At 33.5% G+C, this 72089-nt stretch overlaps 3 protein-coding genes and 1 long non-coding RNA gene across 6 annotated transcripts; 1 reads left to right on the top strand and 3 right to left on the bottom strand.

The window, feature by feature from the left end:
* Window positions 1–8343: 8343 nt before the first annotated feature.
* Window positions 8344–12881, bottom strand: LOC117916324 (zinc finger CCCH domain-containing protein 17). Its single transcript, XM_034832281.1, has 3 exons — window positions 12644–12881; window positions 10951–11061; window positions 8344–10762 (listed from the first exon to the last, which is right to left on the bottom strand). The coding sequence occupies exons 1-3, from the start codon at window positions 12767–12769 to the stop codon at window positions 8672–8674; spliced, it is 2328 nt and encodes a 775-aa protein (XP_034688172.1). The 5' UTR covers window positions 12770–12881; the 3' UTR covers window positions 8344–8671.
* A 6290-nt stretch (window positions 12882–19171) lies between these two features.
* On the bottom strand, window positions 19172–29098 carry LOC117918988. Of its 2 annotated transcripts, none has more exons than XM_034835995.1 (6): window positions 28722–29098; window positions 28352–28481; window positions 27324–27914; window positions 26241–26736; window positions 22661–22742; window positions 19172–19612 (listed from the first exon to the last, which is right to left on the bottom strand). In XM_034835995.1, the coding sequence occupies exons 1-6, from the start codon at window positions 28749–28751 to the stop codon at window positions 19409–19411; spliced, it is 1533 nt and encodes a 510-aa protein (XP_034691886.1). In that variant the 5' UTR covers window positions 28752–29098; the 3' UTR covers window positions 19172–19408. The 2 variants fall into 2 exon arrangements, with proteins under 2 accessions (XP_034691886.1, XP_034691893.1); XM_034836002.1 differs by lacking the exon at window positions 28722–29098 and adding an exon at window positions 28605–28714.
* Window positions 29099–47848: 18750 nt separating this feature from the next.
* LOC117913551 (tobamovirus multiplication protein 3) lies at window positions 47849–66985 on the top strand. The gene is made up of 11 exons (XM_034828553.1): window positions 47849–48278; window positions 48653–48743; window positions 48834–48886; window positions 49035–49127; window positions 49208–49279; window positions 61096–61168; window positions 61265–61310; window positions 65029–65092; window positions 65173–65226; window positions 65564–65641; window positions 66547–66985. Exons 1-11 carry the CDS (start codon window positions 48123–48125, stop codon window positions 66637–66639), a joined length of 873 nt encoding a protein of 290 aa, XP_034684444.1. The 5' UTR covers window positions 47849–48122; the 3' UTR covers window positions 66640–66985.
* LOC117913562 lies at window positions 63708–67445 on the bottom strand. 2 transcript variants are annotated; one of them, XR_004651112.1, is made up of 3 exons: window positions 67306–67445; window positions 64960–65054; window positions 63708–64322 (listed from the first exon to the last, which is right to left on the bottom strand). It is a non-coding gene; the product is annotated as an uncharacterized LOC117913562 (long non-coding RNA). The 2 variants fall into 2 exon arrangements; XR_004651111.1 differs by having other exon boundaries at window positions 63844–65054.
* Window positions 67446–72089: the final 4644 nt, after the last annotated feature.

Here is a 72089-nt window from a genome sequence, read left to right as displayed (position 1 = left end):
AAACATAACCTTTAAAACCTAAAAGATGGATGACCTAGACGTAGGTGATACAACCAAATGGTATCTTTATTTGAGGAACTAAGAAAAGACAACGACAAATTATTACTAGTTTTCTAAGATGATTCAAGGTGGTAAAGGCCGCTCATTTCCTTAGCAAGTCCAATCCTCTCCCCCGAGCCTTATTCTTGAAAAACACAATAAGAAAAGAAAAAAATAGCATAACATTTAAGATCATGGGTAAGTTTTTGAATGGAAACAAGGTTGGCCAATATTTTTTGGTACATGGAGGAAATTTTTAAGAATAAGGGTAGATGTGATGTATATGTCTCTGAAACCTGCAACAGTAGCTAAAGAGTCATTGGCCACTGCAATTTTCTTGTTCCTTGGGCTAGGGATATAGGTATGGAAAAGTTGAGATTTGGAGGTCATATGGTCTGTGGCACCAAAGTCTATTATCCAAGAGTCATCATAAACCTGGTGTGAGGCATTTATGCAAAAAGAGAGTGAAGGTGTACCTAAAAGAGCCAAAGAACAAGTTCCAATAGGTTTGTTAAGGGATCCCAACAAGCTTCTCAGCTTCTCCATTTCTTCACTATTGAACAAGTTCCAATAGGTTTGTAAAGAACACATGAATCAAAAACAAATCCAGCTATGAAGGCTAGAAAAATGGCGATGAATGCCAAAATGATGCCCAGGTCCTAAAAACCTACAGCTCTGATACCATGACAAGAAATATGGGATGAAAAATAAAAAGTTATGTCTATTAGATTGACTATACACAATTTATATAGGAGATTACAAGAGAAGAAATAGGAAACAAGAGACATAATAGGAAACTAACTTATTCCTAAATCATAAAACTATCTATTTACAGAAATAGGAAACTAACATAATAAGAAAATAATTCTCCCATTCTATTTACAACTCAACAGTATCATTAAAAATCTTGCTAGAAAAACTTAACAGGACAAATCTTGAAAAAAAAAAAAAAGGTGCAGCATGTCAACATCTTTAACACATCTCCTTATAAGTATACTTTCTCTCAAATTGATATAAGTATGCTACAAAAGTTTAATAAGAAAAATCATTGAATCAATGTATTTCAATATTATACATTAATTTCCTAAATATTGAGCTTAGCAAAGCCTTTGCGAATTAATTTGTTAGGTTATAATCACTTGAATATATTTGTTGAACATCAATTTCATCATTCTTCTCAAGGTTGAGAGACAATATAGTATAACAACTTGGTGAGGTCATGACCATTCGATAACCTTATGTCATGACTCACCATAAGTTTTGTCCAATGTATAACTATACACATTAGTGCACCGACATAAGAAGCTTGTCCCAATTGTCAAGACTAGTCATCCTTCTAATTAGGAGGTGGTGCACTACAACCTCAAATGGATTGCTTAAGTCCACAAATTGACTGTGAAAAATCCATCTACTTGTAAGAAAGAGATACTAGGCCAGAATGCTCAGAGTATAAAACATGGAATAAAATAGATAAAAGTGAATCTGAAATATCATTAAATGAATAATGAATTCTGAATTTTCTACATCATGTCATGATTTTAAGGGGTCCATCCTAACAAGGAACACTAGCTAGCATCAAGGAAAAAGATAATTCTATCATTCTCTCATGCCTAGCATCCATGAAGGGAGAGATTGGGTAGAAGATCATTGAGTAGACAAGTTCTATAATGACCACGACATCTTCGTTGGATGGAATTCGATATGGGAACATCAAGATTATAGGTTTGAGCTTTAGATATAGTATTTTTTTTGGTTTATAAAGTCATAGCTTTTCACTACTTTAGATCTAGAGACGCTTAGGATAGAATGCATGCACCCTACGAGATCTAAGGCCAAGGAATTAAGGAATCTAGAATTCCCAGCAATGCTTTGACCATGTAAAAGCATTTTAGAATTTTCTCAATGTATGTTGATTTATGGACTAAAATTTCATTTGAAAAATGTTTGATCTATAATTTGAAACAATTTTGTTTTTCCAAGATTTTTCATCTCAAAATCATTTTTCAAATAAATTGTTGTTCTTGTGAGCTCTTTAGGAGTCCCAAGATTTAAGTCATCAATATATATTATAATAATTTTAAATTTGATTTCTTATTTCTTTATAAAAATGCATGGATATATATAGCATACCCTTCGTTTAATAAGTATTCATTAAGGAATTACACCACATGTGTTTGGATTACTTCGATCTATACAAGTATGGTTGTAGCAAGATTAAGTACATGTTATGAGGTTTTGCATTATTTGTTTCAAACAATTTAAATTCTTCTAAAATTTTCATGTATATGTCATTATATATAAATCCACATAAATATGTCTTAACAACATCCATGAAACGCATGTCTAGTTTTTTTGAGATTATTAATGTAGGAATACCTAGATATCTCCATTTTCCTCTTTAGTTAAAGTATATGCAAATTGTTTTTAGAACTCTTTAAATCTAACGAGCGGAAGCATAGTATACATTAAAACTTATATCTAGAGAAAATAGTGTTATACATGTGATTTGCATGCTCAGAGATCAAATCTTATTAATGAAAATGTTGGGATAGAGCCTTGAAAAGTATGATATGATGTAACACATGTTAGATTCATTAATAAATTTATTTGTCTATGGTTTTTATTTTCTTTATCATCTCTTATGCATTAATTAGTTATATAAGTATTCATGTCTATATCACTTGTATTGTACATGACTTTGGTGCATTAGGAGTTATACAAAAGATTCAAGTCATGATTTCCTTACAAAATGATAAGTAGTTCACAATCAGTTCATAGATTTTGGCAATTCATTAGAGACTATAGTACACTACCTCCTAATTGGATGGATGGCTTGTCTTGGCTGTTAAGATGAGATTTTTGTGGTGAGTGCACTAGTTTATATGGTTACACGTTAGATAGGACCTACAGTAAGTCATGATGTGGTTGTTATGATTCACCAAGCTACTATACTACATAGACTCTCAACCGTGAGAGGATATCGAGTTTGTGTTGAAGTCAATAGGAAGTTTTGACTTATAGGTGAGACCCTAAGGTGGTAATATATTCTTATAGATTTGATTACTATTGATAGAGGTTGGTAGCAATAGGTATTTGTAATGAATCCTAGATCTCTCCATTCTCTATACCTAGATCAAGTTAGGCATATGCAAATCTTCTCGGGCTTTCTCTAAATCCTAAGCATAGAGGAAATATGCATATAAAAACAAAAATAGGATTTAAATATTGAGATTAGCATGCTCACCTTTGATTTGGATGTTCCCAAATCAATTCCATTTAAGAAGAGTCTACTCATAGAGCCACAATCTTTCGTCATGATGACTCAACCTTGCACTTGGCACTCAATCGATGGTAAAGTTAGGGAAAGTGGAGGCTAGGTCTCTCTCTTCTTTCTAGGTGGTGAAAGATAACTAATCTTGAAACCTTAACCCCTAAGGAGATATTTATAGGGTTCTCTAACTAGGTTTAAGTAACTTGAGTCCACCAAGGGCTTGGGTTACTTAATCTAGCCTGAAATGGGTCCTAATTGATTAATTAACCCTATAAGGCCTTCTAATTAATCAATTAGTTCAATCTAAAGAATTTTTTCACTAACCCTTATATAATCTTACATAATTATTAAAATTCCCTTATGTGTAAAAGTGAACCAAGAGTCAATCCAACCCTCATAAACCGTGCTAACAAGGTATATGAGTTCGAACAAGGACCACTAGGACCCATAAAACAATACTAGCTTCCTCACAATCCAATTTTGAAGTTAATTTAACATCCTATGATAAAGAATTAACTGCACTCTAGTACCATATGTAAATAACAACTAGACACCAAGTGCTCAAATCAGTGACTTAATATCCATTGCGTTCAGTCTTTCCATGAACTGGTGTTCGTAGTCTAACAAAGTAAAGGTTATCAGCCTCTCAAGACTACATTTACTATCCTTAAGTTACAAATCATTCTATTGTGTGTTCAATTGACATATCTTAACTCTCCAAGAGGTTATGTCAATATCCACTTAAGGATCTATAATGGTCATAGTTTACATGAATGCACTTTCTTAGGATCACTCAAGAGGATACTTTGTCTCAATCCTATAAGATATCATAGTACCTCTATTGAAAATACCTATTGCTACTAGCTTCCATCAAGATTGACCTAATCAATAAGGAATATATGATCAACTTACGATCTCACTTGTAGGTCAAAGTCACCGCTAACTTTAGCACAAGTTCGGTATTCTCTCAAGGTTGAGAGACAACACAATGAAGCGACTTAGTGAAGTCATAACAACTTGATAGACTTATGTCACGACTCATTGTAGGTCATATCCAATATGTAACCATACATATTAGTGTATTCACCATGGGAAACTCATCCTAATGACCAAGACCAGTTATCCCTCCAATTAGGAAGTAGTGTACTACAACCTCTAATGGGTTGTCCAGGCTCATGAACTAGTGGTGAACAAGTCATCCACTTTCAAGGAATTCGTGACTTGGATCTTCTATGCGACTCCTAATACACCCAAATCACATACAATACAAGAGGTGTAAGCTAGAAGGCTTACAAGTATAATGCATGGAAATAGCATATATAAAAATGAACTTGAAATTTATTAATAAATAATAAAATTCAAAAGTTTATTACATCATGTCATATTTTTAAAGGCTCTATGTTAACAGTATTCTCAATAGAGGCATCATGATATCTTATGGGATTGAAAGAGTGTGTCCAAGGACATGTAATTAGGAGGATGATTAGTGCCCAGTCGGGTGTTTTAATCAAAAATATTTATAAATCCTATGACCTCATACTAGCGTAGCAAAGCTACTATAATATAGCAGCTCTAGGGTCGAACTCTGGGATGGGTTTTCATTCTACTAGTGATATACTCAAGATTAGAAATTGAGTCTGATGATTTCCTTTGTCAAAAAGTTAAAGTTTAAAAGAAAAGAAAATTTGTTTTGAAAGTGGTGTTTAAAACTAAACTAATATAGAACTAGGTAAAAATGGAAGAAAGAAAGTCTCCCGGAGCTAAGGGTTGCTAGGATCAAGTTCAGAATGCAAAGTGGAAATTCCGGATTCTTCTTCTCGTATTGGGGACAACAACATAAAGGATGGTTGTTTCCCGAACCGGTATAGGTTTAACAATGAAGATTTAATCCATAAAAAGTCAATAGAAATGGTAGTCAGGTTCCATTAATGGCTTTAGACACTATGGGTCTTCACCTTGAGCCATATTCCAATGGCTCGTACATGATAACTAATGGTCTGATATGGATCTAGCAATAAGTATCCACAGAGACCTAAAGCTTAACATATATTGGCCATTCAAAGTGATTCTAAGGGATTTAAAGCAAAACTTTAGATTTAAAAGCCATTTATGAACTCCAACTACCTGTATTTAATGCACGAGAGTTTTCCACTTTAGCATCTGGACTTTTCACCTAGCTTCCTTCACTCCAAGAAACCAAAAGTTTAGCCTCTCATCCTCTGGGAAAACATCCTCAGAGGTTGTTTGGCTTCCAAGAAAAAGAAAATAGTAGAGAGAAAAGGAAAGCAAAGAGAGCCTTGTATTTCACTAAGTGTAAAACATAACATATCATTCGAGAGATGATTTCCACCCCTCTTATAGTCTTTACAAAGCAAAGCCTGTGATTGGCTAATTACAGGGATAAGAAAGGAATTTACATCAAAAATACATAAGAAAAGATCTCATGTGGAGTCGGCAGAATAGAGGAGATTTCGCACCAAAGACGCATGGGCTGTTGCGAATTTTGCACTTGCATGGGCTGGTGGTGCGAAATTCGCACATGCATGGCTGGTGGTGCGAAATTCGCACATGCTTGGTGCAGTTGTCTTCCAAAGGCCATATCTTCCTCATTTCAGCTCCAAATCGTACACGGTTTGAAGCGTTGGATTCTTGACTTCCTGAGCTTTGAAATGGTATATAGCATGTAGAAAATGGGCTTCGGGAAGTGCTCTAAAAGTGTGAAGGAAGACTGCAGCTGTTGTCCTCTGTTTTCTTCACTCTGTTTTCCTCTGTTTTTCCTCTTTGCTTCTCTCCTTTACTTGGCTTGTCTTAATGATCCAAAAAGCTGTCAAAACACTAAAACTAGCCACAAATATGATTAGAAGTCATTGCTAGGTCCTTAACATGCCAATTGGAATAAGAATGGAGAACTACTACACAAAAGTGCTTAAAACATAATGAATTAAATACACAAAATAGCACTTTTTGGGTAGTAATCAGAGGATTATGGCCATAACAACTTGTAGGACCTCAGGCGCTACCGACTCTCTTAAAAGCAATTGCTATCCGGAAAGGCACATGCCCTAACCTTATAGTGCATTCACCCAAGCGCTTATAACATTCAAACACAAGGGGAGCTGATGGACGTGACCAACGTTCCAATCTACCAACACAATTTCTTTAGTGAAATTTGACATATGCTACTTGGAAGTAGAATATGTAAATTGATTACATAATAAGAGGATTTGGAACCCAATGATTGGAAAGGTAATCTTTATAGGTTGATGACACTACCTTGTTAGATTACAAACACTAGTTTTTTTGAAGGTTTGCAAACATTACCTTGTAGTGGATAGTAGGTTACAGGCCTAACATTTGCCTTATTGTAATTGCATAAGATACTAGAGTGCAACTAACTCTCTTTAGTGGAGTACTATTAAGTCAATTTCGGAATTGAATTCTAAGGAAGCCAATATTTTCCTATAGGTTTCAATGGTTTCCACTTGAGCTCCTACTTTATGATGACACATTTTATTTGAGGATTTGGGTTTCTAGTTCATATGTGTGCATAAAAGCATTTTGGTAAAAACACAAGTTTGTACTATATTTGTAGCAAAGATATGTGACTTTTTTTTTTTAATTAGCGAATACATGTGATAATTGGTTTGCAAAATTTTGTAAATGAATGATAGAGAAACGACAATTTTCAAAGCATGCCCTAAAAACTTCACTTGTTAAGGTTTCAAGATACTTTATGACAGATAAAAAATCAAGTTCCACATAAATCTCAAGTCTTATTCAAAAATTGTTTTACTGCTTTGTATGGGTGCAATTGGTACATAAAATGTACAACTAAAAATTCATAAGTGGAAAATATTTTATTGTTTACCAAGTACAAGTTGTTAAGTGCAGTATTCATCATAAAGAATAGTTCAAATGTAAATTAAAACCGCAACATACATAATAGCATGTTCATAAACAGAAGTAAGTAATGTATATTCATTTGTAAGGTTTGAATAATTAATTTGAAGTGTTTGATAAGGGATTCTACCAAGTCATTCTAGGTGTGAGTGTGAGCTACAAGATGTTCCATATCTTATCTTTACTAACATACAATAGTTAATGATTGTTTGGGAAGTACATTCAACAACATTATCAAGATGTATTAGTCTATAAATTATACTTGTGATTGGATTATTTGTGAAAGGAGCATTTGAGAGTCATCAAAACTATTAATTGAATAAATTTAATTAATCTAAAATTATGATTTAAGAAATTGGGTTTAGCATTAATAAACTAGATAAAAATTATGGACTACTTTCATTTATTTATTTATTTTCTTTAAATATGAATCCTCAATCTTATATTTTAAATAATTGTGCTTGAAATTTCCTTTTTAGCTTGATTGATGGTTCAAGGAGTATTTATTGTGCATGGTAAACCTCTTATGTGTTTGGATGGCACCCCAATTTTTGGTAGACATTTTTATTACTACTATTATTATTATTTGAGTTTAACTTAACTCACCTTTCCTAAGGTTTTGGTTAAATCCATAATCATCATTAGTTTAAAATTTTATTTATTATTTTTACTCACCTTCCTTTTCTTTGAAATAAGGGAGGTATTTAATGAAATTTTAAACCTAATGACAACTAAATGTATTTAGCTTAAATCTTAGTGAATGTGAGTAAAATTAACCGTTATAATTTGTATATAAAGAAAATTTGTACATAAAGAAACACTTCAATATGTTAGGAGTAGGATAAATATATGAATGATTCCCTTCCCTGTAATAGTAGAATCTTGGCTTGTACAAGAGGAAGGAACGCATATGGAACTTAACCAAGATGATGGGTGGGCATTGAGGTATGTTTTAGTTTGTTCACACTAGCTACTGTCTTCTCCAAAATCTTACAAGAGGAGAGATGCTCATAGACCCCCCCATTAACAATTAACAAAGAGATAAATAAATCTCCAATACAAATAGGAAGAATTTGGAGAATTTGGCAAATCTGGTAGAAAGTTGAAGCAAAGAAACTGTTAAGAGCAACAACTGAAGAAGAGAATTTCAAACTTTCTTATTAACTTTCTAACTGTTACAGTCATGGGCCTTGCAACCAAATTTCAACTGGAGCGGGACATGGCAAAATGCCTGAGGCATAAAGAAAATTTTACCATTCAATCAGTTTAGATACATGGAAAAAGGGCTTCAATTAATACAAAGGAAAAAGCTTAACATCCCTACTTCTACCAAGAAAATGTAGCAGCCACAATGCCAATTCAGAATCAACCAACCTAAATAAAAGCTTAGGAGTTCCTCCACACAAGGCAGGATCATAGCAAGGAGAGCAGTCACTCCTGTATTTGCTTCTCTCTCTCAATTTACGAGAACATGACCCCAATCTTCTTAGCAAAGTCATCCCCATCTTCATCATCCATGTATTCCTCTTCAGGGTCCACATTTTCACCCTCTTCTAAATTATACTCTGCCTCGTCACCCTGCTCATATTCATACTCTCCGTCTCCGTCTCCATCTCCATCCCTTTGATCAAAGCCTTCAAGCTCATGATCTTGATCTTCTGTTACTCCATCACCAATCACCCCATCTTCAGTTTCAAGCTCATTCATGCTGGGCACTTGAGAAGACTCATTATCAGCTGCTTGATCTTTTTCTGTTAGGATCAAACCATCTTCTACACTTCCAACTACATCAACTTCTGTAGTCTTGGGGCTGCTCATGAAACCATCCTTGCCTTCTGGATCATTTTCTTCTTTATTTCCATGCACCATTCCACTCCCAGAAACTGCTGTTTCAGCTCCCCTTTTTCTCTTCAGAATCACACTAAGAGGCTTCGGCCCTTCAAACGATAGGTCATCTTCAGATTGTTGCTGACCCTCTATCTTTAAGTTTCTCTGCCTTCCAAGGGACAATGATTGTTGAACCTTCATTCGCTGCTCCTTGCTCTCCGTATTCTTCACAACTTTCAGCTCTGCAAGGCTCTTTGGACCAGCAAAATCAGCAACGCCATCATCCACTATATCCCTTCTGATGCGCTGGTTCCAAGAATTTCTTGCATCAGTAATGGAATCCTCTTGAACCCTTCCTCTTATTCTGTCTCGAAGCCTTCCCTGCTGGGAGGAAATTTGTTGCCTTCCAGGTGACAATCTGCCCCAGTTCCTTCCCCTGTCCATATCCTTTTCAACACGCAAGTCACTACCATTGACAGGAGAAGATCTCCTGGGAAGCTTTATTCTGCCCCGAAGGCGACTGCTAAGGGAGCTCTCATGTGTAGGTACATGGTGTGAATCCCTTCGAGACGGACCACGATGACTCCTCTCTTCAGCATGATTGTCTAGGTCATAGTCATGACTAACAACTGATCTTAAACCATTAACTCTCCTGTGCTTTGATAAGCGATGTCGCAAATCTGATTCATTGATTTGATCAGGGCTCTCAGATTTACGGTAACCCCTCCTTTCCAGAGGAGCTGCCCCCACTAGCATCCTCTCTGATGAAGACCTGCGATGATCCCAAGGATACTGCCCATGCATGTGCTCATAGGAGTCATAGCCATGTGGATCACGGAACATTTCTCGGTCCATATCAGCCATTGAATTGTAATCAGAAGATCGGCCAATGTCAAATTCATTCATAGAATTCAAATTCCTTCCATCACCTCCAAACTGATCTTCATCATGATAGTAATCAGAATCTCTGAGATCATCATCAACAAGGACATCAAAACCAGGAGAGGACTCTCTATAAAACTCATCAACATCCTTACCACCATTCTGAAAACTGTGATCATCTGATACATCAGACTGATGCATCCGATTGGACCTATTCGCACTGTTTCCATTGCTGGCAGGAGGCACATCAGTTGCTTTGTACCTAGGTAGCTCATCACGCAAGCCTGCAGGTGGCACTGCAGTTTTGTCAGTGCTAACTGCGTGTTTTGGTGGAGCAGTTTCAGTTTTTGTAGCTGGTTTTGCTGGACGAGGCACTTCAAACAACTTTGAGAAGTTTGGCTGCAGAACCCTCTGCTCTTGAGTACACTTTTCAAGGCCACCAAACACCTTCTTAAGAGACGGAGGCTCAGTGCCAGGAGTAGCTGCTGGCGCTTGTGGGATTTTGTTACCAGTAGGATTTGGTCCGTGCAAAAAGGCACATCTGTCACCTTTTAAGCACAGTCCCTTCTGGAAGAAAATGCAGGGGACTGATTGTTTACCCGAAGAGCTATAAGGAACATGAGGTGCAGGAACATGAGATGCAGGAACATGAGGTACAGGAACATGAGGTGCAGGAACATGAGGTGCAGGAACATGAGGTGCAGGAACATGAGGTGCAGGAACATGAGATGCAGGAACATGAGGTGCAGGAACATGAGGTGCAGGTGGTGCCACGGACTGAGATGTAGGAATAGAAGATCCTGAAGGAGTTGTAGCTTGGGTTCCCAACAAGCCATCAAGAGGCTGAAAAGAGAAGAGAGGCATTTAATAATAAAAAATTCTAACACAACAAATTAGAACAATATGAAAATATAAATTAAGACATGCTATTTTCAATTTCCATCATCTTTGCTTCATATTTAGAGAATTTCACAGCAGATCTAATATAAAAACAGACATTCATAGTTCCAGCAAGACGAGAGGATGCTTACCGGATGCCGGAACGAACACTTTGGATTCAAGCAATTACCATTCAACCAGAACCAGCAATCCCTAGGGTTCATCCGGGCATGTTCACTATGGCGATACTCACATTCACTTCCCTGATAACAAGGGGAAAATCAAGAAGCATTAGATAAATCACCAATGATATATATAAGCAACAAACAAATTTATTCAAGTTTTTAAAATTTTAAAGAAACTTGTTTTCATCTTCATTAAATATGATTTGGTAAAAGTTATTGAAACATAACTAAAAATGCTTGCAAGAATATATACAATCATTTAGACATGTTTTATACCAAATGCACTGAAAGAACACCATCAGCAAAATCAAACACTTAAGTGTCTGTTTGGATACACTTCTTGTTTTCTACTTTTAAAATAAGAAAATAGTAATAACTTTTATATAAGATACAAGAACTATTAGAGGCTTACATTGAAAAAGCAATAGTTCTAAAAACTGTTTAAAAAAATTGAGGCATTGAAAAAATTTTATCACCTCAAATTTTAAAACTTCTAAAGTAATTTTAAATACTTAAAGTAAATCCATATTTTTAGAAAATAATTTTAAATACATAAAGTAAATCGATATTTTTTGTACAAAACTTTCTCCTTTTATAAAGAAGTTTTTTATTTTAAAAACAAAGAACGGTAAGTATATCCAAAGGGGAACTAAATTAACAATTCTAACTCGTAGTCCAATTCATCCATTGACTTTGGAGGTCACATATCTAATAAACTTTCTTCTAAAATTGATAACTCCAGATCAAAAACTAGTCACAAATTCAATAGCAACCAAAAGTCACGAAAAGACACTGCCCCCCAAAAGCATCCAGTTGCTGTATCCAAGCCAAATTTAGATGATTGGTTACAAAAAGCATTGCCCGCCAAAACCATTCAGTTGTATGGGAAGGGAAGCAATCTTGCGTGATCGATTACCAACGGCATTGCCCAAAAGAGCAAACTATTTTTTTTATAGGTAAACTTTTGTCCCCATGGGACTTGAACCAGGAACCTCCCACAAACCCTCCCCATCCATTTACCCTTTGAGCCAGGCCTAAAGGGGAAACATAACATTGCCCAAAAGAGCAAAGTTAGGTGAAAGATCACAAAGAGCATTGCCCCCAAAACCATTCTGTTGTGGTCTACCAAGCAGCATTTTGTTATCCATCGTCAGGGCCGCAAGGCCAACCCAATTTGAAATAGATTCCCAATCTATCTTATAAGGGAAAAAGAACCTACTATCTCCGACACCCATTCGGAGCCAGATTTATGAAATATTTCAAAAATCCATTACCGCCAACAGTACCGCCATAACCCATCCCTCGAAAATCCGTCCTTTCCAATAAAAGATGGACTGATTTTCATGGTGACATTAGCTTCTGAAATTTCCTAATCAGATCAATCAACCAAACCCGACCCGCATTAACTCCTCAGACGCATCAAAACAGCAGTCGATTTACGTACACAGATCAACCAAATCCACCCTAATAAACCCCGCAACAGCACTCAACACATCCAAAACCCCCACAAAACGCACAATCCCTAACGCTCACTCAAAACCCTAACGAGATCCAAACCCTAATTGCGAGATCCCCAATTCCAAACACCTCGATGAAAACCCTAAAACCCTGAAAACCAAAAAAGGGAAAGAAGGAAAAAAAAGGCAAAGAGAAAGCAAACCTTCTTGCAGGTGAGAGGCGACGCCAAGAAATAAACGCAATCGGTATTCCTCTTTAACGCGTCCTCCTCTGGAGGCGCTGCCGAGGGCTGAGACGGAGCTGTCGAGTCCTTGGTGGCCGCGACCATGGCGGTTGAACTCTGCTTATCTCTCTCTGTGAATTTGCAGAGACGCAGAGAGAGATGACAATTGGGGATTTGTAGAGAGAGGGAAGGAGAGGAGGAGAGAGCCGCCAGAGAGAGAGAGAGAGAGAGAGAGAGTAATGTGAGACCTTAGAAGGGAGCTAAGCCTAGTTTCTAATTTTAAGGTCGTGTTTGTGTCTGAGCCTACGCGCTTCCGTTTGCCACGTGGCTATTTTTGAAAGGTGTACAGTGTTGGGTACCCTCCCTGGGTGATTCTAATTCGCCCCCATACTCCCCTTCGAGTTTGGGCCCGACCGTACCCCAGCTATTTTGGGAACCCTTGGCCCAGCTCAAAATTATACTCAATTAATTAAATTAAATTAAATTTTGGAAATTCTTCCATTTACTTCCCATACAAAAATGTTTTCATCAAATGCCACCTCAATAAATTCAACAAAAATGCAATACCTCACGGTATTAATCGACTATTTTCTAAATTAATTGATTAAAAAAATAAAATATCCAAAATTTATAAATATAATCTCCCCCACTTTCAAACCTAAAAAGTAAAATATTGTCTATTTTTTAGGTCAAAAAAATAGAAAGTTATATTTGAAAATTGGAAATCATTTCATCCTTTTTAATTAAATAATGTCTTTTTATCATAAAATTCAAATTTTTATTTTTAAAAATAAATTGTAAAATATTTTATATAAAAATTAATACTTTCTCTTAGTTTTTTGAGCAAAAATAATGTATTTGAAAAAAAAAATCACATATTAAACCTCATACCAAAATAATGCATCTGCCACCCAAAAGTACACATGGACTTAGAATTTTTTTTTTTTTTCATCATAAAACATTAGTAACTACGGTTGTTTTAGGCTTAAATTTAAAACCTTACCTAAAAGTTTGGGAATTATTTTGAAAAAAAAATTACTTTGTGGAATTTTTGGTTTAAACAAATCATTTTTGCCCAAAACTCAATTTCTCTTGTATCCTTAAAAAGCATGTTTGGAAATTTCAAATTTTAATGTAATAAAATATTTTTAATGCCTCATTTTAAAAAAAAAATTAATTTTAAAAATCATTATTTTTTTTATGTAAGTTTATAGGGGGTGTTTGGTTACATAGGAATAAGGGATCGAAATGAATATTTTGTTTCTATTCTTTTTTTTTTTTTGTGAATAAAAATAAATTTGGTGATTTCATTTCTAATGTTTGGATAAACCTAGGAATTTAGTATTAGAATGATTATTTGTTTTCATTCTAATGATTGGTAATAATAGGAATGAAAATGAAAAAGAAATAAATTGACAATAATACCCTTACATAGTTTAAAATATATTTTTTATTTTTATTTAAATAAAATAAAATTTGAGAGTTTTTTTGTTACTAAATAATAAGACTAAAAAAATAGTATTATTATGGGATGAAGAGGAATCTGGGTTTGATGTATAAAATACAAGGGTAAAATAGTAATTTTAAATTATTTTATATTTTCTTATGTGATGAATTGATCAGAATATCACCTATATAAAATGAATTGAAATTTCACTTACAAGTGAGATTTGATTTTTTTTTAAATATTTTTATTTCATTCTTACTTTCATAAAATTTACCTAAACATGAGAATGAGGACAAAAAGAAATAAAATGTATATTCTCACTCTTCATTCCCACTTATCAAACACATCGTAAGGCTTATCATATTTTATACTAAGATACTATGATTTTATATTTTTTTATAAAAAAAAAAAAAGAAATAAATAAATTTAAATACATACTTAATAATACAATTAACTTTATTTATAAATTTAGTATTCAAAATTTGTTTTTTCAAGCAAAAAATAAAAAAGGATTTACATTATATTTGTGGGTGACTTAATATGAATAGTTAATATCATCATGGGGTTAAATTTATATTTGAAAACTGTATATTTAAATTTTTTTAATTAATAACATGGATAAATCATATTAGGAATGTAAGAAATTTGTTTGATAATCCTGTTTAAATTTTTTAAAAGTGATTTTCATTTATAAAAAAATTTCAAAAATAAGGATTTAGATTGATTTAAAAAAATTTATGCCCACTGGAAGTGGGTATTTAATAAACTAACTTAATAACTTAAAGTGACTTAATAACTTAATTTAAGTTATTAAGTAAATGAAGAACATTTGGTAAAATAGCTTGATGGTATGACTTAAAGTCAATAACAACTTTAAGTAATAAGTAAAAATAATTAACTTATTCTTAAGTTTATATCTTCATTTTACCTTATTATTCTTATTTATCCTAGTAACCTTTACAATCTTTTTTGTTACTCTACGTCCTCTACTGTTACTCAACTTCTTTTGCCTTAATTATAATTTATGAAGATAAATATGTTAATTTTATAATTTAAAATATGTTTTAAGTTGATTTTATCAAATAACCTCAATGCTTAACATAAAAATTAAACAATAAGTTTTAAATTAACGACTTAAATATAACTTAACTTAAAATTAAGTCATTAAGTGATAAATATTAAGTTTTATCAAACACTCATATACAAATAAAATGACAGTTTTTCTCAACATTTTATTTTGATTTTTGAGTTAGGTTATTTATGTTACATGTAACTTTCAAATATCAACATTACTGTGGCATGTGGCTTTTGAATTAATACTAAATATAACAAAATTGCAAGACCTAATTAAGTTAATTTATCTTTTCAAAAAGTCTATTTTTGGGAAAATACCATTTAGAAAAAAAAAAAATAAAGGAAACAAGTTTAGTTAATATTTCAATGACATGTTTGGAAGGTTAAAATAGAAAATGCAAATGAAAAATCAATTTTATTCTAATTTAGTAATGTATTTGGATTGAAATTATTTTGAAAAGAATAAATTATTGCTATAGGAATCAATTATCACTTCAACTGTGACATAGAACTCATTATGATTCATCCAACACATTCTTTCGTATTCTATTTCCATTCAATAGTTGTTTGGTATGTAGAAAAGAGGAGTGGGAACAGAAATTTCATTCATTCTCTTTCTCATTCCTATGTTTCGATAAATTTTATAAAGATATAAATGGAATAAAAAATTATTATGATACAAATCAAGTCTCACTTATAAGTGAGATTTCAATTCATGTGATTCATTTAAAAATATAAAATAATTTAAAATTACTATTCTACCCTTAGATTTCATTCATCAAATTTGATGCTTCTTCATCCCATAATAAGACTATTTATTTTAGTTCTATTATTTAATAACAAAAAAAAACCCTCAAAATTTATTTATTTTTAAACTATGTGTAAAGGTAAAATTATCAATTTATTTCTTTTTAATACACATTCCTATTATTACCAAACATTAGAATAGAAACAAATAATCATTCTAATCTTAAATTTCTACGTTCATCCAAACACTAAAAATGGAAGCATCAAATTCATTTTCATTCACAAAAAAGTAGGAATGAAAACAAAATATTTATTTCCATTCCCTATTCTCATGTACCAAACACCCCCTCATTCGTATTTTATTTCCAATCATACTCCTACAAGTTTGATTGGATACTCTCCTTATTTTTTGTTTTTAAAAATAAAAAAGTTTTATACAAAAGTTAGAATCCCTTATTCAAAAATTATATTTATTTTAGTAATATATATAAATTAGATATTGATTATACAATTCCATCACCCCCAAATTAATATAAAATAATAATAATAATAACAATAATAATGATAATAATAATGAAGGCACTTATTTGCCCCTTTTCTCACCTCAAGGTGTCATGGGGAACATTACACTTGGAATAATTAAAGTTCCAAACACCAAATTCTCACACATCTTAATTATTTCAATTATTACTACTAATCCTCAATCATAATTATTTAGTTTAAATTGAAATTATGTTTCACAACTAATTTCACCTTTTTAACTCTTATTTAAAGTTCTCCTACTTTGATTATAAGTTTATCAACTTTTTGAAATTACTATTTAATCACATTAAAATGTTTTGAAAAAATTTATTAAGTGCATGATTCCATCAACGTACTAAATTCTAAACTATAATTAGTATATGTTTAAGGTGTGTTTGGTAAAACTTCATACTTATTACTTAATGAATTAATTTGCTTTTAAGTTAAATTATACTTAAATTATTAACTTAAAACTTATTATTTAATTCTTATTTTAAATATTAAGATTATTTGATAAAATTAATTTAAAACTTATTTTAAATCATCAAATTAATATATTTATCCTTATAAATTATATAATTAATTTGTTAAAAGGGATGAAATAATCCTCATATTTGTAAACTTAATCTCTTCCATTATTTTGCTTGAAAAGTAACCCATTTTGACATAAATGCCCTTAATTATTTCAAATATTTACATGTAGATAAGAAATGATTGTTTTTATAAGAAAAGAATGAGAACATTTTTGTCAAAATGTGGTAAAAAATATATGGAAAGTTAGATTTTCAAAATTGGGTTTTAAATGGTCTTTTTAATCAAATAACCCTAAATTATAATTATGACAAATAAGATCAAGTAACAATAAAGATCATAAAGTAGCAAAGGAAATGATAGTAGTAAATAGGGCAAATGAGGATAAAAATGTAAGATGAAGATAATGACTTAAGAATAAGTTAATTATTTTTACTTATTACTTAAAGTTGTTTTTACTTTAAGTCATACCATTAAATTATTTTACTAAATATACTTAATTTACTTAATGACTTAAATTAAGTTATTAAGATGATTGACGAAATACCTACTTAATCTTATTTTATTTTTATATTCTAACCTTTTATTGCAAATTAAGAAACCAAAATTACTTATAATTTCATAACAAGCACCGATACACCTAATTCACCTATTTCTTAAGTATTAACCTAGGATTGATTTAATTTGACTTCAGAGTTCTAATATACTTAACAATATTAAAAAAAAAAATGATGATATTTGCAAGGGTATGTTTTATTTTTTTATTATTTTGATATAATAGTTTCTAAAATATCTCTAATTTTATCTACAAATTGATGTTTTCTTTCAATCTAATTACTATATAAAAGTTATAAAATAAAAAATTGGTTAGAAATATTATTACGACAGAGTGAAGACGTCATTCTGACGAGAGATGTCAAAAAATAATTCATGTTATAAAATATGAGAATTTGTAGCATTGTGGGAATTTGTTGATGATCATCCATAATAATGTGTAATGAAATTCAATCAGTTTTCTTCCCACATTTTATTTTTTCTTTCTCGTTTTCTTTTCATTCCACTTTATATTCTATAACAATTCCAATCTAAAAAAATTTATCTACCTCAAATTTTGTTTCTTACCAAGGAGAATTAGAAAATATTCCAATTTTTTAAAAATTACATTTTATTTTTATAATAATTTTGTGTGGCATAGCAAATCAAATAATCTACCATTGGATAATGTTTTAAAAAATATTATTAAAAATTAATTAATAAAATAATTTTTAAAAGATAATTATTTATTATTTTAAGAACAAAATTCCATTTAAAAACTCAAATTTAAACAAATGTTTTCTCATGCGGTATAATCTTGTGATATATTCTCTTCTTTTTTTTCAATTATTTATCAAAATATTTTTAAAAAACATCTAAAAATATCTCAAATTTGTTTTCATAAATCATTCTATTTTTAAAAAAATAACTTTAGTAGTATATTTATAAATATTGTTTTCACTTGTTTTTTAAGAGTGATTTTAAAGAATAATTATTCAAACATGTATAATGATTAAAAATAAAGCTCTAAACATAAAAAATATTTTTAAAATATTAAAAAATAGATTAAAAGCATCTCAGATTCCCAAACAAATTTTTGTTTTACAAAATATCACAAAACAACTTTCAAAAACTGTTCTCAAAAACTATTTTTTAGAACTATTTTCAAAAATACAAAACTTTTATAAAATCATAAAAAGAATTACTCTGTTTGCACTCTGATTGGAACACTAATTCGAATTAAGTAGAATTAATTTTTAATTGTTGATCTTAAAATGAAAATTTTCAAAGGCTTTCAAAATATGAAACCTACCAATTTTGATTTTTTATTTTATTTTAAAAAGATGTTTGCATATTTATTTATGATTTTCATATTTCAAAATATATTCTCAAAAAGTACTCTGTTTTTAAACTCATTTTAAAAAACTGTTTACTATTAAAAATCATTACTGAATGTATTTTGCAAATTTGAAAACACTTTTCTAAAACAGTTCCCCAGGGAGTCCTTTCTTGATGTTCTAGGCACTCTAATCCTATGCCTCCCTTAAACCGTGAGTGAGATTAGGGAAAACCTACAAAATGAATTTCATTTTTTTTTTTCTTCCAGTTTTGTTGAATAATTTGAACTTAAGAACCAAAGATAGAAAGAAGGGTGGGTGAAAAGACAAAAAAGAAGCTTCATTCCAGCTCTTAACAGCAGAATACAATTGTTGTCATGAGAAAACAGCCCACGAGGCTTCTGCAAAATGAGACGGCCACAATGGCAAAGACATATCAACATCCTTAAATTCATACATGCTATATATGCTACATCACAGCACAATGTCTAAGGAATCAGTCACAGTGCAAAACAAGAACCGAACCGGCCTCCCCAACTAGTGTTTCAGATTTTAGGAGCACCAATTCCAGCAGGAAAACGAGGAAGGGATGCGCCCAGTTTTTCGTATATACTCTGCTTGCTGCTCAGTTTTTGCTGCTTGTCGACTTCTCTTGGCTTCTGCTGCTGCTCGCTTCTCCTCAGCCTTGTGCCTCGCAGCTGCCAGCTTGTTCATCAGCCTGTCATGGGCCCTTCCCCTTATCCTTTCCACCTCCACCTGAAAGGTACAAGTATTAGTCTGCGATAGATTGAATTTCAGTGACCTAATTGGAAGCTAAACGTCACTGACAAACAAAATTCCTCTTATTTATTTATTGATATGTAAAGTAGGATTTTCCATGAGTGTTTACAATACAAGATGTTTACGCGAGTATTGCATTTTTGCCTTAAATCAAAGGGAAGTTCTTTGGGTAGGGTTATGGACAAGCAGAAAGGTGTATAATCAGTCTAAGACTTAACCAGGAAAGAAGGACAATATGCTGTCGAAAAAGCAGGGGGATAAACCATCAATCAACTTCGAACTGTTATGTTCACCCCATTTCTACCTCAACATAGTGGTGGGTTTGTCTTTAGCACAGCTGTTCATGAGACATGTACCATGCATCGTGTCCATGTTGCACCATGTCATGACAAGTAACAGGGTACTAGAGAGTGTTTACAGGCTATAATTCTTTCCCCAATTATCCTGACCAAAGACAACATCAAGGGGATGTAGCCCATTGCCCAATGGGAGTGGGATCACAAAAAAGAGGATTCAATAAAGATAGGACTACACAGGAATCGTATCGAACTGCCTCCAGAAAAGGATCCTGCAATCACAACTATGCCGGAAATCAAATAGAAAGCAAACATTTTCTGAAATTTCAAAGAAAGTTTCAATATCATTTCACATTCTATGGGCTAATACATAGATACAAACACAGAGCACATGCTATATTTAGACAATGTTATGTGTGATTTAATTTTCTTCATCCCATGGGCTCCTACAAAAGTGTTACATACAAAATCCACGGGCCTTATTAAGGACCTAAGAATTCTGAAAGATCATGTCCCAAGGTTTCAGAAAGCAGACTCATTCAATTTTTGGATATACAGTAAATACGAAAAAACCAGATAAGTTACTTGTTTTAAAGCCCATTTAACTTTGTGGGTTTTTAAAAGATGTAGACCCCATTATAAAACCTTATCCAGTGAATTTTGGATGGTCCATTCAGTGAATGCAGGTCACACACACCCCATTGGTACTAAGACCACACCAGGGCCAGATTAAATGAATTCCAAAAAAGATATGCAGTACAGGCACACATGACAGATTATTGTCCAAATTGTTTTAGTAATAATTGCATGACTTGGAAGATGAAGCTTAAAAAATATAGTAGAAATAATTGAATAGTATAATAGCATAGGAGTACCATCATCCCACCTCTGCTCTAATATTTCTTCTTTAGAACTAAATTTTATGCCAATTAAAAAAAAAACAAATTACTAGTGTGTAAATAGGTCCACTACATTTTCTCCACTTGCAAGATCAAAAAATAAATAAATAAATAATCAAAGTTTAAAATATATTAACACATGCAGAGCATGTCATGACTAGATGGGTCAAGTGTCATGTTGGCATGTACAACATGGACACATTGCACGACTCTCTAGAACCGTCCATCCTACATAGCTCCAGAGAAGACCATTACATTTAAATTTTCTTCAATTCAGAATTTCTTCTGATCAAATTATTAAGAAACAATAACTTGAAACATGGACAGCAAACATTCTATTGTTTCTAAATAGTTGCCTCAAAATGGTTTAAAAACAAGATCCACCCATAGAACTTAAAATGTCAGCAATTCATGGAAGGTTCCTCGTTAAAAAAAAAAAAAAATGATCTCCAAAGTATGCCCAGCAACTTAATGGACATATCTTTAAAACATGATGCTGTGTCATATGCAAAGGTTCATAAGGTGTCTTTCCCGGTTTAGCATGGGCTTAAGCAGTCCTATCATATGAGTACATCACTGGGTGAACCAACATTAGAGACCAAATTCAGAGTCTGGAAGTTTTGACATGTGGGTTCTATGGCATACTTGGGGAAGTTCCCACTCCAATGGAAGGGAAATTGTTGCCTTATGTGCTGGTTTGCCTCAATACCATAACTACTGTTGCCCTTGTCAGTGGGATAACACAAAAGCCTATGGTTTAGAAGGCTTGAGTTTCCAAGCAAGACTCAGTCCTTACCTTAATTGGGCCAGCAACATGCGCACTGAATTTCTTGAGACAAGTGAGCTGCCCTTCAGTACAGTAACAGGCATCACACACAGGTTAATATTAATGCTGTCACCACCTGTCCCACTGAACCATATCAAGGGTAGCAATCTTCATTGACAGACCAGCTCCAGTGCCACTAAGTTGTTTGGTTTACTAATTTTCCTTTTTCAACTGTTTTTCTTTATTTAAATTTTCCACTATATTTTGGATTTTTAGATTTATTTCACATATCCTTATGCAGTTCTACTTACCAAAATGCATCCTCAATATTAAGTAGAAGATGTCAGTAATTTGAGTACAACTAATACCAAAAATCATGACAAACTACATCTACAGGCACAATCAAGATGCATAGTGCTGATCGTCATGGAATACTTTGGCATCCTACTATCTTGCAACTATGGATGGTGGGTTGTGTTACCATTCAAAGCAAAGCCGAACTCTATATCATACAAATTTTCCTCCAACACCTAAATATCAAGTTTTAGGTAACTTCCTGATTCAACAAATATGACACCATCATGTGTAGGGATGGCAACATATCAGATTTGGGACAGTTTGCCCCCATTTTGATCCTGTCCCGTTTAAACTTATTCCAATCCTAGTCCTAATAAAAAAAATTAAACTGGGCAGGTATGAGAATATCTGCCCCATTTATTTTTTAATTAATTTAATTTGAGAAGCAGATTTTTATTATTTTATGTGTTAAAAGGAGAAAATGCTAAAAAAAAGAAAAAACAATTTTAAAATTTAATATTATATATAATCAAGGTGAAGAAAGTACTAAAAAAAACCCACCCTATTACTATCCTTAATCATGTATGTTTACATTGTGTTTTGACAAGGAAGAATATCAATAGCCAAACAATATAAGCAAGCAGCATGGAAGCATGGAAGCATGGATTTCATTGGCTAATCAGGATTGGTATGATATGAAGTAGTCATACAGAATCCAGCATGGCCATGAAAACCAAATCTTTTATAACAAGATAACTATACAGACCTCAATTTTCCTCATCTCAGCTTCTGCCTTCGCTTTCTGATGATTTTCCCATACTTGTATTTTGAGCTCTTCGCGTTCAAACCTGAAAATTTTGTAATCCTCCTTTTAGGCCACATGTTGAGAACTAGTTACCCAAAATAATCCATTTACTTTCTTCATTAAGTTCTATAATGTAATTGAGGCATAATGCAAAACACAATATACATTTCACAGGTCCCTTGGTTAGAGCAAGACCTCTCAAAAGAGAATGTCATGGCAGCACTTAGTAATATGATTGGAGAAGATACCCACAGTCCAGATGGGAAGATCATGGCTATTTGTTGAGAACTAGTTACCCAAAATAATCCATTTACTTTCTTCATTAAGTTCTATAATGTAATTGAGGCATAATGCAAAACACAATATACATTTCACAGGTCCCTTGGTTAGAGCAAGACCTCTCAAAAGAGAATGTCATGGCAGCACTTGGTAATATGATTGGAGAAGATACCCACAGTCCAGATGGGAAGATCATGGCTATTTGGCAACAAAATTGGGGAATACAGAAAGGTGTGTTGATCATGGCAGCTTTTCATGAATCGGGGAGGTCCTAGAAGGCTCTGAATGCTACTTTCTTTGTATTGATTACTAAGAACGGGGATGGAGGATTGAAGGATTTGGGATATTTAGTTTGCTGAGAAGCATTCATAAGTTAATTGCCAAGGTCCTGCTTTAATGATTAGAAAGTTAAATGGCAAATTGATCTCAAAATGCTTCTGCAGAAAGCTGTCAGATTCTGAATGCAGCAAAACAAGGCTGTAGATTCGTGATTTTGCTAGGCTTGTTTTGGAAGTTAGACATTAAAACAACCAAAGAACTTTTTTTTCTTTTTTTTGATAGGTTAAAACAGCCTAAGACCTTGTTGATCAGAACTACTTTTTGTATCTACTTTCCCACACTGGGTTTGGCGATTGGTGGGCAAACTGAATAAGAGCTTATATTTCTTGCTAGATGTTCTCTCTTCTTGTTAATGAGACTCCTATTGGATTTTACCTTTGTTTTCTTCTCTAATATATCCAAGGGTTTCCTCCAAGGAACCCCCTCTCTCCATTTCTGTTCATTAACGTGATGTAAGTTCTCCATAGCCTGGTTGAGAGGACAGGCGAAACATGGCATGTTTCAACATCTTCAAGTGGGGTTGAGGAGCAGGGAAAGGTATAACATTTCTCATCTTTTTTTTGCTAATGATTCTTTTTTTTTGGCACATATACTGGTCTGCTTAAATTTCTCAGATTTGTTTACTCTGTTTTAAGAGCATGCCTCGTTTAAAAGTTCATTTGGAAAGATTGAACTTACTTCTTTGGGTTTTGTAGAGATGTCTCCTCTTCATCAGCAGTTTTCAAGTGCAGGATTATCAGTTATGCTTACTTCCTGTTTTGGCATTCCCCTAGAAACATCTTTCCAGACCAGGTCAGATTTGGAATCTTATAATGGAGAGGTTGTATCAAAGATTAGCAACTTGGAAACATATCTTTCCAAATGAGGTAGAATTGCTTAAATTAAAATCAATATATGGAGCTCACTGGTATAACATGTTAAACTACCAATTTAACCTAAAAGTTAAAGCTATTATGTAATGGACCTATGGTACATAAACCCAAGAAAACTCTCTAAGGGGATGCTGCAGACACCACAAATCATTGCATGAAAGGCAAATATACATTGTTGGTCCATTACATAATAGCTTACTTTTCAGTTACATTGATAGCTTAACCTGGTAATGGAGCTAGCATGAGGCAAGTTCAGCTTGATATACATTCTTGGCTCATATTAAACAACTTAGGCTTGTGAGTTAATGTGGTATTAGAGCTCTGATTCCTAAGGCCTTGAGTAAGAAGTCTTCCTCTATTTATTCATGATCTATTGCTTCCGTTGTTTATCTCTTCAAGTGCAGGTTGGGACAGACCATGGGTGAAAGAAGGTATATGATTGTAATATGGTGTGCCTCCCCCAAGGATAAGGTGTGATTGGGGGTTAAGAAGCTGAGCACCTTATATAACTCTCCGAATGGTTATGAAGATTCACTAAGGAGGAGGAGAGCCTATGAGAAAGGTGGTTGAGAGCAAATACAGAGTTGAAATGGATGGTTGGTGCTCTACATTAGAGGGGAGGCCCCCAGGAGAGAGGTTTGTGAAGGGTATCAGATGGAGTGGGATGAATTTTCAAAATTCACTTACTTCTCACTAGGCAGTGACCAAAGAACGAGACCTTAGAATGACATGTGGTGTGGGGAGCTTCCATTCCATTTAAGTTTCCCCAAGTTGGTTTCTATTGCTAGGGATAGAAAGTCTTTAAATAACTAGTTATCATGGTTTCCAGGAGGTTGGAACTTTTGGGAACCCAAGTTTTACAAGAAATTGTCAAGATCAGGGATAAAAATTGGTTGAAGATTTCTGAAGCTATTAACCCATAAGAATTCAAGTTGAGAGTAGGGAGACAGTTTGAGATGGAATGCTCCAATATAAGAGAGTTTTCAGTGAAATCTTTCTAACCCTGTCAATAACATATGGGGAAGTCAGCTTCACAACTAAAGAATTTATAAAAGTTGTCCATGCCTTTGGAGGTGGCTTTGTTTGTATTGCAGCATTCTTGGAGAGAATTTTGACTTTATATCATCTCAAGGTGAAAGGATAGAGCCTATGAGAAAAAATTGATAAATTTTTTATGAATTGTTCTTTGGCCTATCCAAAAAAAGGGGCAAGAGAGTAGAGCATGGTTAGCAGGTGTGATTTGTTAAAATGAATGAGAAATCAGTTGATCATCATCCCTTGATCTATTATCCATTTCCCAATAACAAAATTACTTAGAGTTGTTAGCTTTGGTTTTATATTTATTTTAGATTTTTTGGTGCTTCCTCAATCCTTGAAAAGGGTGCTTGTAAGTTGCTTTGGTCGATCTATCATAAAAAATTAAAAAAAAAAAAATCAAGGAAAAGGGAAAAGGAGAAAGATTTGGAGGACCATCCCCTTTTGTTCAGCCTGGAGCATCTATAAAGAGAGAAATAAGAGAACCTTTGAAGTTCTGCACTTGTTGCAGTCTTGGGTAGGTGTGGTTCATTAGGCAGATGGCACACCCTCGTAGATTTCATGAGAAGATTTGGTAACCCTACCAAGCAAACAGTGTAGTTTTTTCTTTTATTTTTCTTTTACAGCATAGTTACGCTTTTGCAGCCCTAATACGTTTCTTTCTTTTTTTTTTGATAGGTACTTTTGCCGCCCTAATACACAACACATGCAGACAGGTTCTACAGCTTTGGTGCTTTTGTTTAATTTCTGTATCCATAAAAAATAATTAAATGTTTCCATGCACTATGATGCTTAATTTTATACAAATAAGAATAAGTTCATGAATATGAAAGTACATAGTTGAGTCCATCAATCGTTCTAATTCTCCAAAGCAGATACTCCATGTCTATTGTCAGATTTTGAAAGTTAATCTTGTAAGATAGATAGAGCTTGTATGCATGAGAATATGTGTTGATAATTAATATAGAAGTTCTGTAAGAAAAGAGAAGGCAACCAATGGCTTAGAGTGAAATAACCTGGCCATATACTTAGCTTTCTCCGCCTCCTCCCAAGCTGCTGCACGTGTCTCAATGACACTTTTAGTCGGTTGTTCCACTGCTACAGTTTTCAGGGATGTAGATGCATCCTTATCCTCCTCCTCTTTACTAGCCCAGGCAGCAATATTCATCTTACCAAGCTGCGTACCAAGAACCATTATTTCTCTCCTAGTTTTCATTTGTATTTCCTTTTCAGATAGCTCATTCTTGTTACTATCCAGACAGTCATTAAGTGGACCAACAGGAGATGAAGCTGGTGCACCTCTGCCTGGAGTTGAAGGCCTAGAAGATGTTGGACTGCGAGTCGGCGTTGTTGCCCTCACAGGAGTTCCAGTCCTGGAAGGCTCTTGACTGGCAATAGGAGTCATTTCGGTGCCCATATCTCTCATTGACACAGACCTAGCAGTTGAAGGAGGTGGAATAAATGTAGTTGCACTGTGAATGGACATGGATGGATCATGCCGACTGAGGCTAACTGCAAAAGATACACATCACATATGACCATTAAATTTTAACCATAGCTCACTTTAGTGATATGCGGAATATGATGGTTGAGACACAATACACTGCACTGCTTAGCTTTAGGCTTATTTTGTAATTATTGATACTTATCCTGAAAGCACGAGTACCATTACAACAATAAGCTTTCCATGTTTTTGTTCCCCGAGTGATACCAGTTTCATTTTTTTTTCACCATCAAACTGAAGCAAAATTAATCTTCTGCAGATGAGTACTAAAGACCTATCAATTCCTTCCAAAGTTTATGTCAACATGTAAGATAGTTAAAATTTCTTCTATACCCAATGGTTTGGTAGGAAAATTTGCAAAATTCAAACCAAAGTTTAGCCAAATATGGTACTTCCAAATACAGCCACATTTCCAGCCAGAAGCTTTACTCCACTAGTCATGGTTCACAAAACAGCCCCTTGAGCAGCAACTCGATTAAAGGTGCATTATGTCATCCCAGGATGTCCAAATCTCCGCATACAAAATAATTTTATTCTAAACTGAATAGCAGAAGAAAATTTTGTATAAAACTATGAATGAACAACAAATCCTTACTTGCTGACTCTTCAACGGTATTCTCAATCATGAGAACAGGCTTGGCATATGGATCTGCAGTTGGGTATGAGTCGACTTCCCAAGTAACAAACTTCTGCCCAGCACTTTCCTTCTTGGAATGGCTCGGATCAATTCGCTTGGTATCTGGTTCTTCAAAAGGAACCAATCTCTGATCTGGAACTTCGACAACAACCTTAGTGGATGGTTGCCGGTTCCCATAACCTTTTCGTGAGCCAACCCCTTGCCCACCCTTTGGCCGGTTTGAAGTAGGGCTTGCAATCCATTTCTGTGCATCATCCCATTTTGATGGTGCAGGTTTTGAGAAGGGTCCAACAGGCACTCTCTGGGGGGCACGCTCCGCCTTTTGGAACTCAAATATTGACGAGGATACGCACATACCATCATGCCCACTATCATAATCAAAAGGCAAGTCTTCTTGAAACCTAATTCTCGGATTAACTGAAGGGTGATCTTTCAATCGATGGTCATTAATCATCTCTGGTGCTAATGAGTCAGCTGCCGCTGAAGTGGAACATTCAGGAAGTTCACTTACAACATCTAGATCTTTGCAATTGTCAGAATAACTACCACCTGCACAAAATATTTACCACAAGACTAAGGAGGAAAACCCCAAAATCAAGTGCTGCAAACCCTAAAGGTCAACAGAATAGCAACAAGAACATGATTCAGATTTCAAAAGGAAAATTTAATGGCTCCATTCATTTTGACCCAAAATACCTTAAGGTTTTGTAAAATAAACAGAGCCCAGCCTTCTGTTTGGTTTCCTAGAAAATTGAGAAAGGAACTCTACGATGAAATTTTGAATGCTGTGATTTGTGCTGTGGTGGCTTCCTTCAACCATGATCGAGCCAAATGGTTGGTTTAGGCAATGAGAATCTAATTAATATCTTTAACAGTTAAACTCAGTCAACCAAATGGACCTTTTGAAAAGCATTGCCTACAAACTATTTTCCAGGAAAACAAAGAAAACAAAACAAAGGCTAAACAAAATGCAGAGAAAAGCACACCTCCATCATCGACCTCGGAAGCCTGAGATCTCAATGAGTAATTTGAATCAAGCCCTTCTTCTTCCTTCCTCTTCTTCTCCACTCCCAAAAGCATAGTCCTCAACTTTCCCGGAGAAAACCCTCCACCAACCTGCAAAAAAGAAACGAAATCAAGAAAAACCACTTAGGGTTTGTAACCTAAAACCCCAAAATCCGAACGAAAGCGAAAGCTCGGAGAAACAAAGCATTTTCCATGAAAAGTGAAGCATCTTCCCGGAAAATCAAGTGACGGATGACAGATCAAAGAAACGGGGATAGGAAGGAAAAATGAAAGCTAAGGGAAAATGAGGGGTACATTGGGAGAAGAGAAAGTGAAATGGGGTTGACAGACCTGAGGCTTTTGGATCCTTTCATAGTCCATTATGGGATGCAGAGGTTTTGGGTTGAATACTTAAATCAGACGAAGCTATATAGACAAAAACATGGTGAAAATGATGGTGATGATAGTGTTGAATGGCGTGAACCAGTGATTTGCAGTGAAGCGACTGAATTGGGATCCTATTCTCTTCAACAGGCAAAAAAACAAGGATCGGCAATGGCAGAGAATACTACCCTACTACTCCACTCTTTCACTCTTCCTTACTGAGCTGTAGCTCTAGTAAATCTTTTCAACTGGATGCTAATGTCTTATGCTCACTGCAAAATCCTAACTTTATTCCATTCCCACATTTTCCTTTTGTCTCAAAAATAGGAAAATTTCTTTGGAAACTATTCTTAAAAAACAGTCCTATGTTGTTTGCTGTGGAAATCAGTTTCCTAACTGGAAAAAAAAAAATGTTTGGTAAACTTTTAAAACAAATTTTAATTATTATTTTTAAAGTATTATTAATAATAATTAAAAATATGGTAAGATGTGTGTAGCCGAGAAAAAAGACCGGTAGATGAAGTTATTTGGAATTCTCTTCTACTTTCTTTTCATCGTAGTAAAATTCTGCAGCAACGGCAAGAAACGACTATATTATAGTTTCTTTGTTCGAGAAGTATAATGAAATTGATGAATGTGGAGTCCAACTGCAATTGATTTTATAGATAAATTATCAATCAAGTTCCTTTCTTTATCAAATAATTATTCCACGTAGCCTTGATTCATGAATCATAGTCTATTCATCCATCATTATGATTTGAAAAAGGTTATGAGATCTTTAATATTAATTATTGTTTCTCTGAACTTAAATGTACAAGTATGGACTAAAATCAAATGGTTAAAATTAATAATAAACTTAATTTATGAGGAAAATATATATATATATATATAAATAACTGCATGGATTGGATGTGACCTAGAAATGCTAACCTAAGCAAACCATGTTACCCTCTTATTTTTCAAAGTTGATACCTTTGAACAGGCATTTGTTTAAGGTTAATCAGACAGAGAGCTTGCTCATGATTAAAGAAAAGGTCTTCCAACTTAGCCATGGCTCTGTTTGGATGTTTGAGGAAGAAATTTTTTAAATAATAGTAATAATTTATTTTTTTGTTTTACTCAATACCTCATGTTCTGCCCAATTATTTTATATCCGATGTACAGTGTCCAACTTTTAACTACATAGACACATTTTAAAACGGTAAAAGTCATTTGGGTTTAAAACATATAATATGTAGATAGTTGTGTGAGTCATTACACTATCAATCAAATATGATTTTACTATAAAATTTATAGGATTTAATAAGTATTATTGAAAGAAAAATAAACATAAATTTTGGTCCCATGATTTTTCTAGTCCAAAACTAATTTATTTTGTTATAGAGAAAATGGTTAAATATTTATTTTTATTTTACTATTTTTCATTACAATCGGACAACAAAATTTAAGAATTCATTTGCAAATTGTTTTTTAAAATAGTTTGTTACCTTAAACAAAAAAAAAAAAACAGTTTTATATTTGGTAAATTTTGTTATGAAAACAATATTTTAGGAATTTCCAAAATATATTAGTTTTTAAAACAAATTAACCGTATTTCAAGTTTTCTTTTAAACGATTATAAAAAATAATAAAAAAATATGAAAAATATTTTGAGGATTTTGCATTATACATAAGTAAACAAAATTATTTTTCATATTTGAGTTTTCAAAATACTATTCCTCAAAACATTTGAAAATTATTTTTAAGAACAATTATTAAGACCCTATTTGGTAAATGTTTTCGAAAACAAATTTTGAAAACTACTATTTGATATTTTGTAAAACATAAGTAGAACCTGAAATATTTTTAACTTATTTTTAATATTTTTAAATATGTTTTAAAAATAATTTTTATATAAAGAGTTTTATTTTTAATCATTTTACATGCTTATATAATTATTTTATAAAACAATCTTTAAAAAAAAAGTGAAAACAACAAAAACTAACTAAAAGATATTTTCTGAAAATATTTTATTTTCTATTATTAAGAACAAAAAACATAAAAGAGAAAACAATTTTCTAATTATCCAACAAATTTTTTTGTTTTTTTACTAAGAAATTATTATAAAAAATAATTCTCAAATAATCACTAAAAGCTATTTTTTAAGAAGTACTTTTGAAAACCCCCCTCTTCAAGTAACAAAGGATGAAAAGAGAATGAAACTCCAAACACAATATATGCTCAATGTTTACAATTCCAATCAAGTATCACATTTTGTTTGGTCAATTTATCAAATACAAAACCTAAACATCAATTGCAGGAAGTTGAAATCTTGTAGAGAGGGTGAAGAGAAAATTTTACAATGGGTGAAGGTAGGGATATTCATTGTATAGAGAATCTGTGTGGGCCTGCAGCCCAAGGCTTTTTCATTGTGAGCCTTGAGAGCACTTTGTCTAAGGTTTTTGTCATTTTGTGGGGACCTTGTTGTTATCACTTTAGGCATAGATTTGCCATGTCACACACCTTTGGATCCCTACCCCATCACGGGCATCACCCCGTATACATATTTTTTTCTTTTCTATTTTAAGCTCAATAATGAATTTTATATCTATTTAACTAATTTTTTTTTTATTCTTGCTTTTGATTTTAAAAAGTGTTTTGTATTCCACTTTTTTTTTTCCTTTTCCTAACATGAAAACTATTTCATATTTAATAAAATATTTATAATATTAATAATACTTCTTAACAATCATAGTTTTGATTTTAACTTCATAAATCCAAGCCAAAAATAAATTGAATTAATTGGTTAAAAAGATAATATAATCTTCATATTTGTGAAATTATCCCCACCCATATTTTTGTTTGAAAAATAACCTATTTTTAATATAAATGTTCTTAACTATTTCAAGTATTTACAATATGTTTTTTAAAGCATATTTATTTTTATAATAAAACAATAAGAATATTTTTATCAAAATGAGGCCAAAAAAAGAGAAAGAGTTCATTTTTAATCAAATAATTCAAACAAATTGTTATTTCGAACCTAGTTTATATTTTGCTTAAGTGGCACTTTTCTTGCTATATAATAAGAGAATTGAAAATTTCTTGTTTCTATTTTCCTTATTCTTTTTATGGTTGTTAATGTCCAATTTTATTTTATTCCTGAACTAATAGTTTCATTCTGCAACAATTTTTTTTATTTCATTATTTGAGTTTCAAGTTATTTTTATAAATTATTAAACTCATTAATAAATAAGTCTTATTTAATTTGAAATTTATTTATCAAATAAAAACAAATTGAAAAAATATGATTTTATATAGAAGATAAACAATAGAATCATTTCAAACCAATTTTTGTCTATAAATTTATTTTATTAATTGAATTACTATTTGAGTTTCAAGATATTTTTAAAAATTATTAGATTCGTTAATGAATCCAACACATTAAGTCTTGTTTGATTTTGAGTTTATTTGTTTACTTAAAAAAAAAATTACAAATATATAATTATATGCAAATTTAATGATTGAATTTCGTGACTTTCTAGTGCTAATTAAATAATTTTTTGAATTTTAATTTTTTTTTAATTAATAAATTTGATATATAAAGTATGGTTTGATTTGGAATTTATTTGATGATTAAATTTTTTTAATTAAGTTAAAAGGAAATTCATAAAAACATTAAAGGAATATCATATGTGAAGAATTTTAGTATTGGGTATTAAATCATGGAGAGAGAAGAACATAAATATCACGTTTAATTTTTATTTTTTTTTATTCCTCTATATTTTCCTTTTGTTTCTAAAAACTTGTGAAAATAGTTTTTACTTGTTTTTTAAAAGTTTTTTTCTATTTTATTTTATTTAAAAAAAATTAAATAAAAAACAACAACTAAACAGCCTTATAAATTTTTTAAAATAATTTTCCATTTTTAAAAATAGAAAACTATTTGTTAATCTTATGGCCAAACAGATTTTTATATTCTATAAATTTATTATTATAGCATTACTACCTTATTTCTCTATAAGAAATTAAGTAATTTGGCTAGAAAATGAGGTAAGAAATCCTTTTAAAAAATAAGTTATATAGGATTGAATGAATGCTAATAATTAATGAAAAAAAAATTATTTACAAGTAGAAGAAAGAAAAGAGTGAAAGGAAAAATATATTTTATAATTTCTTCAAGCAACTAAATGTGACTCAACAAACAATTATAATCAATAAGCAAATTTAGATTAATGGTAAATTCATAAGACTTGGGTGGTGTTTGTTTTTTTGATTGAATAGAAAAAGTCAAAATATTTAATATTTTTTATTCATAATACGATTAATATCAACAACTAATATAATTAAAATCGACATTTTATTAATAGCTTCAATTTAATTATATTCATTGATATCAGCATATTACTTTTAGTTGAATAAAAAAATTTATTTTAATTTTTTTTATTTAGTCAAAAAAACAAACACCGCCTTATAGTAACTATGCCCTTTTCCCGATTATCTTAAAGTAAGTCAAAATTCCAATAACAACATTTTATATATATATATACATATCCTTTAAAGCATTTTTGCAAGATAAAACTTTTGAGGCCTTGAGTGGAAGAGAATAGAGGTAGAAGATGTCCTACTAAAAGAAAAAGAAATTTGTACATGCAAGTTCCATGCCTTGAAAAATTAAACCAACTAAAAAAATAGTAAATGAAATTAAATGTATAATAATTTAGAAATCAATAAGAACATGTACAATTTTCTATGATATCTTTTAAACTAAAGAATATTAATCCTCTAATTCAATCTCTCAAATCAGTGACAATGTCATGATTTCAGTTCAGAGGGTAACTTATAAGACATGGTTTGCACACTTTCCAAGGGAGACAAAAGTTGATATGTGGTTCGATTTCCTTAGGAGAAATTAACATCTTCAAATGGGAGACAACTCTTCTATTTATTAAACATTTGGATAAATAGACAAGTCTTCTCAATATTTGAATTTAAAATTTAAATTTAAAGACTTTAATAATATGATTCTTTTGAATCGTGACACATGTTACTTAAAGATAATCTTTTATTATGATTTGGGCCCACCGAATTTTTGGTGTTTAGAGGCTTACAACTTAATTTTGTTGTCGAATATTCTAGCAAAAGAACCTTGTATGGCAAGACAACCGATTATCTACTAATCAAGCTTAACAACCGATCTAGGAAATAAGCATTAGTGATGTGAACTATCATGGAGGGTGAGTCATGGTAGGAAAAAATTGAAAGTGAAATATATTTCATTTTAAAATATGATTGTTGAACACAATAATAAATTATTATTTTAAAGAAAATTTAATCCTTGTAAAATTTAATAAAAAAAAATGTTGAATCCATTTGATAGTGATTTTAGGAAACGATTTTAACTTAAAAAGTATATTTAAAAAAAATAAAAGATTGATTTGAAAATAGATTTTTTGAGAAAAAAAAATGCAGAAAATATGATTTTTTATTTTCGTGAATAGGTTGTTTTTAGATAATATATTTTAATTGTTATTAATGTTATTTTAAAAAATAATTATGCAAACATATAAATAATTAAAAATATATATTAAATATGAAAATTATTTTTAAAAATAGATTAAAAATATTTTAGATTTTCAAATAAACATTTATTTTATGAAAATAAAAAAATAATTTTCAAAAAGTTATTTTTAAAAAATAGTTATCAAAGACTTGTGGATTTTTAATAATCATGGCTTCATGTGGGTGCACTATACTCCGTACCCGAATTGCTAATAAATTTTGAAATTTGAATACCAATGGGTTGTGAGGGTGCAGTATAGTTAGCATGGTGCAAGCCACACGGGATGGGAGTCCAGCGAATGATAACAGGTGAGTGTCACGTGGAGCGTGAAAGGCGGAGACAGCGTAGCTTGGCTGTCCCAAAACTAAAGCGGGGGACTAAATTATGAAGATGGGCTGCGTTGTTTCGCCCACAAAATCCTAACAACTCCTTATAATCTTCCCCCACTTGCTGCACGCGCCATGTGTTCCAACTTTTCGCATTTAATTAATTTAACTTTTTAGTTAAAATTTCTTTACTCACATATTTAGTCATAAAAATTAATGTAACTATATTTCAAGTTTCAACACAATAATTAATAAATTTATGGTATTATTACAATTAAAAAGCCTATCAATTTTTTTTTTCCTAAATCATTTTACAAGTCATTGATGTTTTGCATTTATTATCAAGATTTTTTTTTTTTCTGAATATGTATTTGAATAATTATCTAATTGATTTTCTAGAAATAACTAACCATTTTTAGGTGTAATGTAAAATAAGACTTTCGAACTATCTTTTGAGTTGCTTAAGAATTCTAATAGGCCATTTTGTTGATCAAATTTTCTTGTTTTGGGTCATGAATAGAATTACGAATATAAGAATTATTTTTTTCTATAGCACAAAAATCTTGACCTTCGGTTTCATAGAGAAAGCAAAAAAAAATTTATTTAAAAAAGAAGAATTACATTTTTTTTCTTTATTTTAAGGAAAAGAGAAGAAAATGTATTATTCTTTTTCTGGTTTTTAGAGGAAAGATTGTTTTTAATGGCAGTTTATGGGTAATTTTAAAAACTCTCTGAAACTACTCCCTTTATTTTTGTCATTTATTGAGTTAGTGAGTCTACTTAGGCGCCCTAACCCAACTCAAATAAGGTGGAATCAAGACTTTGAAATTTGAGAATTCTATAATTATAATATCAATCAATTTTCTATTTTTATTAGATTATTTTCTTTCATTTTTTTTCACTTATGTTATTAAATGTTTTCCTCATTTTGAAAACAAAAGTTTGCTTTAAAATTTATAATATTGTTAATAGTATATTTATTTGATACTTTATTTTTAATTATTCTTGTAGACATTGTGAAATAAGTGAAAATAATTAAAATATATTTAAAAAAAAATCCTATTTTCATTTCTAAAAAATCTTCTCTCAAAGTTTATATCACAAAAATTACCAAAGTTTTGAAAGGTGCACTTTAAGACAAGGCGTTCTAAAAACGCTTGAAGAAGCTGCAAAAAAAGTGCAAAACACAAAAGGCACACACATTTTAGCCTGAGGTGCACACTGGGCACGCCTTTGACACCTTTTGTAGTGAAATGAGAGTTTTTTTTTTTGTTTCCTGAGGTGGGCAATATATATATATATATAAACCCTATTAAACCCCAAAAATGATGAGATAAATACAAACAATGCACAACCACGTTTTACCCTCTCTTGTGAGAACCTAATAGGAATCAATCAAATAGAGTAACAAGAATTCACCCAATCTACAAGTATATGAACATCAACAATTTTTAGCGTGAAAAACTTTCTCTAATGTGAGAAGTAAAAACCATAGGACTTTTAGGCCACTTAAAAACTCCACTAATATAATCAATGGGTTACACAATTCTCTCTAGATAAAACTAGAGGCATACATCAACCATATCTCAAGACAAATTAATCTTGGCAATTTCAACAACTTTGCATAAAGACAATGGAGAAATCTCACCAAACACAACCACTGTTCTCGGACTGAAATATAATTGTTCTGAACTCCAAATCCAATCTCCACCATTCAGAATTAAGATCAATGAGCTCTGAACGTGCTCACCAAAAATCAACTCAATCAAACCACATATTAACCTTAATTGGAGCTCATAATCAAAACTGTCCGGATAGGAAACTCACCAAAACAGAGGCTCTGTTCTTGGACTGAAAGACGACTGTTTAGAACTCCAAATCCGATCTCCACCGTTCAAATTGAAGATTAATGAGTCACGAATCTCTCCTCCAAATTTTAGGTCGATCGGCCCACAAAAGAAGTAGGATCAGACCTTTGATGAAATCTGGACAATGAAAAAAAAACTGAGTTTTTCCTCTAACTTCAAAAATGGTAGTTCTCTCTTTCTACTCTCTTTTTCTTTTACCTCCGATGTCTACAAAAAAAATTGGAAGAAGAAGAAGAAGAGGGATTCTTCTTCTAACCCTTTTATATAAAGGCCTAAGAGGCCTTCAATTTTGGGCTCTTAATTTGGGTCTTTCACATGAGGAAAAACCCAACAAATCTCCCAATTTCCGATTATGTGGAGGGACTCACCATCCCGGTGATTGAACAACAAACTTCAAGCTTCTCCCTTAGTAAGGACTTCGTTAACAAATCTGAGCCATTGTGATCGGTATGTATCTTCTCAAGTTCAAACAAGTTGTCATTGAGAGCATATCTCATCCAATGATACCTCACATCAATGTGCTTCGATCTTGCATGAAATGTAGAATTCTTATTAAAGTGAATGACGCTTTGGTTATCACAGTATACCACATAGCGTTGCTGCTTAAACCCGAGCTTATGTATGAAACGCTTCATCCACAATAACTCTTTACATGCTTCTATTACTACAATGTACTCTGCCTCTATTGTAAAAAGTACAACACATTTCTGTAGTCTTGATTGCCTAGACACAACACCTCTTAAGAATGTCATCAAATAGCTTGAAGTAGACATTCTATTATCTACATCCCCTGCCATGTCTGAATTAGTGTTGCCAATAAGTACTAGTTTCCTACTTCCAAAAGTGAGTTTCAATTTGGAAGTGTCTCACAAATATCTCATAATCCACTTGACTGCCTCCCAATGTAGTCTTCTTGGATTAGATAGAAAGCGGTTAATAACACCAACTACATAAGCCATGTCTGGTTTAGTACATACCATGACATACATCAAACTTCCTACTATTGAGGCATACGAAACTCTTCTCATGTCTTCCTTCTCCTTATCTGTAGAAGGGCTATGTATGCTGCTTAACTTCAAGTGACTAACTAGAGGAGAACTAACCACTTTAGCTTTGTTTATGTTAAATCTTTCAAGCACCTTTTCAATATATTGCTTCTGTGACATATACAGCTTCTTGGACGCCCTATCTCGCTCAATTCTAATATCAAGAATTTTATTTGTTAGCCCCAAATCCTTCATGGAAAATGATTTGCTCAACTACTTCTTCAGCTTATCAATTCTTGAAACATTTCTACCAACAATCAAGATATCATCAACATAGAGCAACAATATAACAAAATCATCATCAGCGAATTTATGCACAAATACACAATGGTCAGAAGTAGTTTTTCAGTAGCCTTGCTCCCCCATAACTGATTCAAACTTCTTATACCACTGCCTCGGTGCCTGCTTTAAGCCATAAAGACTTTTCTTCAACGTACACACATAATCCTCTTTTCCTTTTATTGTGAAACCCTATGGCTATTCCATATAAATTTCTTTGTCTAAATCCCCATAGAGCAATGCAGTCTTAACATCCATCTGCTCAATCTCCAAATCAAGACTAGCTGCCAAGCCTAAAACTACATGAATAGACGACACTTAACAACAGGAGAAAAAATCTCATCAAAATCAATATTTTTCTTTTGACTGAACCATTTGACAACCAATCTAGCTTTGTAACGTGACTGTGAAGTGTGTTCTTCTTGCTTCACTCTGTAAACCCACCCGTTCTTCAAAGCTCTTTTTCCCTTTGGCAACTTGACAAGCTCAAAAGAATGATTCTCATGCAATGACTTCATCTCATCTTGCATAGCATCAACCCACTTCATTTTATTTTCAACTCCCATGGCTTCCTCATAACTTTCAGGTTCTCCCCTGTTAGTTAGTAATACATAATCATCAAAAGAATACCATGTGGAAGGATGTCGGTCTCTGGTAGACCTCTTGAGTGGAATATTTGGTGGAACCTCTGCTACTGGTGACTACTCATGAACATCATCATCCATCCCAACATTTGTGGGAATTTCAACATCACCAATGTCATGTTGGTCATCATGTGCTTCATCTTCAAATTGTGTAGGAAGATGTGTCAAAGGAACTGGATCTAAGTCAATCAGATTATCACTATACTGAAACTTTGTTGCATTAGTCTTCTCAAAGTCCTGTATGGTATGATCTTCCATAAACATAGCATCTCGGATTCTTACAAGCTTTTTCTGCACTGGATCATAAAACCTGTAACCAAGCTCATCCTGACCATTGCCAATGAATACACAAGGTCTTGTCTTAGCATCAAGCTTAGACCTCTCATATTTTGGAATGTGCACAAAAGCCTTGCATCCAAAGACACGCAAGTGATCATAAAAGATTTCATTATCTGACCAAATTCTATCTGAAACATCAAATTATAAAGGAACACATGGTGTAAGATTAAGAACATGTACAACAGTATTCAAAGCCTCACCCCAAAAGGATCTTGGCAACTGTGATTGCGAAAGTAAACATCTCACCCTTTCAACCAGTGTCTTATTCATTCTCTCAGCCAACACATTCAATTGAGGAGTCTTAGGAGGTGTCTTTTGATGTCGAATACCATGTTATCTACAATACTCATCAAAAGGACCAGAATACTCACCCTCATTATCAGTCCGGATGCATTTCAATTTTTCACCAGATTGTCTCTCAACAAGAGCATGAAACTACTTAAACACCTCTAACACTTGGTCTTTTGTTTTCAAGGTATACACCCAAATCTTTCTTGAATAATCATCTATAAAAGTCACAAAATATAGAGATCCACCAAATGTTTTTGTTTTCATAGGACCACACACATGAGAATACACTAAATCAAGCATACCTGGCTTCTTTGTATGGCGGTGTGTTTTGAATGCAACTCTGGTCTGCTTTCCTGCTAAGTAATGAGCACACCTTTTCAAAGATCCCTTCTTCATACCAGAAAGAAGATTCTTCTTAGCCAAAATCATCAATCCCTTCTCACTCATGTGACCGATTCTGTTGTGTCAAAGCTCAACTGTGCTATCATCATCCACTACATTGATATTGGAATCACTTACCCTTGCCTGCATCAAATACAATGAGGAACACTTCTTTCATTTTGCTACCACCATAGAACCTCTAGTGAGCTTCCACTGACTATCACGAAAGGTGTTGCAACACTCTTCATCATCAAGCTTACCTGTGGAGATTAAATTCATGTGGATATCTGGAATGTGTTTGACATTCTTCAAAATCAACACAGTACCATTACTAGTCTCCAAACACACATATCTCATACCAATGGCTTTAGCTAAGCCATCAATACCCATCCTAACACTTCCAAAATCACTAAATGTGTAGGATGTAAAGAAATCTTTTCGAGGTGTAGCATGGATTGAAGCACCACTATCAATCACCCAATTGGTCTCCTGGCAAGCAAAATTAACAACATCACTATCATAAATAATAAGGAAATCTGAAGTGGTAGTGGCAACTCGATCATCTTCACCACTATTGTCATTCTTCTTGTCTTTCACTTTCCCTTGTTTCATATCTTTCTTCAATTGGCGACAATACTTCCTTATATGCCATTTCAAATGGCAATAAAGACACTCAACATTGACAAACTTGTTAGTCTTGCTTTTGCTTCTATCTCTGTTCTTCGGACCTCTACTCCTACTCCTCCTCTTCTTTTCAGTAACTAAGACATCTGACTGTGAAGAAGAACCCTGTGACTTTCTTCTCATTTCTTCATTCAGAACACAAATCTTAACCAAATCCATATTCATAGTACAATCTGGGGCTGAGTTAGACAAAGAAGTTCTAAACGTCTCCCTCAAGTCCGACAATGTACCAAGAAGTCATAACCCTTGCACCTCTTCCTCAAACTTGATATTCATTCCAGCCAACTGATTAATAATACCTTGTAATGTATTCAAGTGATCTGTCATAGGAGTTCCATCTTGATACTTTAAGCTAATGATCTTGATCAGAAACAATTCATTGTTACCAGTCTTTCGAGCATATAACTGTTCGAGCTTGTTTCATAGACTCCGTGCATGTTTCTCTTCACTAACATGATTGAGAACATTATCATCTACCCACTATTTGATATAACCACAAACCTACCGATGAAGTAAATTCCATTCTGCATCAGTTTTACTTTTTGGCTTTTCGAAAGCAAACACAAGCAAATAATAATCCTTCACAGACAATACGTCTTCCATCTTTCCTTTCCAAACATGATAATTGGAGTCATTCAAAGTAATCATTCTTCTTGTATTGCTTTCCATTGTTCTACACAAGACATAAATTATCTTGAACAAATGCTCTGATACCAATTTGATGGGATAAACACAAACAATCAACAAGTATATGAACACCAACAATTTTTAGCATAGAAAACCTTCTCCAATGTAAGATGTAAAAACCACGGAACCCTTAGGCCACTTAAAAACTCCACTAATATAATCAATGGGTTACACAATTCTCTCTAGATAAAATTAGAGGCATACATCAACCATATCTCAAGACAAATTAATCTTGGCAATTTCAACAACTTTGCATAAAGACAATTGAGAAATCTCACCAAACACAGCCACTATTCTTGGAGTGAAATATAACTGTTCCGAACTCCAAATCCAATCTCCACTGTTCAGAATGAAGATCAATGAATTTTGAACATGCTCACCAAAAATCAGCTCAATCGAACCACATATTAACTTTGATTAGAGCTCATGATCAAAACTGTCCGAATAGAAAACTCACCCAGATAGAGGCTCTGTTCTCAGACTGAAAGACTACTGTCTGAAACTCCAAATCCGATCTCCACCGTTCTGATTGAAGATCAATGAGTCAAGAATCTCTCATCCAAATTTTAGGTCGATCGGCCCACAAACGAAGTGGAATTGGACCTTTGATGAAATTTGGACAGTGAAGAAAAACTGAGTTTTTCTCTCTAACTTAAAAAATTATGGTTCTCTCATTCTCTCTCTTTTCTCTTTTTACTCTTTTTTTTCTTCTACCTCAGATGGCTGCAAAAAAAAAAAAAAAAAAAAAATTAGAAGAAGAAGAAGAAGGATTTTTCTTCTAACCCTTTTATATAAAGGCCTAAAAGGCCTTAAATTTTGGACTCTTAATTTAGGCCTTCCACATGAGGAAGAACCCAACAAAAAACCCACTGAAGAACAAATAAAAAACGATATTGAAGGAGAAATCTAACCCTAACTCTCACTCCCTATGAAGAACTAAATATCGAAGAAGAGATGGCAAAATTGCAACTCTTTTCTCACTTTGAGTCTTTGAAGACATTTTTTTGTTGTCGTGTACATTCGACAACACCACGATGTGAAAATAGTTGTTGCTTCATCCCTAGATTCTCTCACAGGTTGGTTGAGACTGGTCCTCATCTCCGATTCTTACTATTCTCTTGGTTTTGGTTTAAAGACCAGTTTTTGATTTTTTTTTCTCTTCTCTCTCTTCTCTCATTTTTTATCTCCACTCCCAATTTCCACAACATTCACTACTATTCACTAGTTTAACTCCACTTAAATTTTCTACCCCGATTTTTCTTGGAATTCTACCACTGCACTATTATATATATATATATTTACCAAACGAACAAAAAAAGAAAAAAAATCCAACTGTTTACAACAACAATGCAACGAATAGTGATAAGTGATGTGAACAGTGAATGAATAAACAATGATTTTTTTAAAAAAATTATTTTCTTTCATTTTGAAATTTTTTTTTTGTGTTATTTACTTTTGCTTTTTTAAATCACAAATTGTAAAATTAAATTTCAAGTCAATTATATCTTATTATTTTTGTTAAATCAATTATATTATTATATATAAAATTTTGATTATTGTTATTTTAGAATGAGTTCCTTCAATTCAAGAACTTCACAAAAAGATTTTGTATGAAAGTATACTATTGAAGTTTTTTTAGGAGAAATATATAAAATGTAAATTTTGCAATCAAAGATGCACAGAAAGGGTGAACAGACTTAAACATCACTTAGCCAGAACTCATCATGGTATGAAACCATGCAACAAAGTTAGTGAAAATGCTAGATTAGAGTGCAAGGAGGCATTGACCAATTATAAAGATAAAAAATAAAAAAGAAATGAATTGCTCTAAGAAATTGGTATGGGTTCAACTTCAATGCATGAGAGTGCATTTTCTAAGACAATGGTGGCATTGGGGAGTGGAAGTGGGAGTGAGACTGGGAGTGGGGAACCTATACCTAGGGGACTGATGGATCAATTCACTACTTCACAATTTAGACAAAATACTTTGAATTCCAAGTTGAAGCAAGAAGAAAGAAAGGAAGTGTGTTGAAAAAATAGTCGATTTATGTACTCAAAAGGGTTCCCATTCAATATGATGAATGATCCTTGTTGGGTTCCTATGATTGATGCTATTGCAAATTTCGGGCCTAGATTTAAGCCTCCACCTATGCATGAATTGAGGACAAGGATTCTTAAAGAGGAGGGGATTATTATCTTAATCCTCAATTGCGATATGAAGATAAGTTCTCTAATGTAGATGAGGTGAGGAGATGATTATTTGAATGCATGGATATGATGTTGGATTATCAAGAACTTTTAAAAGCTGACATTCACTTAGATTCATATGATTAAGCAAGGGGTGAGGAAGGGATTACTTGTAGTGCTTCGGGATGTGAGAGAAATTGGAGCACTTTTGAATTGGTAATACTTCTATTTTTAAAATTTTTATACATATGTTTCTATTCTAATGTGAGAGAATTTAATTTCATCTTAACAAATAAACTTGTTTATTTTATTATTTGTAGATCCATACAAAAAAAAAAAAAAAAAAAAAAAACAGACTTAAACATAAGAAGTTAAATGCTCTAGTGTATGTGAAGTACAACACTAGATTAAGAGAACAAAGTATACAAAGGAAACAAAATGTTGATCCAATTTTGGTAAACGAGATTGGTTCAAATGATGAATGAATTGCGAAGAAAGAAACTTCCCTCCTCCTACTTGATCTTTGTTGGCTTGGAGATGATGAACTATTCAATGTTGATGCCATTAGAGTTGTGTCATCCAAAGACCAAGAGCCTTAAGAGTCATCGACCAATATGATTTATTCGCATTCCAAGAAAATGAAACATGATGAATTTGCAAGTAAGTACTAAAAATTTTTAAGTTATAAATGTGACTAAATGTATTAATGAACTTATAATATTTACACATAATTAAATACTTTATGCTAGGTAAAAGTGGAGGCAAAGGCAAATAGAAGGAGATGAATTTAATACCAATTCATGAAAATGAAGAGTTAGATGAAATGAAAGGATTTGATAGTGGAAACTTTCCTATTATTGATACATTGGATGGGAATGATGATGACATTGGAGAGGAGTGTTTAAGTTGAAACATTTTAGTCATGGACTCATATGTTTTCAATTCTATTTGTTATTTTGTGATCTAGTTGTGGTTTTTTTTTTTTTTTTTTTTTTGTGAAAGTTTAGAACTATTAGTATGATTGACTCTATTTTCTCTCTTGTGACCTTGTTGTTTTTTGTGAAAGTTTAGAACTACTAGTATGGTTGACTCTATTTTTTTATCTTGTGACCTTGTTGTTTTTTGTAAAAATTTAGAACTATTAGTATGATTGACTTTATTTTCTATTTTATGGCTTTTTGTGAAAGTATAGAATTAGTATTTTTTTTTTTTTTTTTTTTTTTTTTTTTTTTTATGATTCTAATGAATTGTTTCATGTTTTCCATCTATACTATTTTATTTTTATTTTTTGTATTTTTTTTAAATATTTATTAATTATAAAATGAGGGTCTCAAAAGGCTTACACTTCAACGTTTCGAGTTTATGTTTCGCCTAATGAACATAAAGGTTTTCTCTTTTCAAAACTTTGAAAATTACTAAATCTACTTTTTAATTTACAAAGCATGTTTTCTACTTTTAAAAATATTTTCTTACAACATGTTGGGCATGTCATAATTGTAATTATGGCTTAAATAATAATTAAAATAATTCTGATTACAATTAAGCATAATAATATACCGTCCTTCAATTTGACAATTAATATACTTGAGTTCATTTTTTATTTTATTTTAATTATTCATTACCTATTATTTTAATATTTATTGGTATTATTAAATTGTGTATAACCTAATTAATTGGTCTTAAACTATAATTAACCTTACAATGAAAAATAAAATAATCACTTACATGACACCAAGTAATTTTTATGTTCAATTATTTTTATAATTTTATTTATAATAATCCTTTTTGGATGTCACAAATAATTTAATTGTTTTTTGCTTAAATTTCTATAAAAAATTATCAATACTAAACTAAGATTAAAAAGAATTGGAATGAGAAATTTAGAGAAATAAAAGGAAGTTTTATCCCTCCTTGGATTTTTATTTTTTTTTGAGAAAATCTCTTAAATAAAATTTTATATGAGTGTAATTTTACTAATAGAATCTTTAGCTTAAAAAATAGTAAAAAAATAAAATAATAATATTAGGGCTCATTTCACTATGTTTTTTGAAACTCGTTTGTAAAAGTTGTTTTTAAAACAATTTTTAAAAACAAGTTTCAGAAAACATGGCAAAATAGACCCATATTTTAAAAAAAATATATAGTGAAAACAACTCAAATTGTTATTTATTTCACTTTATTTTTAAAAATTGTTTCCAAATAACAACAACGAATAATATTAAAAACAATTTTCTATTTTTAAAAACAAAAAACTAGTTTTAAATCACACGACCGAATAAATTCTTTAAAAACTTTTTTTTTGTAAAATTATAACCATTGTAATATCTAAGGATGATAATGAGGTGAGTTTTTTCAAGTATCTATTCCACACTAATGAAAAAGGTTTAAGATAAAGATGAATGAGTTTGAATAGGTTTATTAAGTTTTAAAAAATCTAAGAGGAGTTTGGGATGGATTGACTTATCCTTACCCAATTGTATATAATTTTAAATAAAAAATTATTTTAGTTGTTTTTATAAAAATTTCAAAATCTTTTAACATAAATAAAATATTAATTTTTATAAAAATAAATTATGAATATTTATAATATTTTTATGTATAAATTATATTTATTTTTAATAAAAATAAAAATTTAAAGCAAAAAAATTAAATAAAAATTAAACGGGACACGACAAAATGAGAATTTTCCTAGACCCCGACATGTTTAAATATTTATCTTTTGAGTGGGAGTGAGAATAGATAAAAATAATCGGGATGAGTTGGAATGGGGTGAGTCATTTTGTACCCGCCCCGTTGCCAACCCTAGTAATATACTAATATTACGAAGGTTCTTTTTCAAAAATGGCAATTTTATTCCTGGCATCTAATTAATATTAAAAATAAAGGTTGTTGCAGAAAAGGTAAAATTGAATTTTAATAGATGCATAATTAAGGTATAAGAAATGGGAGGAGTCTTTGATTTTTGTGGAAATAATTTGAAAGGCAATGATTATGAGACACGTAAATATGAAATAAAATATTGAAAAGATAAGGTGGGACCCACAAATCGTGACATCTAGATATCCATCCAAGAAAATATTTTTATTCTAAGAATGCATATCTCATGTAAGCCTCGTTTGATCCACCTTTATGAAGATTTAAAAGAGAAAAATATTAAGTGAAAATCTCATTATTATATATATATTTTATTATTTTTAAATTTATTTATTTTTATTTTTTATTTTTACTAAAAACCGTTAGAACTCTTTCACCTAGATATGATAATTTTATTAAATAATATTCGTAATCTTATAAATTTTATAATATTGTAAAATCAAAGACTTAGATTGACTGATAATTGTTTTTTATAATAATTTTATATTTTTCAAAATAAAAAAATAGAAAACATGTTTATTAATTAAAAAATAGAAATGAGAAAATATGGCATTTTCATATGGTACTTTTTAGTTAAATTTTTTTTCCAGATTTTCACTTGTTTTTAAAAAATTGTTTTAAACAATAATTATATTGAAAAATTATTAAAAATGAAAATTACTTCTAAAAAATATTTTAAAATATAGAAAACATATTAAGAATATTTCATATTACCAAACAAACTTTTATTTTAGAAATAATTGATTAAAAGGATTAAAAAAATTCATATTTATAAATCTAATCTTCTTTATTTTCTTTTTTAAAAAGTAATATGTTTTTTTTATATGAATGTCTTTTTCTTATTTGATGTGAGACATCGGATAAGGATGTTGTGTCTACGTGGAGGATATTTGTGATGTTTCGGATTGGATAGAAAATAAAGTTTCAAACTTCTATTAACCATGTACATGTGTACGTTTTAAAATCGTGAGGGTCTCTTTGGACTTATGGTGAAAATGCTATCGGAACTAATCATCGATTCAATGTGAGAGTTTGTTTGTCTGTTTGTTTGATACCACAATCCTGTGAGACAAAACTGTGGGGACACAACGAGAATATTGTACCATATAACATGAAGTTAACGTGTGAGAACACAACAGGAACATTGTAGCACATTGATATGGGCTAAAGTTTCAAAAACTATATAATCATAAGTTTCTCTTAATCATATACACATGTTTTAAAATCGTAAGAGAGTGGACATTTTTATAAAAAATGAGTATTTTTTAGGGTTAGATTTACAAAATAAGGATAATTTCATCCATTTTAATCAAATAAACCTTTATTTTATATAATATCAAATAACAGTTTTTTAAAATTATTTTTGAAAACACTTTATATGATGAAAATGAATATCTTATTAATGTTTGTTCTAGTAATTTTTGTTTTTTGATTTTTATAATCTTATAATAATAATAACTTTTATATAAGATATAATAATTTTTACATAATTATATTAAAATATAATGATTTAAAAACTTATTAAAAAAAATTAAAATACTAAATTTTTTTACTACATCAAATTTTCAAAAATTTTAAAATATTTTTAAAGATATAAAGTAAATTTATTTATTTTATTTAAGATACTTTAATTTTATAAAAAGAATTTTTATTTTAAAAATAAAACATAAAAAATATATTCAAACAAATACTTATTAATTTAATTTATGAAAATGGACCGACGAAATATTCAAGAATATAGTTTTTTTTTCTTTATAAATGTTAAAAAATAATTTGTGCGTTAGAATTACGCGGAAGAAACGTGATGAGAATTGAAGAATAATACCGTCCTGCACTCCGGTACCGTGGAACTCGGGGCACGTAGATCGCAAGTCGAGATTAGAACCACGTGGAAGAGCGTAGGCATCAAAACCCTCAACAGCGCGTGCACGAAACATCAAAGCCTTCCAGCGTGAGCCTGACCCATAAACTCCAAAAAATCGACACCGCCTCGGCCTCGCCTTCGACCTTCTCCATCTCGTTTCTGGCCGGCCGTTTTGGACCTCCTTCTCAAATCCATATTTGGAAATATAAAGTGAATAAAAAAATTAAATATTTAACATAAAAATACCAATTTATCTCTATACGATTTGAATTTTCTCGCCTCAGTAAAATTCCCCTACACTTTTCCCAGTCCTTTCAATTCTCGCCGTGAAATCCAGTCTCCGTTGGTCATCATCCATGGCGCCGACGGAAGAGGTAGCGTCGGCGGTGAGCGCCTACGCTGTCACACAGGCCTCTAATTGGTGGGAAGAGGTTAATAGGTCCATCGTTTGGCAGGATCGCATCTTTCATGTCCTCGCCGCTCTCTATGGAATCGTCGCTGCCGTCGCTCTGGTACTCTTACGTTGGAGAAAAATTTATGTCTGTTTCAATTTGTTATCGAATCAATGTTGAATGATTGATAGCGCTTCGGTAATGTGGGCTAGGGTTTCTGGTTTTTTGATTCTTTAGGGTTTGGAATTGAGAAATGAATTAAATGAATCTGTCATGCTTTGTTCGGTTTCTGGAATGAAATTGAGTATTTCGAGCCTAGGTTTTTTTGCCTTTTAAATTCTTTCAAATTTTCAATCAACTTCAGCCTAACTCAGCTGTGGCTTGTTCTTGGTGATTTATTTCTTTATGAATCTTCTTTTCCATAGACGAAACAGAATGATTTTTTTTGTTTTGTTTTAATTTCTAATCTGATATTATTTCTTAATTTTTTAAAGGTTCAACTGGTTCGGATACAATTGAGAGTCCCAGAGTATGGTTGGACCACGCAGAAGGTGTTCCACTTTCTCAATTTCCTGGTGAATGGGGGTTTGTATCGAAGTTCATAATTCGTACTTTGTGCTATGGATTATAATCTTTTGTCTATTTTTATTGAATATGGTCTCATGCGTTCTGCAGTTAGATCACTAGTTTTTGTGTTCCGCAGAAATGTGCAGCGCCTGCATCCAGAGGTCTGACTGTTGTTAATTCAGTTTGCTCTTTTTGATTGTTGATTAACTTTGTTATTGTTATCATTATTACAATTACTTTTAGAAGTCTATCCAGTTGTTAGATTGTTTCTAATCTGTTGTCTGTTGCTTGTTGTGGTATTTTTCTTAGATTATCCAACATATCTTACTTGATATGCCAAGTCTTGCTTTCTTCACGACCTATGCTCTTTTGGTATTGTTCTGGGCAGAAATATACTATCAGGTTAGGCATAACTTATGGGTCTTACTCTTTTGTTGTTTGTATTGTTATTAGTTCGTCTCATTATTTTCTCAACATGACAGGCACGTGCTGTATCTACTGATGGACTGAGACCAAGTTTCTACACAATTAATGCAGTGGTTTATGCCATTCAGGTGACACTTCTTGTCTCGCTTTAAGTCCCAGCAAAGGGGAGATTTTGACATTGGTTTCCTTCTGCATGGAAACTTAATCATGTTTTGTAAATAGAGCATTGCCAATTATTTACCTTTCAGCTTTTCTCTTTACCTGTTCTATTTCTTTCTCTTCTTTTGTTTATTTATTTATTTATTATTTACAATTAATCAACGTGGAACTAGAAAGCTATGATAGTGACCAGTGGCATTGTACGGAAGACACGTGAGATACTTTTGCAAGTTAGTTGGCATTCTTAAAGGTTACAATTGTGAATAAGAACCATTTAACTTGCCTTGTAAATAGTATGATTCAGATGATATTGATGACCTTGTGTATTTTCGGTTATCATTCTCTCTTCCTTTGCATTCAAGAAAGATATGACGATTTTATATTTATTTTTATTGGATGCAAATTTACTACTCAAAATAGTTTATTTTAATTTTTACGTCAGTGGATGGCTTCTAACTTTTTTGGTCTTTCAGAGTTCATCATGTTTAAAAGAATTGGAAACAAACGAATACATTAGCCAATGTTTCATATGCAAGGGTGAAATTGGCATTAGTTTTTATGCTAGTGGGCCAATGAAACTCATCTGAATCCCTTTGCTAGAAGTTGTTTGGAATTCTTTCATAACAGAACTTACTGATCATTTTATAAAGAAATATCCAAAGTCTTTTTCTTTTCAATTTGCAATATTTGACTTTTTTCTGGCAATTTTTTCAAAAAATACGTCTAAAGAGTTTCAAATTTAATTGGTTGATTGACAAGCTTCCTGCTTAAACTTTTAACTTGTATTAAGTTTTCAAAAATTTTAAGTGATAATAAAATATCAACATGGCTAAATGTTTGTCAAAATAAATTTTTTTCTTAAAACCGGCCAAATACTTTTCATATGAAAATTTTAAAATAAAGTTGATATTCCTTAAAGAAAAGGAGGGAAAATGTCCAACTATCTGATCTATACTATATATAAGGGTGGCTTGGGTTTCTCTATCCTTTTTGGTTGCTTCCCAACTAAAATAACAGACCTATGATGAATTAAAAAATTACAAAAATGAGGGCAAAATAGTAAGATACTAAATTCAAACTGCTCCATGACCCTAGTCTTTTCCTTCCTTCCCTCTCTCTCCATGTTTCTTCAGTTTACTTGCGCTGAAGTAGCATCTGCCATCTTCTAATGTCAATAATCTCAATGTCCCTTTGATCTACATCCTTTCAACCTTCCATATCAGATTCATAGCATAATAACTCACCTTTTGCATCACCGAGATATGCTTATGTACCTATGGATGTTTTATTTTGCATAATGCGATGGTCTTATCATTATATGGAGCATATTTAGCTGAGGCATTTTAGACCATTTCACTAATAGAGAACACCATCTGTTTCCCAACCTTGTACTGCATAGGCAAGGCGATTGTCCACTTATATGGCACCAAATGGTTTTTCATGTTTGTGTCAATGCATGTTGCCATCTCTATACCTCTTCTAATGCCAAAGTATTATCATACTAGGACATGGATCTCTCCTTTAGGTTGATGGTCGAGCATTTTGGATGCCTATAAAATGTGAATGCTTGCCTAGTGAGGCTGTCAAAGGTTCTCTTACTTCAATTCCAGGTGTAGGTGATGTTATGCTGGTTAAAAGGGGGACTAAACTTATTTCCATCATCACTTTCAAGCATCAACCTCCTACTGGTCCCCTATATCCCTTGAAGGTTTCATTAGCATTGGCACAAAACCTTGATATTGATACATGTGCCAAAGCCAGAAACAGGCTTGGAGAGTTTATATTGACTTGATACTCCATAGTGGTGAAATTAATCTAGCAACCAATTACCTTGGAATTAGTTTGGGTTTCTTGCTTTTCATTGTTTGAGCTAGAGGCTCGATTTGGTGAGGTTGAAATGTGTAAACATTTTTCAGTTGGAATGGAAGGAAGAAGGGAGCCATCAACATTTGTGAGACATGATTTAGCATTTGAATGTCCCATGTCATCATATGGTATTCAAAGTTATTTGGTGGAAGCAATATAAAGGTCCTTTCATGTTTACAATAAAAGAGATGAATTGATGGTATGCTCTACTGAATTTACCTATAAAAAAATGGTATGCTGAACTAAATTTTAGAGATTCTTTTTTTTTTTTTTTTTTTCAAATACAAGGTTTCGTGGATTCAAGCTTCACAATTGAGACTACTCTCTCATGTGGTTACTCCTTGTACCCAAAATCCTATCTTAATACAAATGTGTTTTATGATATTGAAGGTATAAAAATAAGGAATATGGGCTAGCTAGATAGCTCCATATGATAGTATTTCCTTCTTTTTGATAGGCCACCTTTCTTCTAGGTAACTAATTGTTTTCTCATGCCTCCATTATTAAATATGCGGAAGCTGTCATTGGAGTCCCTGTTTCTTAAGACAATTCCATGATTGGGAGTTAGAAATAGTGGACGCTTTTTTGTGGAGAATTCAAAAGCATTAGATTAGGTGCGAGATGGAGGATAGAATGACTTGGTTAGTCTCAAGGAATGGAGAGTTCTTCGTTAAAGCTTTACTCTTTCCCAACTGTAGGGGGTGAAGAGGCTTTCCCGGTTAGAGTGGATTGGAACCCGTGGGTTCCGATGAGATTTTTTTTTTTGGCTTGGGAGGTATCCTAGGGAAGAATCCTGACTTTAGACCGTTTGAAAAGAAGGAAGGTTTCTTTAGTAAATAGAAGCTTTTTGTGTAAAAGAGGAGAAGGCCATTGACCATTTGCTTTCACCTTGTGCTATATCTGGATATTTGTGGCAGTTGATTTTCTCATTATTTTGGTTGCAGTGGGTGGTGCATTCTTCGGTTAGATTGATGTTGCTAAGTTGGAGTAGGTTCAAGTAGGAAAAAAGTAGAAGAAAGCTTGGCGCTGCCCCTTTGTGCCTTTTTTGGGTAATTTGGTGTGAAAAATCGGAGGGCTTTTGAAGATGTGGAAGCTTCGGATCAAGCACTTAAATCTACTCTTTTGCTTTCCTTTTTAGACCATGTTAGAATTCATTTAGAAGGAAATCCCCTGTCTTTGATCGATTTGGTAGATTGATTAGGAGCCAATTAGTCGTGGACAAGTGACTTGGTTGTTTGTTTGTTTTTTTTTTTTAAATTTTAAATTTTTGTCTTTCTTCATTTCTCTTTTCTGCTTAGCTCTCTTTGGATACTCCCGGTGTATGTTGGCGAGGTAGCTTAGCATCTATCTATCATATTTTTTTGTGCGCTTATCCCAAAGAAAAAAATGCCTCCATTAGCAGATAACCCACCTTTCATGTAGTTGTGCATATCCAACTTAGTGGTCCTCCTTCCATTCCAATTCAGTCAAAATGCTTAGTAACACTTGATTTGATCAATTTCTAACTCTTGTCATCAAACAAAGATCCTTGAACCAAGCCACCATGACCAAGGTGTATTGACTCCAATTAGGCTTCTCGAGCCTTGCTTTTGAGTTGAGTAGGTGTGAAACACTTGGGTGTTATGCTGTTAGGTCATTAGTCATTTTTCCTGAAAGTGTATGAGATATTTTGATGCAATGATGATAAGTTTAAGTGACCCCCTTTTTAGAGAGGCTTGGAGATAAGTAATAGAGATATCATATTGGTGGGACAAGACAATACCAATAAAGTCAACAAGTTAATGTGGGGAAATAACCTCTTTATAGCCCACCGTACATGCTAGACTAAACTTTTATTCACTCTTAGATACAAATGCTCCAAACCTAGGATGGATTGGAGATGGTGGGTTTCATCTCAACATGATTTAGAGTAATAGTAGTAGTAGTGGTTCTGAAAGAGTCATGGAGGAGTAGCAACAATAGTTAACACTATCATTAGTAGTAGGCACATGAAATTATGCAATGGGAGCGGTGCTGTTAATAATATTACTTTTATGTGTCATTAATATTTTGTGTCATATAGTCTTGTGGTGTATATTCATAAGGTCACTTTGCCTCTTGAAAGTAGGTATCAACAAATAATTGGTGCAACAACCTTTTCAGTTGTCTAACAAACAAGGTATTACCATGATGTGCCTGGCTTTACCTGAAGCTATATTTAGGAGCTGCTTTGTAAAGTTTGTAAAACAATGCTATCTTAGAGATTGTTTTGACATATAAAATGCCTTCTAGGTTCTCCTGTTGGCTTTTAATTTTGTGTTGACATGTGGGTCTATAAATATATGCTATGTGTCCATTTTGATATTTTGGACTGGTGAAACATTTTATGCAATCTAGAGATCGAGACACATTTTATGCAATCTAGAGATCGAGACACATTTTATGCAATCTAGAGATTGTGACTCATGCTATATGTGGTCCCACTCCAGGCAATTATGGATAGATTGCAAGATATCACTCCATCTCCATGTGGCTTTTTGTAGTCATTGTCTCTTAGTTTCCTTGTATTAAAATAATGGTAGTTATGTAATATTGAGGTCAAAGCTTCTTGACTGGCCATAAGATTTCAATATATGTGATGGACACTGGGAGAAGTTCTACCCATTTAAGAATGGATCTCTCATGAGGTGAATGAAGTTGTAATTACTGCTCAGCATGTTAAGGTGGGAGATGAGAGGTTACAACTTGCATTCTCTTTTTGGTTCCACTTAGGTCCTTTTTATCCTAATAAAAAGAGGAGATAGTTTCAATCATTACCTCCACGCCTTTCTGAGAAGAGTGTTTGCTCAATAATGTTTCCATCATTATTGAGCAAGTCATTACCTCTCACTGTTCAAGCTAATAGTACAGTGCTTTGATGCTTCACATATGCTTGAGTTGTGTTTAACATGGGCTTTGTGCACTTTTTTATAATAGGCTCAACCTACCTAACATCGGGTACATGGTTTGAGGGTTTTGGTTTAGTGGTTAGAGTTGTAGGCCTGCCAGACAAAGCTTGTTTCAACCAGATTGGGAGAGGTAACCAGCATTGTGTGACCTTATCTTCCGAAAATGCCAACAAAATGCCTAGAAAGAACCATCTTATTGGCTTATAGGGTTATAGCCTAACCTAACTGGCTCTCATTCTAAAACCCCCTATAAAATCACTATAAAAATGGATATCGATTTTTTTGGATTAATTGAGAACTTCTAATTCACTCGGACTTTTTCTGTTCTCTAACTCGGCTCTATTTTCCTTTTGGATATTTGACAATTCACTATCTACATGTCCAACTTCTTCTGATAAGGGGCCTGTTACAAATGCCGGCCAACAAGAATGTTTCAAGATATAGAGGGGTATCTCTTGATCACTATGCAAAAAAGGTTTTTTAAGACAAGCTTGTTTCAACCAGATTGGGAGAGGTAACCAGCATTGTGTGACCTTATCTTCCGAAAATGCCAACAAAATGCCTAGAAAGAACCATCTTATTGGCTTATAGGGTCTAACCTAACTGGCTCTCATTCTAAAAACCCCTATAAAATCACTATTGTTGAGAGAGAGAAAGAAGAAAGACCTTAATTCTCATTAATGTAAATGATCTACTTACAATTGAGAAATATATATATATACAAGGCTAGGAGTCCTAACTACCATACATGTATCCTATATTAACAAGGAAAGGTTATACACTATAAATACATTATATTCAACACTCCCCCTCAAGCTGGAGCATATACGTCATATGCACCAAGCTTGTTACAAATATATTTAATCCTAGGACCTCTGAGAGATTTAGTGAAGATGTCAGCTAGTTGATCATTTGAATTAACAAAACTTGTAGCAACACATCCTGATGCGATCTTCTCTCTAATGAAATGACAGTCAACTTCAATATGTTTGGTCCTTTCATGAAAGACTGGATTGGATGCAATATGTAATGCGGCCTGGTTATCACATATGAGTTTCATCTGTTCATCCTTTCCAAATCTCAACTCTAGAAGAAGATGTCTCAACCATATGAGTTCACATGTTGCCAAAGCCATAGCTCGATACTCGGCTTCAGCGCTAGATCTGGCCACTACATCTTGTTTCTTACTCTTCCAAGATATTAGATTACCTCCAATAAAAACACAGTACCCTGAAGTGGAACGTCTATCTGTGGGTGAGCCAGCCCAATCTGCATCTGTGTAACCAACAACCTGAGTATGACCTCTGTTCTCGTACAACACACCTTGGCCTGGTGTACTTTTGATATATCGAAGAATGCGGATTACAGCATCCCAATGGCTATCACATGGTGACTGTAGGAATTGACTAACAACACTCACAGGAAAGAAATGTCTGGACGAGTAATGGTGAGATAGTTCAATTTACCTACGAGCCGTCGATATCTCCCGGGGTCTCCTAAAGGCTCCCCCTGTCCTGGTACAAGTTTGACATTCGGATCCATAGGTGTGTCTACTGGTTTACAGTCTAACATACCAGTTTCTTCCAGGATGTCTAAAGCATACTTCCTTTGGGAAAGGACCACAGCAGAACTGGATTGAGCTATCTCAATTCCCAAGAAATACTTGAGTTTCCCCAAGTCTTTGGTCTGAAAGTGGGTAAAAAGGTATTGCTTTAGTTTCTGAATACCATCCTGATCACTGCCTGTAATGACGATGTCGTCCACATAAACAACCAGATAAATACACTGCCCCAAAGAGTTATGATGATAGAAAACTGAATGGTCTGCTGTACTGCGAAGCATGCCAAACTCTTGAACAACAGAACTAAAACGGCTAAACCATGCTCGAGGAGATTGTTTCAAGCCATATAGAGAACGGCGTAACCTGCATACTAAACCAGACTCCCCCTGAGCAACAAAACCAGGAGGTTGCTCCATATAAACTTCCTCGGCAAGATCACCATGAAGGAAGGCATTTTTAATATCCAATTGATAAAGAGGCCAAGAACACATGGCAGCCATGGAGAGAAGCAGACGGACAGAAGCAATCTTGGCAACCGGAGAGAATGTGTCACCATAATCAGAACCATAAACCTGAGTATAGCCTTAGCAACTAAGCGGGCCTTAAGGCGATCAACCTGACCATCAGGACCAACCTTAACTGCGTAACCCAACGACAGCCAACGGTAGATTTACCCGAGGGTAAAACAACAAGATCCCAAGTGCCATTAGAGTGCAGAGCAGCCATTTCATCCACCATTGCCTGTCGTCAGCCTGGATGGGAAAGAGCTTCATGGGTGCTCTTTGGAAGAGAAACAGAGGATATAGCAGAAACAAAAGCAGAATAGGGTGAAGATAATCGATGATAACTCAAAAAATTGTAAATAGGATGAGGATTACGAGTAGAGCGAGTACCTTTCCGAACAGCAATGGTAAGTCATTAGGAGAAGGCAGAGCCGGGGTAGGTGAAGCCGAAGGGATAGGAAGTGAGTCAGCAGGTGCCTCAGCAAAAGGGAGAGGAGCAACGACACGAGGGCGACGATGATAAACCTGAAGTGGTCGAGGAGGCATAGCATCAGGTGGGGAGACAATGGGAATAGGCAAGACTTCAGAAACAGGAAGAGACTCAGAAGTGGTGGAAAAGAATGGTGAGTCCTCAAAGAAGGTGACATCAGCGGAGATAAAGTATCGATGAGTCTCAAGGGAATAACAACGATAACCCTTCTGAAGTCTGGAGTATCCCAAGAAGAGACACTTCATGGCTTTGGCGAAAAGCTTGTCCTGTCCAGGAGTGAGAATATGAACAAAGCAAGTACAACCAAAGACACGAGGAGGAAGGAAATAAAGTGGTTGGTCAGGGAAGAGAAGGGAGTGAGGAATCTGATCATGTAAGACAGAGGAGGGCATACGATTAATCAAATAACAAGCGGTAAGAACAGCGTCCCCCAAAAACGAAAAGGAACATTGCTATGGAGGAGGAGAGTACGAGCTGTCTCAACAAGATGTCGATTCTTGCGTTCAGCTACCCCATTTTGTTGAGGAGTATGAGCACAAGAAGACTGATGAAGAATCCCATGATGAGACATAAACGAAGTAAATGGGGCTGAAAAATATTCCCTGGCATTGTCACTGCGTAACACACGAATAGAAACATTGAACTGAGTTTGGATTTCAGCATAAAATTTCTGGAAAATAGAGAATAACTCAGCTCGATTTTTCATTAAAAATAACCAAGTACATCGAGAATAATCATCAATGAAAGTGACAAAATACTGAAATCCTAAAGTAGACGCAGTCCGACAAGGGACCCCAAACATCAGTGTGGACAAGCTCAAAAGGAGACTTTGGCCCGATTATTCAAACGCTTTGGGAACGAGACACGAGTATGTTTCCCAAGCTGACATGACTCACACGGAAGCGACGATAAAGTGGAAAAACGAGGGACCATCTTCTGGAACTTGGAGAGACTAGGGTGGCCCAGACGATTGTGAATGAGGAGAGGAGCATCAGTGGAAATGCAAACTGCAGGAGATGAATCCGAGGTGAGGTGATAGAGGCCTTGAGACTCACGTCCTATGCCAATCGTCTTCCCCGTACTCCGGTCCTGCAAGGTCACAAATTTATCAGAAAAGGTAATAGAGCAATTAAGAGTACGAGTGATTTTGCTGATGGAAATAAGATTAAAAGGACATTCAGGAGTATAAAGGACAGAAGTGAGAGGTAGAGAAGGCAGAGGAAGGGCCAAACCAATACCTTTAGCCACAGTTTGAGAACCATTAGCTAAGGTAACATTAGGTAAAGTAGAGGTAGTAGTAATAGAGGAGAAAAGATCCTTATTACCAGATAAGTGATCAGAAGCTCCAGAATCTAGAATCCAGGGTCCAAGAGAAGATGTGTGGGTAAGGCAGCAGAGGCATTACCAGGCTGGGCAACAGAGGCAACAGAAGCCTGAGATGCGGAAGAGCTCGGAGCTTGAGGCAGCGGAGAATCAGAGGAGTGGGCCACATGGGCAGTGCGAGGAGGTCGTCCATGTAACTGATAGCAACGATCGCGAGTGTGGCCAAGTTTATTGCAATAGGTGCAATGAGGACGTTGACCTCTACCTCGGGTACCACTACGGCCTCCTCGAGAGTTAGTTTGAGAAACTAACACAGAAGAATCTGAAGTGCTATCAAATGGCAAAGTCTGAGTGGAGGAGATACGGAGGAGGCGAGCAAACACATCATCCAAGGACGGAACTGATGAACTACCAAGAATCTGATCGCGGACAGGCTCAAGATCCGGACGGAGGCCAATAAGAGTAAGAACCATGAAGAACTTGTCAAGCTGTGTTTGTTGAGCCCCAACATCAGGAGTAAGAGGCATCACAGTCAAGAACTCCTCCTTAAGAGAGGCAATCTGGCCAATATAAGTAGATAGATCCAAGTCCTGTTGGCTGAGATGGACAATAGCAGAAGCCACCTTATAAAGACGCTGGATATCATTCGTATATAATCCTTTGGCCTGAGTCCAAAATTTAAAACAAGTTTTGTAGGCCCGAAGATGAAGAAGAATCTTGGGATCAACTGATTGCCATAATACACTACATAACTGTGCATCTATCTTCCTCCACTGTACGCGGTCAACCTCAGGGATATCTGCCTCCTGTGTAATCAAGTGATCCTCATATCCTTGACCCATAAACTAAAGTTCAACAGAGGCAGACCAGGAAAGATAATTGTCACTGCCAACCAATTTCTCCGAAGTAATCATAGGAGATCCAGATATAACAGCGGAAAAAATGGAATTTTTAGTAGTCATATCTACTTATCTGGAGAATGAAGTATGTTTGGATCGAAGAGAGCCCTAATACGGCTTCAGATTGCGGCGTGGCACCACCGAAAAAGGGAGACGGCCTCAGATCGCGGCGTGGTATCACCAGAAAGGTAGAAGAACACTTTCCAAGGCACGTGCAGGGATTGGAGTGGAGAAAAAGTAGTCGGAGCTTCGCCGGAAAGACTGTTTGGAGGGCCGACGGAGACAAAAATCCCCAAAAGAGGTACGTGCAGGGCTCGAATGGGAGAACCAGGGAGGTAGGGAGGCTGGTCGGCGTCAGGAGAGGCTGCTGGAGGAGGCGCGTCGCCGGAAAATCCCTCACGCGCCCTCACGCGCCGGCGCGTGAGATGCAGCCGCCGGACGGAAACGTGCGCGTGGGCGGCGCGTGGATGCTTTGTTGGTGCCGGTGCCTTCACAAAAGTTGTAGATCTCCTCCAGGCGCTCCTTCTGGTATGGTCGGTGTCGGAAAAATACGTCGCCAGAAAGTTCGCCGGAAAAGTTCGCCGGCGGTGAGTTGTTTCTGTCGACGATCCGAATGACCGGAAAGTATTGGGAGATGGGGAAGGTGACCGGAATGAAACACGGTCACCGGAAGGTTTCCCGGAGTTGATGACACGGGAAACAGGAAAGAATTAGGTTTTCTTCCTTGGCTCTGATACCATGTTGAGAGAGAGAAAGAAGAAAGACCTTAATTCTCATTAATGTAAATGATCTACTTACAATTGAGAAATATATATATATACAAGGCTAGGAGTCCTAACTACCATACATGTATCCTATATTAACAAGGAAAGGTTATACACTATAAATACATTATATTCAACAACTATAAAAATGGATATCAATTTTTTTGGATTAATTGAGAACTTCTAATTCACTCGGACTTTTTCTGTTCTCTAACTTGGCTCTATTTTCCTTTTGGGTGTTTGACAATTCACTATCTACATGTCCAACTTCTTCTGATAAGGGGCATGTTACAAACGCCGGCCAACAAGGATGTTTCAAGATATAGAGGGGTATCTCTTGATCACTATGCAAAAAAGGATTTTTAATATCAAAGTTCAAATTAGCTCTTAAGGCTTGGCTTTAGTGGTAAAGGGTTGGGGAGGGTTTGTAGGAGGTTCTAGGTTCAAGTCCCAACGGGGATAAAATTTTACCTATCAAAAAAAAAAAAAAAAAGGAAAGAGTCAAAATTCAAATTTGTATAAACCAGCCTATATTGTCTACATGTAAATCAGAGGATATAATTGGAGTTGCTTATTGATACTGGGGTATATAGCTCTGTATATCCCAGGAGAGACGCATTTCTCTTTTAGATCACCCTGCAGAACTGGATATTTAAAATTAAAGTTCCAATTAATAAAATGACCAGCCTAGATTGTCTACTTTGTAAATGGGAGGATATGATTGAAGTTGCTATCTGATCTGGTCTTGCACTCCTCCATATTCCCATCCACCCTGTTCTTAACCACGAAGGCCCATTTTAACCTTTTCTTTTCAGGAGGCCATTTAATAAGTTCCTAGGCCTCTCTAGATCTCTCATTTTCCCAAGCATGAAAAAACATTCCAGTTAGGCTCAAATAAGCCCTATTGGCTCCTTTAACAACTGCACATTAGATTTCTGGGCTTCCAATGCATGATAACTTGCTGAGACTGATTGATAAGAAAATTAATTAGGGATAAGAGAGTGTAAGTCTGAACCCCTTAGTGGAAAACCATTGGTTGGACCTGAATCAACAGCAATAGGAATAACTAGGAATTTTATATATAGGAGAACAAGATTACTTGGTTTTAAGAATTAATGACACTCCTATGCTTCGGAACGTATTCCAGTAATGCTTGTTCTCCCCTTTTAGCAGGCGATGTAGAGAAGAGCTGAATTAAGAACAGCATACGGCTGGGAGTATCCTGGTCATTTAATAATTGTCTGTCCCTTGTCAATGTTGTTGCTTATTTTAATGTGTTCATTTTATTTTCTTGATTTTTTTATTTGTGCTAAGTGCATGCCTATGCAACACCAGTTGCATGTTAGAAGTTCTGTTACGAACATAGCCATTATTACTTGTACAGCTGCTTTCTTTTTGTGTATAAAGATGATGGTGATTTCTTGACTACCACTTTTCTTGAACTGTTTTCAGATTGCTATGTGGTTTGTTTTATGGTGGAAACCTATCCCAATCGTGTTCATCCTATCTAAGATGTTCTTTGCAGGTTTTGCTTCACTACACAGTAGATGATTTTTTGCAATTCTCAGTAGTTCCTCTTGATGATTACTGATACAACTTTCTTTTAAACAAATATCTGCAGGTGTGTCTTTGTTTGCAGCCCTTGGGTTTCTTCTTTATGGAGGAAGGTAATCTCAGTATTTGGTTGCCCACTAAAATTTCTGAATCTTGGAATTACCTGAATGTATATATGGTTGCAGCAGGAAATCTTTGGCAAAGATGCCTCTGAGAGAGAAATTCCATTAGAGATACATATACTGGAAGCTATTTACCTCCAATGCTGTTGTAGGATCAACTCAGACAAGTTCACTGATGTGCTCAAACTCATATAATGCGAACACCTAAATGCTAAACGGCTCACATGTGAACTATTTACACTTTCGCATTGTTATTGTAGGTAAAGTCACACTTAAGTCTCCCAGAATGTTTCTGTCACCCAGATACATGCAAACCTCAACGTAAATAGCCCCTTGATTCATTGACCCACAGGTGCCTCTGCAATAAATTGCAAAAGTTCAAATAAACTATATAACCCAGCCCACCAGGTCTGTTTTAATGATTCACCCACCAATCCTATGCTTTACTCTAGTTCTTTTGCAGCTCCACAACCATGTGGAAAGCTGAGTGCCTGCCAACAGGTGTACTCCCACCAATGAGATCATTTGCATGGGTCTTTTTATGGTCCTAGGGCTGTTGAATCTATCTGCTAGTAAAATAGTGATACTATAAGTTTCTTGACCATAATAGTTTTAAAAGGTGCAAGGTGCAACTAAGGCATAAAAGTCTTTTGATGCTTAGGCACATGGTGCAATATAAGGTGCATGCCTAAGCGAAGTGAAACAAGACATAGGATTCATTTCTATTTTATATAATATGATCCAAAATCCAATCCAAGTAACAAAAAATTTAAGATTCCAAACATAAAGAAACATTCAACAAAAGCATAATAAAATTATATGAATTTCAATATAGAATTAAAAATTTTAAAAGTGAAAGTGTTTAAAAAGGAAAAGATAAGTAGCTGCATGCCTTTCCAACAAGACCCTATAACTAGGGAGTGGTTATGCCTTGGGCCTAGGTGCACTCTAACAACTATCTTCTCAACTAGTGAAAGTAGGGAGCCTTGAAGTACTCAAGTGCCTGTGACCAGAAGTGGAGACACCTTCCTTAATGTTTCAAAAGAAAATGAAATAACAAATAAAAGAGATGGGGAAGAAGTGGGGTGGGGGGAGGAATGTGGGGAAGGGATGAGATGGTTTGAATTCAGGGTTGGATGAGTGGCAATTTCCACCTGCCACAAAATGTGTAAGCAATCAGAGAGAAATTTAGGTTTGATTCACTACACTCCCTGTGAAAGCTTGTGGAATGTTTGATATGTGTTAACTTGTAAGAAATGGTGTGGAAAGAAAGAGAGAATAGAAGTGGGGAAGAAAGAATGTGACAAGATTGTCAAGAGGGTTTGATTACTGAGTAGGTTTCCCTCCTTAGCTTTGTGTCTACATGGTAAAATTGTGCAAGTTATTTAGCTAACCTCAGAAGACTTAAGGAGAATATGTAAGTAATACCGGAAACCCTTCTCAACACTCTCTCTCAAGCTGGTTTGTACAAGTCATGAATGCCTAGGTTTGCCTAATGTACTAAAATTGGCATTTTATACTCTATTTATCAACACATCAGCAAATTGACTGGTGGATCTCATTGTCACAAAAGGTGTATAAATTTGGAATTCAACTTCTTTATAATATGTTGATCCACCTTAATATATATCACACTTGTAGGTTAACCCGTAATCCTTACAACACTTTGGGAATTAGACCAGATTCAACTCTTCCTTTGTAATATCTTGATCCACCTTGATATCCTTCACCATATTATTGTGAGCTAGGTTATGTACAATGTTGATGGCAGCTTTGGTGTCTCCGTACAATCTCGCAGATTCTTTAGATAAGTCGCCCATTTTGTGGTACCTTATTTTGGCTATATTTGATCTTCAGTGGGTGATGCCGGTCTTAATCAAGGATGCCCTCATTAGTTGGCGGGGTGCCTTTGTTGGGAAGAAGAGGAAGAAGGCTTGGAAAGCTGCATCTTTGTGTCTATTTTGGACATTATGGAAGGAGAGGATCAAAGAGCTTTTGAGGATTCTAAACTAACAGACCATGCGATTTTACGATCCTTCATGTACATGGTTTTGGAGTGGGTTAGGGTACACATATAGAGTCTACTTCTTTGTCCCTTTTAGATTTCATAGATTGGTTGGGCTGTAAGTGAAGCGAGGGTGTTTATTTTTTGTCTATCCCTCCTTTTTTTGGCCTTGTATACATCATGTATTCTTTAGGCACTTTTAATACAATTGGTTATCAAAAAAAAAAAGGAAAAAAAAGTCACCCATTTCTCCTAGCAGAATTCTAAATGAAAGGAGCTTAGACACTCCATATGCAGTTACTCTCAACTTTGCCTTGACTATAGACCTCGCAACTGATCAATTTTTCACAAGTTTACCACATTCTCCACAAATAATTGTGCAATAACAACCAAAAGTGGGTCTCCAATCAGTAATGATCTTCACCCAATCTACATCCATGTATGACACTGCAGTCAGATGACTGTACCTGATAAACAAGGTACCTTTTTTTTGATAGGAGGAAACGATAAAGAGATATATTGATAGAAAAAGAAGTACAAGAGAAGGATGAGAAATCCTCCCACCAAAGAAAACTAAATTACAAGAATATGAACACAAGAAAGTGCACAGTAAAACAAGCGAACACTCTAGGTTAGACCAATCCTTAGGGATTACACACCGCTAACCAGTCAAGTGATGTTGTTTTAAGTACCTTAAAATTTTATGACATGCTCTCCAAATGTGCTTCCTTTATAATTTATTAGTCGCCTCCAATTGTGTGAAAAATAAATAAGTTCCTCTCAAGTGTGGTTATCATCTTGTCGGCAGAAGGGCTCAACATTTCATAGAGGTGATGATTTTGAGTAATTGGAGTGTCAATTGGCTTACATTATAGGATGACTGTCTTTGTTGGGAGATCCAATACTTCCTCAAAGAGAAAAACACGCTGGTTTTAAATATCGCAAGTTATCCCATAGCACTGAAGCTTTTAACCATCATATTACTTCCTCATTATTTCCTGTCATGATGATCATTTGCATACACAATAAGAGCTGTGAACCTCCTTTCGGAGCACTAAGGAGCAAAGTATAGTTTGCTTAATTTGCTTGACTTCACTTATAATGACAGTCCAACTTTCCTCTAATGTCCAATCTAAGCTTCAGGTGACTGTTTCATTGGAGTTACTGGATTATATACGTTCTCTGCACTTTCTAGCCAAGCCTTACTATTAAGGGTTTAAGGTTTCACCTTAATTTGGACCATATAGTGCTAAGCTGGCTTCTCTTGGTTTCTGCTATTACATGCAAATCTCAAGTTCTCTTGTTGCTAAGTATGTTGTGCGTGCAGTGGGTTGATATTGAAGCATTTAAGGCCATGTAGAACAAAAATTATAGTGGCAATTTGGGGTGTGAGCTGCCTTCTCTTTGTGAAAGGAACTCTAATAATGTGTATCAACTTAGATTAACATATGTGTAGCTTAAGGTCACGTATCAAACTAGAATAGATTATTTGGCCCCTTGATACCTTTATATTGATCATTAGGTGCAGTGAATTATCTCTTGTGATTGCATCTTTATATATAGGTTCTCCCATTTGACTCCCTATTAGGTAGTTTCTTTGATGGATACTGCATGCTGATAAATATTTATATATACCTTCTTTGTCTTAAACTTACACCTTATGTAACATCCTGACATCACTCTCTTCCAACCGTCATCTTGCAGGCTCTTCTTAATGCTACAGCGCTTTCCTGTAGAGTCAAAAGGAAGACGTAAGAAGCTGCAAGAGGTAAATTCTTTTAATTACTTGTAGTTTTTGGATTTCCATATGTTTTCATGTTGACATTCTGAATTTTTGGTTTTGTGCAGGTTGGCTACGTCACCACCATATGTTTCTCATGTTTCCTTGTTAGATGCATTATGGTGAGTCCTCTTCAATTGCTACATAAACTCTTCTAGATGTTTGATCTAAGAGAGGGCTTTGTGCCTTTAGATATTATAGACCAGCACTACTAGGGTAGCCACTTAGATGCTTATGTAAATCACAAGCATTTTGGAATGCACTATCTATATAGTGTAGAACTATGGTTTATGTACTGAAGTTAATTTATTGTTATAGAATTATTTTGGGCCTCTGGTGTTTTAAACCAAGCACCGGTTATAAGAGTCAAAGCACAAAATCAGCACCTTACTGCTGTACGACATCTGTTTATCAATATATTTTACCTGACAATTTTATTATTAATTTTCTACATGACAGATGTGCTTTAATGCGTTTGATCAAGCTGCAAACCTTGATGTTTTGGATCACCCAATTCTAAACTTTATATATTACCTGGTAAGTTTTGGTTGGAAGGAGTTCTGCTCCTTCCATGCTGTGCTTTTTCATTCATAAATTCTTTTTATGGTTTCTGATAAAAAAAAAATCGATTTTATTTGGTCAATTTCGGCTATGGTTCTAGTTGATACTTATTGGCATGTCATCAAGTGAAAACATATCCAACCTTTTTGATGTGTGAAAGCTGAATGCTTAAATCAAAAGTCTTTGCATGATGTCCAATTTACCCTCTCCCTTAATACAATTTCGAGTCCTAAACTGCATGATTTATGTTGTAACTACGGACTGCCTTTTTTATACGGGCTAAAAATGGACCACTGCTGTGTTTAAGCAAGAGACATGTCTTTCCTCTTGACTAGTGTGATTGTCTGGTAAGCCATGATGTGGATGAGGATAACTTGGCTATTGACAATTTGGCATGAACCTCATTTGTTGAAGTACTTGATGTAATGGGATTTCGAGTATTCATGAAAGTTCTCAGGTGAGAACAGATCATGAAGAATTATGGCATATACTTCTTGCCCTTAATCTCTCTCTCTCTCTCTCTCTCTCTCACACACACACACACACACACACACACACACACACACACACACGTGCGCGCGCGTGCAATTGGTGGCCCATAATGATGGTGAATGATGCCTACAGGGAAGTTTGATGGTTGTTTCTCCATTCAACATCTTGGTTTAGGTTGCAACCTGTCTGTGAAGAGGGTGATTCTTGCCTGCCTTGTGGTTTTAAAAGGGAATATAGTTTTGATATATACTACTGTCTATACTTGGTATTGTGGACTATGATCTTGTTTTCATATAGTTTATATCTCTTAATATTGTTTCTTGTTTTCTTCCTATAATCTTGTTTTCATTTAGTTTGTCTTTTTTTTGTGCTTTTGCCTACCTTTACAGTTGGTGGAGATACTGCCTTCATCTCTGGTCCTTTTCATTTTGAGGAAGTTGCCTCCAAAGCGTGGTATCACACAATATCATCCTATTCGCTAAGAGTATTGGGTTAATATTTGGCAGAAACGAACTTCCTGAGCAAGGGAGTATTGGTGGATGGGATTGCCATTTTTAGATGCAGTTAACCAACCTCTAAAACGAATGACAAGGTGGGAGATAGCTAAAATTGTTTATTCTACATATGGAGTGATGAGCCTATCCCATAGTTTATGAAATTTCAGTTTGTTCTCAGTAGGAGGTTTATATCTATTGGAAAAAAAAAGTGGCCTTCTATGGATTGTGAAGAGTATGTTGTGACATTAGTGAGAGATCATCTTTGCTTTGGATCTTATATTGATGCTTTTCTTTCTGTGAAATGTCATTACAAAGCACTTGTGAGTGATCATTCTATTCATGAAAGAAAGGGGACTGAGGAAAAGGAAAAAGAAAAAAAAAAAAAACTTATTTGTTGCGATGTTGTGATAACTAGTGTCGACCATTTTTCTTTCTTGTTCAATCCCCACCACCACCTCTAAGCTTTACAAAAATGGCAGTGATATTCTTGCTAAAACTATACTCGGTATATTTCTATATACAGCATATTATTATTGATTGGGTTCAGGTGTTATCGGCTTCTGGGAAAAGTTGGGTGGTAGAAACGAATTGGTTATGGCAGATTGCTTAGAAAGAGAATTCATGAGAGTTGCAAAGACCAACGGAACATACCTGGAAAGGCGATAGGCTCTCATATTACTCGTCAACTCTGCTCGCTCTCTCTTTATCTTCCATCTCCGAAGGAAGGATTGAAGGAAGGATTGTGTGTGTTGAATCTGAATCGGAAATGGAGGTTTGCAAGGGACGGAAAAGGGGGAGGGGGCGGAGATGATAAAGGTTGAGAAGGTGGACTGGGAGGTGGGCATTGACCTTTCACCATCTTTTCCTACCTGCCAGTCTGGCTGTCTTCTCCCCCCAACATTTTGAATGGTAGGTTTTGAGAATTCTCGTATTCCAAACAGATTTGAAGAGTAGATTTGTTCATGTTTTTCATAGACAGAGCAGAGGCCAAGACCTAAGTCTAAGGGGGTGTCTGGAAAAATTCATACTTGCTGGATTTAGTTAATTCACCAATAAGATAACAGAATTTGTAAGTAAAGGTCATCTGCATGAGCTATAGCTCAACTTGGTATATCTCACTGGGAAGTAATCCAAAAGCAATCACATTTTATTTGACATTTTAATCTTATTCACATCATGTTTTTAAATGGATAATTTTAACATTAATTGTAAACTAATTTTGTATATAAATCGAAAAGATTTCATAATGGTTTTTTCTTTTTATCTAAAAGTATCCAAACTAATAAGAAAGCTAATTTTCTAAAAGACCAATTCTAATGAAATTTCATTACAGCTCTGCCCAACAAGAGAGATTTTTGTAAACAAAGAAAGATAAAAGAGAAAACCAAAGCTTGAAATTGTTTATTTCCAATAACTCTAACCCTATTTATAGGTTATAATTGTAATTATTATAATAAATATTTTTCTAATATCCTGGGTATTTGAAATGTTTAATATAAGTAATGATGACATCCACAAATTTATGCATACATTTATAAAAATTTCTTCTTGAATGTCAACCTTGTGGGAAAAATCCCAGTGAAGGAAAAAAGGTTTAATATTAGACTATCGTGATTGTCTTGTTAAAAAGCTTGCTAGTAAAACCCAATGGGACAACATTCTAAGACATCCATGTTACTATGCTCTCCCTCATGTAAATATGATTATGATTCCTTTATTGTAATAGCTTGGAAATCTTTAAACATTTACATTCCAATGTTGTGTCTTAGCTTTTTCAATGCAACAAACAATGATGTCTTCATGAGTAGATTTGTATATGGTGAACATAAATTTCATCGCTCTCTCGAAGCTCATGAGTGTAGAAGAATTTGATGAACTATACATAGTTAGATTACATTTAATATATCCTCATTTGATTTGCGCAATCGATTCAACATTGTCTTTATGTAATAGTATTAGATTGTCTTTGATAGAGGATAATTCACATAACTCTCAAGTGTGTTGAATCATAGATCTTAATAAAATACATTCATAACTTGCTTCAAGAATCTTGTATTTTTGAATGATTGGTTGCTTGGCTGATCTCCTTGATATAACAATATTGCCACATGTAAATATATAGTTTGTCTAAAATTGGACTTTATGGGGGGTTTGAAAGATAACCAACATTTGCATATCTAAACAATCACAATTCTAATTTTTTTTAATAAGCCCAAGTTAGTTGTTCCACGAAGATATTGTAGCATGTGTTTGATATCACTTCACTATCTTTGAATACGTGTAGAGCTATATCTTATTAATAAATTGCTAGAAAACGCAATATTTGGTTATGTGTTGATTGCAAGTTATATAAGTGTCCTAATTCCACTATGTTACTTCTATGAGTGAAAATATCGGTAATCATTAATATATCAGTACTTTAATTTTGCGGATATATCAAAGATACATCAACGAATATTTTATTATAAAATATCGATGAGTTAAAAATTAATCAAAACTTATGAAAATATTATGAAAAGTTCCAAAATAGAAATATTGGGGTTATTTTTTTTTTCTTCTAAAAAATTGATATATATATATATATATATATATATATATATATATATATATATATATATATATATATATATATATGTATGCATGTATGCATGCATGTATGTATGTATGCACGCATGTATGTATGTATAATATAAGTTGTGATATTTAATAATAATGTTTATAACTTGAAAACATACTTTATGTATATTCATTTAATTTGGATGTATTTAGTGACATAAAAGAAATAATGATAATTTGTATAAGTATTTTTTATTTTAAAGTTTTGATAATTTTATTAAAAAATTTATATTTGTTTTGTATTTAATTATTATATAAAAGTCACAATAACCAAAATTAATTAATTTATAATAATTTTATTCTAACTAATTTATAATATATATATATATATATATATATATATATATATATATATATATATATATATATATATATAATTTATAATATTTGTTTATATATATGTGATTAATATATTTAATGCTGATAATGAGTGCGCGCGCGCGCACACACACACACACACACACACACACACACACACACACATATATATATATATATATATATATATATATTTTATCATATGAAACATGGTTGGTTGATTGGTGATGGTAGGGAGTTGTGAGTGTTCAAATCCTTTTGCCTCTATTTCTCTTTGATTTTCCCTTGCTTTTTAAAGAATCCTTAAGAGTGTTGGAAGATTCTCAAGCACGTAAAGTTTGGTTGGTGTGAATGAGTTGGGCCGATGGCTAGGCCCATTAAAAGAATTTTGGGAAAAAAAAGCAAATGAGGATGATGTGGCATTGATATATCGGTGTGCCAACCAAAATATCGATGAAAAATGGCCGATTTTATGGAAATATCGTGGCATATCTCGACATTTTCATCATTGGTTGCTTCTTAACTAAGTAGTTCTTAATTTTTTTTTTCTTTAGGATGAAACATGTGCTTGTTCACTTCAAGTGAATGGTCAACCATAAGGTAACGAAGTGGGTGTGATTCGTTTATAGAAAAATAATTAAGGACTCTTAGTATATGTGAACTAATGGACTAACATGCCATTAATGGAAAAAAAAATTGATTCATGGGCTAAGACAAAATTTTGGATTTTCAAGATCCTTCATTTCAAATTATTATTTTTAGATAATTAATTGTTCTTATGAGGTCTTAGGAGTTACAAATTCCCATTTTAATCTATACAATGACGTAATATGATCAAGTATGTTATTGTCATGCTTTGATCTAGAATGTGATGTGAGGTTTTCAATCATTATTTCAGATACTTTAGGGAAGTATTTGCTTTTAGGCATTTTAAATCTTTAAGGGATTTTAACATACATGTGGATCCATATAAGTATTTTGTAGCTACATCATAAAGTATATATAAAGCCTTTAGAGACTATCAATCATATAATCGAATTATTATGGTAGTTGATAAGAAGTTTTTATAGTAAACTTATGCTATAATTTGGTTATGCCATTGTTTTCCAAACCAAAAAAATTGAAAGAAAACAAATAGCTATAGTGATAGTAGTTTAGTCTATCTAAAAAAGACTACTACTATAGTACCTAATGTTGTAAAGACTTAAGATGTTTAACTTATTTTCATATATATTACCTTAAAATCCAATTAAATATTTTTTTTTTTCATGAATGTTACTTTAATGAAAACAAGTTTAGAATGAACGAAATATTTTGGGTTTGATTCTAAGTTCAAATTTCAAGGGGAATAGGATCCATATTTTCTTACTTGAAATCACTCTCTTTTGCATTCGTTTCTCAATCATGGTAAACCTTTTACTACTCTTAAATACTAATCCTAGGGGTTCACATATGAATAATCTAATTGGATCTTAGTGAATCATCCCTTCTTACAAGAAACATTCATTGAATCCAATATCATATCCTAGTAGATTTATTAGAGAGTTACTTTTCCTTTTGAAAACATAAGATTTATGAATCTTAGTGTAAGGATCCATTCTTATACACTTGGATGCATTCCCTTTGTTGGGATAGAGCCTTGAAAATCATGACATAATGTAATAGATTATGATTCATTAATACATTTATTTATTTATGTTTCTAGTTCCTTTTATTATTCGTTATGTATTAATTGATTATTTGAGTATTCACATCCATATCATGCCTTATACATGATTTGAGTGCATTAGGAATTGCACAGAAGATCCAATTTATAAGTTCCTTGTAAGATGATAAGTAGTTCACATATGATTTATGGATTTGGATAATTTAATAGAGATTGTAGTATGCCACTTCTTAATTATAGGGATAACTTGTCTTGACCGTTGGGATGAGATTTCCACGATGAGTGCATTAGTTTGTATGGTTACACATTGGATAAGACTTATGATGAATCATGAAGTAAGGTTATTGATTAATATATCTCTATTATAAATAAAATATTAAAGCCTAACTATGTGATAACCTTGGCTAAGAAAAACCACAAATAGGGTTACCATGACTAATAGTATTTCGGGTTATCATCTTTAGAGAATAAGAAAATTTTAACTGATTTTGCCTAAACTAAATCAAGTGGTGATTTTTATGAAAAATTGATTAGATTGAAATTGTGATTTGATTGATAAATTGAGAAAACAATGATAAACTAATATGAGGATTTTCACAAGTTCGCTTTCGAACCTAGGATTGAAGGGTAATAAATACCGATTAAAGAACTTTTTGTGGTCCAATTATAATAAATACTGATTCAAGAACTTTTGGTCTTCCAAAATTGGACCATCGATATAAGCCATCTAAGTTTGGAACCTTGTTTTAAAACTTGAAATCCATTCTTTAATAGTCATCCAAAAACTAATTTGATAAAAAGTTTTAACCTTTAAGACATTTAATACCTGATATTC

Source organism: Vitis riparia, chromosome 1 (genome assembly GCF_004353265.1).
Source record: "Vitis riparia cultivar Riparia Gloire de Montpellier isolate 1030 chromosome 1, EGFV_Vit.rip_1.0, whole genome shotgun sequence".
NCBI classification, from domain to species: Eukaryota; Viridiplantae; Streptophyta; class Magnoliopsida; order Vitales; family Vitaceae; genus Vitis; species Vitis riparia.
The sequence above is the reverse complement of the archived record's forward strand: the minus strand, read 5'-3'. Positions and strand labels throughout refer to the sequence as shown.

What these genes read in the sequence shown, in the direction of transcription:
- LOC117913551 (XM_034828553.1), top strand. Translation starts at nt 48,123, where the DNA reads ATGGCGCCGACGGAAGAGGTAGCGTCGGCGGTGAGCGCCTACGCTGTC. An exon ending in TGCAGCGCCTGCATCCAGAG is followed by an intron (nt 48,887 to 49,034) that starts GTCTGACTGTTG and finishes TATTTTTCTTAG; the next exon opens with ATTATCCAACATATCTTACT. An exon ending in GGGCAGAAATATACTATCAG is followed by an intron (nt 49,128 to 49,207) that starts GTTAGGCATAAC and finishes TCAACATGACAG; the next exon opens with GCACGTGCTGTATCTACTGA.
- LOC117916324 (XM_034832281.1), bottom strand. Translation starts at nt 12,769, where the DNA reads ATGGTCGCGGCCACCAAGGACTCGACAGCTCCGTCTCAGCCCTCGGCA. An exon ending in CGCCTCTCACCTGCAAGAAG is followed by an intron (nt 11,062 to 12,643) that starts GTTTGCTTTCTC and finishes CCTTGTTATCAG; the next exon opens with GGAAGTGAATGTGAGTATCG. An exon ending in AGTGTTCGTTCCGGCATCCG is followed by an intron (nt 10,763 to 10,950) that starts GTAAGCATCCTC and finishes TTCTCTTTTCAG; the next exon opens with CCTCTTGATGGCTTGTTGGG.
- LOC117918988 (XM_034835995.1), bottom strand. Translation starts at nt 28,751, where the DNA reads ATGGACTATGAAAGGATCCAAAAGCCTCAG. An exon ending in AAAGGATCCAAAAGCCTCAG is followed by an intron (nt 28,482 to 28,721) that starts GTCTGTCAACCC and finishes TCTTTTTTGCAG; the next exon opens with GTTGGTGGAGGGTTTTCTCC. An exon ending in TTCCGAGGTCGATGATGGAG is followed by an intron (nt 27,915 to 28,351) that starts GTGTGCTTTTCT and finishes TATTTTGTGCAG; the next exon opens with GTGGTAGTTATTCTGACAAT.